This window comes from Sapajus apella, unplaced genomic scaffold, assembly GCF_009761245.1.
Source record: "Sapajus apella isolate SASKATOON/1434 unplaced genomic scaffold, GSC_monkey_1.0 scaffold11, whole genome shotgun sequence".
NCBI classification, from domain to species: domain Eukaryota; kingdom Metazoa; phylum Chordata; class Mammalia; order Primates; family Cebidae; genus Sapajus; species Sapajus apella.
In genome coordinates, this window is record NW_022436951.1 from 20,844,432 (window position 1) to 20,916,520 (window position 72,089).

Consider the following 72,089-nt stretch of genomic DNA (forward strand, 5'->3'; position numbering starts at 1 on the left):
AGACTAACCAGGGTGACTTTTTTGTTGGCTTGCTTTTCTGCTGTCCTCCAAATTAAATTTGTATTCCCTTGCTGATAGGGCTCACATGTATTTGTTTCTGTATAGGGAACCCTACTTATAATCCAATTAATGTTATATATTTAATCCATTTTCCATAATGGTATAAATAATCATGTTATACCCAGTAAATTTTAAACAGCTTAAATCTCCATGCTTTTGAATTCTAGGTGAAGGAACTTGAAAAGAGACAAACAAGCCAGTCATCATAGTGATTCAGGGAGAATGAATTTTGAAATCCAAGAGACTAAATATCATATCAAGCTTCAGCTTTTTCAAGGCAGTTAAACTGGGCTTTTAATGATATTACTTAGACTTTCCAGACAAAATGTGTAACAATTCATCTAATTTTAATAAAATGACTTCGAAATCCCCAAACTCAAATATAATCTCATGAAGTAATTATGTATGATAAAGCATTGATATGTTTTATACTTTCAGTGTGAAAAATAGTACAAAAGAAAGGAGAAAAACATCTTTATTATGAGTTAAATACTTTGAAACCTAAATCAATCATTTTTATTGTTTCAAGAAATGTTTCTCCAGGGCTATTTTAGTAGCAAAATCAAAGTCAGGAGCCAGGCTTCTGCAAACAAAGTTTAATTGTCTCTTCCTCCCCCTTTCTTCTCTGTCTCGTAGTTTTCTACGTAGTTTTAAGGAGTGAGAAACATCCCCATGGAGAGTAGAGCTCAATGGTGCTGTTATAGATTCTGCAGCAGAGAATGTGATGATGATGATCTTTGGGAAATGGTGAGGTGAAAGTTGTCCACAAAGCTGCTTTCTAGTAGAGTATGTTTGAAGCACTATTCTCCTTCTGTGCGGTCTTCTGAATGTAGCTAATACTATTTTTGTTTGGGCTGGAATTTCTATCCTCTGCATATGTCCATGGGGCTATAGAATATTCTTTTTCTGGGCTTCATGCCGTACACAGAGCACTTCCTTTGTCCTTGTCTTTTTTGCATCTGTTTTCATAAAGTTTGTGATAACACAACACTGCTACCCTGAAGTTTTGGAAGTGACATGGTTGTCATCATCTCTCTCATTTTTTGTTAAATATGCATCTCTAATTTCTTTCAAGAGACTTTATTTCTAATGGAAAAATTATTATTGAACAATAAAGAATTTCAGACTTACAACATGCAAGAAATGACAAATTCACTGAAACAAATGTGTTTAGGCTACACTGTATACAATCACAGTTTGCCTGCTCAGTCACAGTTTCTTGCATATATTTATCATACATCTAAACACTAATTTCCACACTTCCCTCTCTCTGAATCCCTGACAGATGGCAACGGCTAGTGACTTCACATTCACAAATCAGAGACACATGAATCTGGACACACTTCAGCTAGCATGGGACATGGTGGGAATTTACTGTGTAATACGAACTGATATGTTATTTTGAAAGTGATAAAATTCCCCCAGTTAATGTAGCTTTGCCTATATTTTCTATGACTTATTGGTTTGGGTATGATAATTAATAATATCAAAATTATCCTGGGGCAAGAGCCAAGGTTGACATTATACAGTGAGAAGTGAGTCCCACCTGCCAGTCTTGTCATTTTCTTCCTCAGAAAAGTGCGGAATTTTGTCATCAGTAAAATGAAAGACAGATTTTACAGAAATATTGCCAGTTTTGTCCATGAAGATGAGGGCAATATTCTAAGTATCAATGGATTAAAAAATTATATATATATATTAGACAGTCTCACTCTGTTGCCCAGGTTGGAGTGCAAGTGTGCTATCCAGGCTCACTGCAACCTCTCCCTCCCGGGTTCAAGTGATTCTCCTGCTTCAGCCTCCTGAGTAGCTGGGACTACAGGTGTGAGCCACCACACCCAGCTAATTTTTTTGTATTTATACTAGAGGCGGGGCTTCACCATGTTAGCCAGGATAGTCTTGATCTCCTGATCTCATAACCCACCTGCCTCGGCCTCCCAAAGCGCTGAGATTACAGGTGTGAGCCACTGGGCCCAGCAGGAATATATTTTTTAGTAGGACACCCATGCAAGGCTGGATTTCTTACCTGTTGAATATTACAGTAAACAGGAAACAATTATTTGAATTAGGCAACTACAATTTAGGGCATTTGTTATAGAAATGTACAAATGCCTCACATTGCTTGACTTCAGGTGGCACCAATTTTACATCATCCATTTCCAATGGCGTCGCCAAGAGTATACTCCAAGTAACAGACGATGTATAGCATATGGGACAAAGTAGAAACACTTAGGAAGGTTGGAGAAATTGTCATCTGTATCTCTATGATGCAAAGGAGAGCAAAAGGCAAGAAACAAGCGAAAAAGAACAAGTTGTCACCAAGGTAGAGTGCAGTGATGCAATCACAGCTCACTGCAAACTCTGCCTTCTTAGCTCAAGCAATCCTCACACCTCAGCCTCATGAGTACCTAGGACAACAGATGCTTGCCGCCACAACTGACTAACTTTTGCCTTTATCGTAGAGATGGGTTTTTGCCATGTTGGCCAGGCTGGTGTCAAACTCCTGAGCTCAAGGGATCCACCCATTTTGGCCTCCCAGAGTGTTGGGATTACAGACATGAGCCACCACATCTACCCACTGCATTTTGTAATGGGAAATAAGCATATTCATTACACATAAAATAATATATTTAGAAATTTTGTAGGATTTATACATTCTGTTGGATAATGGAAAAATTTTATTGCATTTTTGGTGTATGAGAATATATGTTATAAAGTAAAGTCTACATAGAGGAAAATGGGATTGTGAGGAAGGTAACCGTAAGTGAGGCCATAGATGAGACAAAGGTCTTACACCTTTGTCTTACATCTATCTTACACAAAGGTCTTACTTATTTTCTATGCCATCTGACAGGACCAAGGTCTTTTGGATACTACTTGTTTCAAAGTAGTATCCTCTTTATAAGCTCCTCTTATAAGGAGCCGTTACTATATCTTCTTCATATTTTTATAAAACATATCTAATTAGAAGACTTAAGTTAATTTTTTTCTGGTATGTATATAATCACCCCATTTTTGAAGGGCATTAGTCTGAGAAACGTACCAGAATATTGCTGTAGGCAAGGTCAAATATGTTAACAACAGAAAATATTCTATGAATGTCTTTACATAATGTCATGTCTACATATTCTCTCTGTAGATCTGTGCTCCATCAGGTTGGATTTTGAAAAGCTGAGGCATAGGTTGATAACTCTTTACCACACTTGGTTGGTCTTCTTTCTGGTTACATAGCTTGACTATATTCCCATGCAACTGAGTAGCAGTTAATGTGTACCACTTCTAGGGAGGGGGTGGTTCCTATATATGTTTCTATCAGTTCTTCTAATATGTGTCATTTAAAAAAGTAGAACTCTGAAGCCCTCTAGGAAGCTGGAGCTACAATACTGGAGGCCAGTTTCCTGAATGACTGCCTGGAAAACACCACCCAGACCAGAAATGCCTTTATTTGAATGTTATTAGTGAGAAACATTAATAATTAATTTTAATTAATCTTAAAATTCTTTTAATAATTAATTTTAAACTTCCAGCCACTTTAACTTTGGGGATTACTTGTTAAAACAGCTGGTGTTACCCAAACAGTTATAAGAGCCTACTAAACATCATTTCATTTTTCCCTTCTCAAATCAGAATGAATTAGGACATAGCCGTGGGCATTAAACCCATTTGAAGAAGCCAACTTAGCGTTGAGGGCTGACCTCATGAGCTTCCAGAGACATCAGAGTAAGTGAACTTTATTCTAGTTTCGAAGCTCTGTTCTAGTTCTAAGCACGCAAATAAATTTTAAGCAGGATTTCTTAGCCTGCAGGGGCTGAGGATGATTAATAAGTCCTGCCGTTATGCATAAATGCACTGACCTATACTGTGCCCTTCAGTCAAATTGTATATTGTGTAATCATGATAAATGAAGTGCAGCAGGCCTAGATAAGCTAGTCCCTGGGATATGTGCAGATACGCCTGAAAGAAGAATGGCTCAAGCTGGCTGTGTAAAGCTACACTTTGACTGGAGGATAGAGCTTCCTGCAGGTGCAATGGAACCCTCGCTTTTCACTTGCTCAGAAATATGATCTGCAGTGTGAGTCTCCCCTGGTAAGGATGCTGGCATTCAGCTCCTTGAAATATGTTCTAGGGAATAGCATTCATTACTCTTCCATGAACTTAAACAAGCTTCGTGGCTTCTGTACATTTTAGGTAAGTAAGCTTTCTTTGATTTGCCCAGCTGGTGTCAATGTCTAGTCTTTTCATAAACTTGAACTTACTATTAACATAGAGAGGACATTGACAGGCAGAGATACATTGCCATGTCTTTTGTTAGAAGCAAATAAACCTAAAGTTTTTTTTTTTTTGTAAACAACCTACGAAGTTTCATTCAATTTGTTTTGATTTTTAATAATTCCCTGAAATGCTGTGAAAATTAAGAGTAGTGAATTTATTTCTGGTACGTTTTAAAAGGAATTCAAAGAAAATAATTTTGCAGAACCCTGATTTAGGTAAAATGGAGAGCGAATAGTAAAACGATGAAATTGTTGCTGCTTTTTGTACAGCATTAAAATCAGGGAAATCATCTGCTTTCAGGTGTAAAGGGGAATCATTTCATTTTATACTCTTATTTAAATTTCTGTTATCTAGATCTACATGCTTCAGTCCATTTCTTCGTCATTTGTTTTTAAATAATATGCTTCTACCATTCTCTTGAAGACTTTTTAATTTTGTAGCTTAAATAGAAATTGGTTAATACTGACTACAAATTTTTTTGCTATTATAATATGTCTATTTTTCTTTTTCTTGAATGAAATAAATAAGCTTCCCATACACACACGCGCGCGCACACACACACACACACACATACACACACACAAACACACACAGCCCTAAACAAAAAAAGCACACAGCACCAGCAAACTGCTAGGATTTATTGTAGGATAAAAGCTCTGCTTGACCTTACATACAAACTTTCTGCACACTTATGCAGATTTTTATGCATTATTCAATCCATTAAAAATCACCTTGGAAGAAAATGCAAACACAATAGGAACTAAATGAGATAGTCGCAGGGAAAATCAGAAACAGTAAGTTAAACTCCCATACAACATCAAGTGTGTTCAGTCTATTTCTGGTTCTTTGGGTCCTCTTTAAAAGTGAATTGAGTTTGTGTATGCATATGTATGCAGGAGTGGAGGATGGAATTAATTATACCAAACACCCGACACTCACTTCTCCAATATTTCTTATGTTAACATGCAAACCTGTTCTCTTCACTACTGTGACACTACATTTAAATTATAACACAATTAGAGATCATTAACTTTCTCCTTTATAATCAGCCGTTTTCATAGGCCTTTGATGTACAAGCGTCTATAAAATATTCCTACTCATCTCACACTTTCATTTACCAAAGTGTCAAAACAACATTTTTACATCATTGATATTTGATTTAGTTCCTGCAAGCTGGCTGTTAGAGGATGATTATTTCTCTTAAATTACCTCTTACCCTCATCTTGCTATCTTTTTAAAAAGGAAGAAAAAGCACTATAAAGATCAGACACTTGGGTTCTGTTCCTTTTATTTTATATGAAAAGATATGTATTTATGTATGCTAAATAACACTGATGCAGAAGACAAACTCCATCTTCATTATTATTATTTTTTGACACTTCATAGGGGAAATGTGTGGAGAGCACATCTCTCCTAAGGTATTATATTCATGTGCTTTAAAGATTAAGAATACTCAATGTGCCAAGAAATGCTATATATCAAAAAAGTTTTTATTGATCAATTTACCTAAATTCAGTAAAGTTTCTTTCAATTTAATGTGCTTGCAGATGTAAAATTGAATGTTTAAGTTTTGCAGTTATGTGTTAAATCTGGTGCTCCACTTCTACTGTCTAATAGGTTTTATCCTATTTCAATTTATTTGTTTTATAGTTTGCCAGAATGTGCTTATGAAAAGCACTCTCAAGCATGAAAATAAAATTATAAGCAGCCTGGCACGTAACTATTTTTTAAATAATAAACTTCCTGATTTTAGAGATTGTTTCACAGGTCCTGGTTCTCCTTCACTCTCTGACCTGTAACAACCCATCCAGCGTGCCCTGTTGTGAATGGAAAAGCAGCCACCTTTCATGTCCCATGGATATCAAAATCTCTTTGACTAATCTCTTGTTCTCAGAATATGTTCACTCATTATTTAAAGAATTAACCACTCTCAGTAGTCACTAGCACATTTTTTGGAAAATAATATATACTCAAAGATATCTGCTGGATACAGAATGACCTCAGGAAAAAGTCCAGACACTGTAATCTATCTCCGTTACCAGCATTTAGTGACCTTTCAGCTTCATTACTGACCATCACGCCATGTCCCTTAGGTGAGTGGCATGAGGCCTCTTTCACAATATTTAGGAAGAGAAAAGATGAGGTAATTGCTCCATCATTTCCCGTCATGTCGTGTCTGCTCATATGCCATTGGCTCTGTCCAAGGGCACGTGGCTCTGTCCAAGTAAGGGGGCATTACAGGTAGAGGTGCCGTCTCCATGTGCCTTCAAAAAAAAAAAATAACCAAATATCAGGGGCAAACAATAAGATGAGCCATAGTGTCTGATATATAGTATGAACTTCATAGAGACTCAATGAGTATGAATCAGGATTCAATGGCTGCAGGAGACAAAGAAACAGTTTCACAAACAAGGGAAATTAACTGGCTCAAGGGCAAAATCTCAAGAAAGGTGGGGTACTGTTACACGTTATGTGTTGCAGAAACACAGGCTCCAACTTTTACATGTTCTTTCTGCTTATTTACCATCTTTGCTCTCTGGATCTCAGTTTTATCTGTCAGGCTGGCATCTGTCACCACTGTAGTGATAGAGTCATTGTCAAGTCCAGGTTTCACATTCTCCCATTTTTCAATGGAGTCTTACTCTTTCCGTCTTTCAAGTTCAAATGTATATTATTGAAGAACCCTGGTTCTCACTTTAGCTTCGGGACCTATCGAATCAGTCGGTGGAAGCTGGAATAATATGGTTAGGGTAGCTAAAATGAAGAGCGCTTCTTTAGACCAATCAACTATGTCCATGACACTAACTAAGGGCTATGTGTCCCTAATAAATTCACATTTAAGAGCTTCTTATCCAGATCCTGAAGCAGTTTTGGCCTTTGTACTATGAGAGACTGAATACATAAACAGACAATGGTGGTTTCACACAAACAAACAAAAAATCAGCTCTGACCTCTGCAGCAACCCGTCTGTAGCAATCGGTCCAAATGCTCAGGAATTGGTGGATAGCTGCCAGTTTCCCTAAATTTTTCCCTCCAACTTCCAATTTAGAACCAACAGAGAATGCTAATTATGCACCTTCGCCAATCAAATAGGCTGTTTTGCTTCTTGTTAGCCCACCTTTAGATTCCTCATGACAATCATTTCCAATGAGGGCATTCCTGAAGCCTTCTGGTTTTCCCATATAAAGTTTTCTCACTGCCCTGAACTGCCTTTGATTCTTTGCCATATTGCAAGTGATGGTGGCCAACTCCCTTGCTCCTGCAAGCTCTTACTGAATAGCCTCTATTTCTTTTCATTTGAGCAGCCTTAGCTTATTTTTATAACTATTAAGGAAACTTGCAGCAACCTTTACGCTGGATGAAACTAATAATGGCAAACCTTCATTTACTTCCTAAATACTCTTCCAGACAATGTTACCATAGAATGTCCTCTTTGCTGTAACATCTTGTAGATACTGTTAAATTAGTAGAATCCTCTAATTTTCTTCCCCCATCCCCCTCAGTTTTGCAGTATCTTACTGGTCCCCTATACCGCAGAAACCATTTCTATAAGGTAATTCAGTATATCTCAACCCACACTATTACTATTTATGAGATTCTCATAAATATATTTCAAACCATGCTATTACTATTTATGAGATTATTTTGCTATTTACATCTCATAACATTAGCAAAAATGCACAAGTCTTAACCTGACTTCTTTTTTTTCCCTCCAGGATGAAGGACAACCACATATTTAGCTGACAGTGATTCAAATTTTCATCTTGTTCAAAACTGACTTAAACGGCATAACTTTAATTAACCCTGATCTTACATTATCTGCTGACAGTTTCCACCTAGAATAGAGAAAATTAATCTTGTCTTGGATATTCTATTATCTCTGAAGACTCAATCTGTGTATGTAGCTGAATCAATTTTTGTATTTGGAACTCACAACCCAGCCTGGGGCGAAGAGAGAAGAGTGTGTGTGAGAGAGAACATTTATATAGATAGTAGACAAGTACTAGGAATTGTACATGATTTTGATATGTAGGTCTCTTTGCTTCATTTTCAACTCTAAGCTGCAAGAATAGAAATTAAGAAGAAAATTAATATTTTATCTAACTTCTTGAGAATTATGTGTTAAGTTAAACATATATCCTCCAATGAAATAGAAATGAAATCTAAATTCTCATGCATATTGCTTTGCAAAAAAAAAAAAAATGCTTCTCTTCAGAGAAAGCTGCCCAAGTAAACAAAATACTCCCTTTCCTGTAAATATTTATTTCTCTTTATGAAAAATTACTTGTAAAAGAATTTTAGCTAGGTATTGAGATTTGACATTTCAGTGATGGCCACTTGGTGGCTCCTAAATCCAGAAAAATAATATTAGCTATCACACTGTGTGGATATATCTAAAATACTAAAGGTAAATCAGAATCAGCGTCACTAAGTTATCAGTGATGAGTTTGTCTAGAGAAGAGCAAGGGTGATTTATCTGTAAATTCCATAACCACCACATCTCTGATTAATCTGGAAAAGTGGGACAGAACTTTCAACCACTATCACAGGGTCTTTAAACCTTTATAAATAGACATGGTACAAATACCTTAGTCCCAAGGAAAGAGCGTGTCCTGGGGATTGTTTGTGAATGTCCCCGGTGGAGCAAAGCCTGGGTATAAAATATTATTGGTGTGTTTTCCCTACCTAGGATATTCTGTCAACCCTGTCAAGTGAAGGAAGGAAAGGCTAATTTTACAAGGAAATGTTTTTGATGATTTTACATGGTTGTCTTTTATCTCTAAAGTGTGATTACACTTACAATCTGCAAAGTATAGAAAAAATAGAGATATTAAGTCGTTTGACAAAAATAAATAATTTGAATTTTCAGAATGACTTCATCTACCTTGTTCTCTATTGCTTCTTTTAGTGTTAATGTGATCCTCGGCTTTAAATCTTACAGGCTTTTTCTCGTGAAGTGGCAACTGTGAGAACCATGAACTTGGATCTAGTTACTCCATTCACCAATTATTCTTTGTTTTGTTGTTGTTATTTTTCTTTTCAAGACAGGGTCTCACTCTGTTGCCAGGCTGATGTACAGTGGCATAATCATGGCTCACTGCAGCCTTGAACTCCTAGTCTCAAGCAATCCTTCCACCTCAGCCTTCTGAGTAGCTGGAACTACAGGCATGCGCCACCACACCTGACCATTTTCTTTTTATTTGTATGTGTGTGTGTGTGTGTGTATTTTTTTTTTTTCAGCAGAGAACAAGTTCTTCATTGTTGTGTTCAGTTTACAAAATACCAGCCAGAGGCCAGGCGCAGTGGCTCACACCTGTAATCCAAGCACTTTGAGGGAGAGAGGCAGATGGAACACTTGAGGCCAGGAGTTCAAGACCAGCCTGGCTAACATGGTGAAATCCTGTTTCTACTAAAAATACAAAATATTGCAAAATATTAGCTGGGCATGGTAGAGCCTGCCAGTAGTACCAGCTACTTGGGAGACTGAAGCATAAGAATCACTTGAACACAAAAGTAAGGTTACAGTGGGCTGAGATCTTGACACTGCATTCCAGCCTGGATGACAGAGCAAGACTCTCTCAATAAAATAAAAATAAAAATACAGACAGAGATCGATTTAACTATTAACTATTGTTTAATGTAATCAGCTACATACCTATCATATAATTAAAATTCGGTATTGAGATGGTTGTCACAGGGACACTTCGAAGCAGATTAAATTTATTTTAAAAGTGAATTGAGAGATTTTACCTTACAGAAAACAAACCAATTTGGTTAATTTGCCATTTAGGCTTCTAATTTTAACCTGAGGTCTGCTAACCCTGGAGGTTACAGAAAGACTTTGTGAAGAGTACTGTGGCCAGACAAATTCTTTTAAGGAACAGGTTTCCAGGTGTCAAATTTGAATGCCTCTCTCATAAATTCTTGCTGTTCCTCTTTCGTTTCTTCCTTTTCAAAAGAATTCCTCTCCACACTGTTTAACATTTCTTCACTTTGAACTTTACCTTGGTGCTTTGTCCCTAGGTGTTGAGATTTCCAGGATGCAAAACGAGGGACAGTTCAAAACATTCATCTCCATTTCTCAAAAGTAAACCACCTGACGACCGGGTAACAAAATCCTGCTAACCATTTTTGTTTTGGTTTAGATTTTTAATCACTTTCAAAAATTTGAAGAAATGCCTAGTTGAATTGTCAGTGGACACCTGATTATAAATCAGTTTTTCTGGTGAATCACTCGGTGATTTTTGTCAAAATTCTTCAAAGGGGTTCAAAGAATCAAATGTCATCGTTATAATAAAGCCCTTTCAATCCTATCTACTTATTTCTGAGAAGATATCTCAGTGCTTAGATCTTATAAAAATAGTGATATAGGAATAATAATGATGTGGAACCTGCCACCTTCTAGCAATAAGCAAGATTCATTTCTAAAGTCATGAATTTATAGGCAAAACATTAGGTGATAAATTTCAAAAAATGTTTTTTAAAAAATAATTGTATTTTAAAATCTGTTACATTTATTTTTTTAGTGAATTTTTAATCAAGAATGAAATTCAAAAGAAAAAACAAAACCGTATAGCAACAAAAGTTAAATATAAATTTACATTTTAAGTCCATATGATTCATCAATTATCTCTACCCACTAAAGCAACATTCTGTTGAGAAAGTGAAAAAAAATCAAATCAAGAAAACAAGATTTTTAAATGTAAAATTTCTGACTGTAAAAGAAGTGCTTCTTCCTACTTTTTCAAAATGGATAATGAATATTTTATTCAAAATGAATATAAATTAAATATAATTTCTAGATTTCTTTAGAAATTTTTAAAAGTGTCATAGTAGTGCTATTTAAAAATTTTAACATTGTTATTTTACTGGGAATTGCAACTATTTAAACCCATAATAAATATAATTTAGCTACCAAGATAAATATATGTAAAGGTATTATACATATTAAAGCTTACCTCAGTGATACAGAATGCTTGAAAATGACTGCCCTGTCTATGGGAGTAGGGAAAACCTTTTCTGTATTACTAAAAGGTTGATACCCTTTCTGCCTTTCTTGTTCTTAGAGTAGTTTTGCCTCAAGAAAACATGTATTTATATGTATTTTTGTGTAAGTCATTTCTTTGTTCCTTTAATATACAAGTGAACTTCTTTAAAGCTGAAACGAGCTTATTGCTGAATTCAAAACACAGGAATGTTTTGTTGTCAAGTCCTTGGAGCCATCATTTTGAAACATAAGCATCAAGAAAGATAACACCCCACTCATTTCCCTGTTACTATGTGAGTTTAGCCCAGCCACCCTGACAGATATTTTATTTTTCCTCTGAATAAAGCAAAGAACTAGGTCAGATGGCTACTCCAATTACCACATACGCTTAGGATGAAGTAAGAAAGAATGTATAGCAAATGGACTGTCCGGTCCTCTTATCAATAAGATAAATTGTCATTAATCTTGAGAAGCACATGTATTCCTCTCAAGGTGGCTCACACCTATAATCTCAGCACTTTGGAAGGCCAAGATTGGAGGATTGCTTGAGACTCGCTTGGGCAAACTAGCAAGACTCAGGACTCAGTCTCCCCACAAAAAAAATTTTAAATGATTAGCTGGGTGTGGTGGTGCATGCCTGTAGTCCCAGCTACTTAGGAGACTTAGGCGGGATGATTGCTTGAGCTGAGGAGGTCAAGGCTGCAGTGATCCAAGATCATGCAACTGCATTCAAGCCTGGGAAACAAAGTGAGACCCTGTCGAGATAAAAAGTAAAAAAGAGAGAGCGGAAGAATGTGCAAGTAATGTATTATATCTTCTTGGCTATATAGAAAGGTGAGGTTTTCTTTGCAATCTCGTTAGTGGGTTGTCAATCATACATATCACACTTTTGGATAAATCTTTATTCACCAATAAAACTACAATGAAATGGAGATAAGTTTTTTTTTTTTTTTTTTCCTCTTCTACATTTGAGAGAAGATTTTTGGATTTGGTAAGAGAGTTTATTCATCGTATTTCCCCCAATACCTCTGGAATGTAGAGAGATCTTTGGAAATGAATACAATAATGTACAAGTGTATTCAGAAAGAAGATAGGGAAATGACTGTCTCATTACTGCTCTTGGAAAGATTTGATTTATTTGAAACTTACAAAAGAACACCCTGAAAGTGAAAATTTGAAAAGGATACTTTAAAGCTTCCTAATCTCAGTCTCTGAACGTCTAAGAAATTAAAATCCTTCTTATAAAAGTAGAGAGAAATAGTAATTTACTTTGCTAAAGCCCTGGGATGTAGAGATCTTCCCACCACCATTATCCCAAATCTGCATATGCTACCTGAGATGCAAATTAATGTGTATGACAGACAGACAGTGCAGGATGCTTTGGGTTCATTGAAGGAAGTAATACATTTTTACAAATTTAGATCATTTCACAAGAATGACACTCTAACAAACAGGTCCAATATGTCTTTAGAGAAGTCCCTTGGATTTGGATAGAGCACACTGTCAGTAAATATGAGACCTAGCTGTTACCACAACCACTGTAGAGTTAAAAAAAAATCATTGAGGCCAATTTCCTTGGTTAAATGTCTAAATACTTCATAGAAAGGTTTTCAACAAATAAGCTGAAGAGCAGTAAAGGTCAGATCCCTGAATAGCCAGAAGTTTGGTGAAAATATCCATGTGCTTACACACAGATTAGACTAGGCTTTGCAGAGAAGATGCATATCAGTACCCAAGCAAACATCCTTCTATCACCTCATGTAAAGGATACTGAGATGAAAGTCTTTATTATTATTATTATTATTATTATTGTAAACAGGGAGTACACATTAGAGAAAATATATGGCAGGATAATTGACTGAGTCAATAACCATGAATGTTTTCCCCAGCTCCAGTGAATGAGTGGTGATATTTGCCAAAGAATGAGAAGTGATAGATATTACGTCCTTCCAGAAGAGTGGTCAGGGATTTGTGTCCTAGAAAGGGGAGCCTAATTTTTCCTATTAAGGGAAAATCCAAACGCTTTTACAAGAAATCAGGATAATGTAGCTTTGGAGATATCTTTGGGATGCATGTAATCCTACAGGGCTAAAGGAGCAGAGAAGCTTGATATGGGGCATAAAGGGTCAGGTAGTCACAGAGAAGTGTGGGTCTTTTCTCACTGCTCTGCTTAGCACCCCAAAGGCAGCAAGGTGTCTGGAAGATTTGCCTATAGAACCTTTTCAATGGAGCTCTAAGGCTGCTACAAAGAAATCTGACTGTGGTAATAATGGTGCATATGCCTTGAATTCTGAATCTGTTTCCTTTTGAATAATTCAGAAAGATTGTATGGTGGCCATCGTAGGAATGGTGACAATAGTTTAAAAGGGCTTTCTCCATTTGCCTGAATTTCAAAACTTCTGAGATGTTTTACAATATTAGAGAAGGCAAGCGAACTTTAAAATAACAGATCTAATTTCTTCCAAATATAATTCAGGCATTGAGAGAACCACATTTAATTTCATTTAACATAATAAGCAAATATGGCATATTTTGGATTGTTAAGAAGCTTCATAACTCTTAATAATAGAGTTTCCAGGTTTTCAGTAGCAAACTGAGTTAGTATTGACGGCTGCATATGCATCTACTTTGCCAGTTTCGGTAATCAATAATTATGAAGCCTGTCAAATGATGACAGCCTCTTACTGGAGATGCAGGGGAAATTATCTGTCATCACTGCAGATGCCATCTTAGGGGATCTTTTTATGGGGGCCCTCTTGCCTTTTAAAAACCTCACTTTCTTTCATAAGTGGTTAAATTGGCTGTGGTTTTATTTTCAAGTGCCTTCTTGTCTGTAGTTCTATATTTGATATTCTTTTTTTTTGAGATGGAGTCTCGCTCTGTCGCCCAGGCTGGAGTACGGTGTCCCCGTGTCTGCTCACTACACCCTCAATCTCCTGTGTTCAAGCAATTCTTCTGCCTCAGCCTCCTGAGAAGCTGGGATTACAGGAGCCCAGCACCACACCTGGCTAATTTTTCTATTTTATTAGTAGAGATGAGACTTCGCTATGTTGGCCAGGCTGGTCTCAAACTCCTGACCTCAGGTGATCCGCCGAAACGGCTTCTCAAAGTGCTGAGATTACAGGCGTTAAGTCATGGCACTCGGCTCTGTATTTGATATTTCTAACAATTATCTCATTGACTAAGAATATTTGACATCGGCACGCTTTTCCTGTGTCTATTCTTATTTAATATAGTTGCTGGAAGGATGAATTGTTATCCTCAGGAAGTGAAAAATTGGATATTGATTTATATCACTTATATATCACTACATTAATGTATAAAGAAAGCCAAGAGGCACAGTACAGGGTGTGGACTTTGGATACAAGCAGTATCAGAGTTTGATCTTGATTCTGTCACCTTCATTGAGCCATTTTCTTTAGATTATTTGACTAATTGCTATGTAACTAAAACTTTGTATTTTTAAAATTACTATTAGAGTAATTTATGAATATTAGGTGAAATAATTCATGAGTGTAAATATATTTTGGCAATAGGTTGTCAAAGTAACAGGACTAAATATTAAAATGTAATGGTTTTAAAATGTGGATTATTTTACAATAATAACAAATTGATAGAAAATAAATTTTTCCAAATTATAAGAAATAGCATAGTGAAATAGTTTGTGTCGGAATGGTACTAGTGCTTCTTTTTATACATGGTATAATTTGGCTGTGATTATATATGATATAATCAGGTTCCAGGCTTTTTTTGGTTGGTAGACTATTTATTACTAATTTGATTTTGGAAATCATTATTGATGTATTCAGAGAATCAATTTCCTCCTCCAGGCTCAGACTTGGGAGGGTGCATGTTTCTAGAAATGTTTCCATCTTTTCTAGTTTTCCTAGTTTGTGTGCATAAAGGTGTTTGCAGCAGTTTCTGATGGTTATTTTTATTTCTGTAGGGTCAGTGGTAACATTGGCTTCATCATTTCTAATTGTGTTTATTTGTATCATCTCTCTTTTCTTCCTTATTAATCTAGCTAGTGACTTATTTTATAATGTTTTTCAAAAACCACCTCCTGGATTCATTGATCTCTTGAATGGCTTTCATTTCTCAATTTCCTTCAATCCAACTTTGAGTTTTGTTATTTCTTGTCTTCTGATAGTTTTGGGGTTGATTTGTCCTTGCTTTTCCAATTCTTTCATTTGTGAAGTTAGGTTGTTAATTTTAGATCTTTCTACACTTTTGATGTGAGCATCTAGTGCTATGAATTTCCCTGTTTAAACTGCCTTAGCTGTGTCCCAGATATTCTGGTATGTTTTACCTTTGTTCTCCTTAGTTTCAAAGAACTTCTTGATTTCTGCTTTAATTACATTATTTATCCAAACATCATTCAGAAGCATATTGTGTAATATCCATGTAATTGCATGGTTTTGAGCAATTTTCATTTATTTATTTATTTATTTTTTTGAGACGGAGTTTCGCTCTTGTTACCCAGGCTGGAGTGCAATGGCGCGATCTCGGCTCACCGCAACCTCTGCCTCCTGGGTTCAGGCAATTTTCCTGCCTCAGCCTCCTGAGTAGCTGGGATTACAGGCACACGCCACCATGCCCAGCTGAATTTTTGTATTTTTAGTAGAGACGGGGTTTCACCATGTTGACCAGGATGGTCTCGATCTCTTGACCTCGTGATCCACCCGCCTCGGCCTCCCAAAGTGCTGGGATTACAGGCTTGAGCCACCACGCCCGGCCTGGTTTTGAGCAATTTTCATAGTCTTGACTTCTATTTTTATTGTGCTATGGTCTGGGAGTATGTTTGGTATGATTTCTTTTCTTTTATATTTGTCAAAGATTGTTTTATATTAAATTATGTGGTCATTTTTAAAGTATGTACCATGTGATGATGAGAATGTATATTCTGTTGTTTTGGGGTGAAGAATCCTGTAAAGGTCTATCAGATCCATTTGGTCCAATGTTGAATTTAGGTCCTGAATGTCTTTGTTAGTTTTCTGGCTTGATGATCTATCTAATGCTGTAAGTGGAGTGTTGAAGTCCTCACTATTATTGTATAGGAGTCTGTGTCCTTTGTAGGTCTCTAAGAACTTGCTTTATGAATCTGGGTTCTTCTTCTCTCCTTTATTTCTTCCTTCTCTCCCTCCCTTATTTCTCAATATATCTTCCTGCTTCTCATAAGGCTATAATCAGTTTGGCTGGCAAGGATGCTTACCTGGAGGCTCTGAGGAAAAGTCTCCTAGGCTCATTTTTGTTGTTGGAAACATCGACTTTTTTCTCATGTATTCCATGTAGTCTCTTACATCAAGATAGTCATACAAATCAAATCCTTCTCATATTTCTGAGTTCTGACTTCCCCTTCTGCCTTATTTCTCTGACTTAGGTACCTCTGCATTCCTCTTTTGCTTTTAAGAGCTCATGTGGTTATATTGGGAATATCTGAACAATTGAAGTTAATTTTCCTATTTTAATGTCATCTGCAAAGTTTTTTTTTTTCCTTTGTTGTTGTTGTTGTTTGTTTGTTATTTGGCCATCCACAGGTTTAATAAGAGTGAGTGAATATCATAGGGGTCAATAGTATGCCTACAGCAGCTGCTGAGACACTATGCTTCATGCTTGAGTAATTCTTATCCTGGCTGGACTGGCCCCACTCTGTGACCCAATCTTCCCCATAAAAAATACTCGCCCTGCCAGCTACCACCACCAGGGGCAGGAACGCTGTCAGTCAGTAGAGTCTTCATGCCTGTTTTTTCCTTTGGTCTTGCCTTTTTCCTTGGCCTGGATGTGCTGAAGGAAGGAATGTTTCATTCTATTAATGCTTAATCATTTTATCACAAAGATCACAGTTACCACCATGAATGCGTGAGGGTCCATGAATGAGGGTCGTGGCTAATTGTTTTCAATAAGTGGTAGAAGCCACCAGTAATACATACCATATACAGTATACATTGAGAACAACTGGCTTCGCAGAGGTTGTCACTATCTGGTGAGACTATCTTTTGTGTAGTTGGGAAAAAAGCTAATGTTCACTATGTCAGAGCCTCTGCTGCATATTTATCAATAATCTGGCTGCCACTTAGTGAATTAAGGATTCAAAATCAGGTGGACCTTTATACAAAATCGAGCCCTTCCTCTTACATTTGATAACATAATTTTTATTAAATTATATTAAAATCATGGGAAGTATCATGATTTCAGAAATTGTCATTATATGTATATACCAGATGGTATCTTACGTTATGTATTTGATGAAAGCAATGGCCTAACAGATGTAAGATATAAAATAAAACAAGCATAGATACTGAACAGAAGAAACATTTATCAAGACCAACTCTTATAAAAATATTTATTTTATCTTTTTTTCCTTATTACAGTCATAGGTTGACTATCCTGCTGCTTATTTGTTTTATTCTATAGCACTTTGCATTCAATTGTTTTTAAGCTAGTATGCTTTATTACTATACAGTGACATCCTTGAAATTAGGAATCGGTCACCTTAAGTCAGGATATCTACCTTATAATTAGCACATTCATTGTGCTTATCTGAATGCCTACAACTCAGAAGGCATTTGTTCATCAACAAATATTTCTGAAAGTACAACCCTTGTTTAGATATCCATTAGGTATCAAAATTAAATAGAACAAAGTGATAGGTTTTACCTTCAAGGAACCCACACACCCTTATTTATATTCAGACACTCTCATAATGATTTATGAAGTACAATATGTGCATGATAGTCATGAGAATAAAACTACAGTGTTCTTTATGCATGATGCCAGAGTGGTGTTTCCAATTGTGAGTTAGGTACTCTATCTCCCCAGTTTAAGCCCTTTCAATGGCTTCTACCACTTATTGAAAACAATTAGCCACGACCCTGATTCATGGATGCATTATTCATTCAGCAAGCATTTCAAGCTCTGTTATGCCCCAAGAAATGTTCCCAATGATAAATACGGTTAATAAATTGTTTTAACTCTCCAGAAGCTTATGGTACATGGGACATAAATAGAAAAACAAGCAAATTTCTGAATAAGAAAATAAATACACACACTTTGAAACATAATTAAATATACATATTACAAACCCAATAAATACGTGTACATAGAAATTAATTTCTATATCTTATATATACATGAAAAATTACTGTTAAGTGCTCTGAAGAAACTTAAAAGTCGATATGTAAGAAAGTTGAAAGAAGTTTTTAGTGTCGCTACTCTGGATTGGAAAATAGGGAAGATCATTCTGAGAAAGTACCTTAAGCTACGATATGATCCCAACGTTCAAACTTGTAGTAGAATAACGTTTCATGTATATTGCATGGTTTCATATAACCAAAGCAACATTCTTAGCAGAAAATGGGCTTATTTTCATGACAGGAATCTATGAACATCAAGTTTTTCTTATAAGGCAGTGGCCACGGAGGCCAGTGGCCTGAGATAAAGGCAAAAATGTGTTTACGTATTTGTTTATATATTCATTCCTCTGGATTAAGAACTTCACGCAAGCAAGGAGTTTGTCTTTTTCTCTTACTGTTTCCTATGGTTAGGACAGACTAGATCACAGACTGTGATCTTTGTGATAAAATGACTAAGGATACATATTATAAAAAGTAAATAGACATTTGCTGACATAATAAATGAATAGATTATAGTTGTGCAGCTAAATTTGTCAACTTATTAGAAAAAGCAGAAAGAAAATGTTAGTGTTGGCTATGTTTTTGGACGGTATTGAGCACATAGTCCCTAAGAGACAAAATTCCATCTCATTAAACTCTGCCTGAAAGTAAACACAAAAACATAGTAAAATTAATAACAAAATTCCACAATTTACTAAAATCATGGGAGAAGTATATGTACTATTGAAATCATAAGTAACCTTGTGGACAGTTGAAAGAAACTGTAATATAATAACTAGATAAAGATTCAGAAAAGATGGGGTCCCATCTCTGATTTTCGTTTTCAGGAAAAGAGACAAGATAGCTACCATGTCTAAGAAATACCTAGTTGTTATTTCGTGTAGTACTGTTTTTAGCAATCAATAAATACTACCTTAGCATCAAACACACCTTTACCCAAATAAAACTCTAAATTGCTAATGACCCAAAAATTTCTAAATTTTACATTATTTTTAAAAGCAGTAAATATTAATTTAAGGATTGTTATTAAGGCCGTATCAGAAACACATGGGAAAGCAATGTATTTGAATCATATACAAACTAAAATTGCTCTTCCAGGAAATAAACACTTTTCTTGATGACATCAAATAATTTTTTTTTTAGAAAATAAATCAAAATTTTGTCATCAGCCAGGTGAGGTGGCTCACGCCTGTAATCCCAGAACTTTGGGAGGTAGATCCCTTCGAGCCAGGAGTTTGAGACCAGCATGTCCAACATGGCAAAAGCCCGTCTCTATTAAAAAAGTTTTAAAAAATTAGCCGGACACGGTGGTGAGCACCTGTAATCCTGGCTATCCAGAAGGCTGAGGCCCAAGAATTGCTTGTACCAAGGAGGTGGAGGTCGTAGTGAACTGACATAGCACGACTGCACTCTAGCCAAGGTGACAGAGTGAGACACCATCTAAAAAAAAATTGTCATATCAACTTTGAAATTTCTAGTTATATGGATTATATATTAAATTAAAATGTTTAAAAATTAGTTTCAAATTTTAACTACATCTTATATCTTAGTTAGCATTCAAAATTAATTCCTACGAATGAGTCTTTTAATTTAGCGCTATTTATTTATACAACTTATTTCTGCTATCTTGTTTCAGTTGTTATCTTAAACCTGTCCAAGTAAACCTACAGGGACATACATTGAAAGAAATTTAGTTTATTTCACTCAACCATTTTTTAAACACACTCTTTCTTACTTTTAGTTTTAACAAAAACAAAATCATAATATAATCTAGAAAATCTTTTCTTATTTTACTTCACATTTATAATGTCTCTGGAAATTTGTAGTAAATGTCAAATGTTTTATTATATTTGTCCAAATACACAGAGTCACATGGATGAAAGAACCCAAGAAATCAAATAGCATCTGGTGACATTCAATAGTCATAATTTAGTGCATTTTCAGAAGCTACCTAAAGACTCAGAAGTTCATATTGGATGTTAGGTTATATAAAATGAAATCTTAGCTGTTAGTCTTCTTCCTGAGTACTAGTACAGATGGTCCCCAACTTAACGACTTCTGGACTTTATGATGGTATGAATATGATAAGCATTCAGCAGAAATCATACTTCAATAGAGTATTCAATAAATTAAATGAGGTATTCAACTTTGAGATGATTTTGCTCAACTTTAGGTTAATGTCAGTGTTCTGAGCATATTTAAGATAGGCTTGGTAAACCTATGATGTTCAGTAGGTTAGGGGTATTAAATACATTTTTGACTTCTCATATTTTTAATTTATAATGTGTTTATCAGGACATAACTTTGTTGTAAGTTAAGGAGCGTCCGTATTAGAAGGCAGACAATGATGAAGGTAATTACCCAATGGATATTTACAGAAGCTTTAATTTATGTCAAATTCCCTTTCCAAAGCATAGAAAATTACAACCTGCTTAAGAATTTACATCCTGCATAAAAAGGTTTATATTTACATGATTTTATTTTAATGAAATGAATGGATAAAGGCCATACATAAAAAGACTATGATAAATGTCAAACCTGAAAAGAGAAGTACTAGCTATTTCTTTACAATTTGAAAGTGCAAACATTTTTCCCTTTTTTTTTTACCTTTTTTTTTAGGTTCTGGGGTACATGTGCAGGTCATGCAGGGTTGTTGCATAGGTGCATACATAACCATGTGTTTTGCTGCTTCTATTCCCCCTTTGACTATATCCTGCGTTTCTCCCCATGTTATCCCTCCCCACCCTCAGCTGTCCCTCCCTTAGCCCCACCCTCAACTGCCCCCAGTGTCTGATGCTCTTCTCCCTGAATCCACGTGTTCTCATTGTTCAACATCCGCCTATGAGTGAGAACAAGCGGTGGTGCAAACATTTTTCAAAACATCACTGCTCCTACACGCAGGAAAATAAAATCAGATTAACTTTTAAAAATTCCTGGTATTTTAAGGCACCTATATTCAGTCAATAATAAGTACGTGGATTATTTCTGAATGTGTATTTCCAAAATGTGTTCAGAGTCACAATATCTCAGAGATTTAATTTGGCATATATTTAATTGGGTCCTTATAAAATTTAATGAAGATTCTAAAGTAAATTTTAAACATCTGATTATCATTCATAGTGATTGTTATTTCTAAAGATAATTACATACATTATCATTAGATCATCTGTTATATTCATGTAAATAGATAATACTTTAAAATATCTGGTCCTATGAGACCTCAAAACAATGCTCTGAAGTAAACAGGGGCAACATGCTCCAAATTAGTCAACATTAAAAAAAAAAAAAAAGCCAGGAATAGAAGTCAAATTCTAGTCCATTGTTCTTTCTATTTTTTTTTTTTAAGTGTCTCATTGCTTGTTTTGTTTATGAGGACCCGTTAGTTAGATATCCTCTTGGGCTTCAAGGGAATACATATAGCTGATGTACATCTGAACATCCGTAGAAATTGTTGGATACCAACAAATATGTAAATTACTCAGAATTTTCTAAGTGTGTATTTCTTTTCAGTCTTGCTTTCTCTCATCTTGGTTTTTTGGAAAAAATGTTATGCTCCAAATGTTTGTGTCGTCCCAAAATTCATATGTTGAACATCTAATCCCTCAGGTATTGATATTAGGAGACAGGGCCTTTGTAAGGTAATTAGTTCATGGAATTGGGTCCTGGGATTAGTGTCCTTATTAAATAGGTGCAAGGGAATATACTTGCCTATCCCATCATGTAAGGACATAGCAGAAAGGTGCTGTCCGTGAACCAGGAAATAGGTCTTTACCAGACACCAAATCTTCTGGTGCCTTGATATTGAATTTTCTGCATATAGAACAGTGAGAAGTAAATTTCTGTGTTTGTAAGCTACCCGGGTGATGGTATTTTTGTTATTGCACTATAAGACCATAACTTTAACAATTTCAGCAAAATTACAGTTGAAGTATAAATTAAAAAACTTTTAAAGTTGGACTAAATAAGTACATTTATATAATTTTTAAGAAAACTAGAGAGGAGAAAAGAAAGTGGCCTGCATCAAAAGGGTGCTTTCTAGGATGGACATGGTACACATACATAAAGAATGAATAGTAGTTTTTTTAAATGGGGAAGGAAGTGAAAAAGAGAAAAATAAAAATCACTGGGTCAATTTTTATGACAGAATTTGCAGAGTGTCATAGACTTAATAAAGTCAGAGATATAATTAAAGAAAAAATCAGATGAATCTCCAAGCCAGTATTAAACTGGTAGACTCACCAGGGTATGAGCTTGCGTGTAGTCACCACTTGGCAAGGGTTGAATAAAAGATAAAATAAATAAACAGACAAATAAAATCTGGACATTGGATTAAGGCATTTATATTTACATCAACAGAGGATGCTTTCTTAAAAGGCTCAAGGCAGACGAGCATGAAACAATACAAATTTAGTAATAAGGCTGTAAGTGCCATAGATGGTGTGTGATAGGAACAATAATGGCCGCCTCCCAAAGATGTGTGTATTGTAGTCTCAGGAACCTCTGAATATAATATGTTATATTGCAAAGGGGAATAAGGAGTAAGGTGACAGTTTGCTAATCAACTAACTTTGAGATGGGAAGATTATCCTGGATTTTCTGGGTGGGCTTCATGTAATCATAAATGTCCCTATAAGTGGAAAAAGGAGAGAAAAAGAAATAGGCAGAGAGATTTGGAGATTCTGCTCTACTGGTTTTGAAGACACAGGAAGGTGCAATAAGCCATGGACTCCAAGCAGCCTCTAATAGCTGGGAAACATAAGAAAATGGATGTTCCTACAGGCACAGAGAGAATTCAGTCTTGCATATACCCTGATATTTAGCTTAGAAAGATGCATTTGAGTTTCTGAATGCCAAAACTGGAAGACAGTAAATTTGTATTGCTTTTTAGCAACAAATGTGGTGGTGATTTCTTAAAACAGTAATATGAACTATTAGAAATTTGAGTACCAAGAGTATATTTCTTATTTTCTCTCATGTGAAAAACTTTATGAAGTAAAGAAGTTCTTCTTGATTGGTTAAAACTTTTTTTTCTTTTCTTTGTTACTGAAATGCTATATTAGTTTTCTATTACAAGAAATTGGCTTACATATTTGTGAGGGATGGTGAGTCAAGAATTTTTAGTGCAGGTCTTAGGAAGGATAGACTAGAATTCTTGGGCATGAGTTGAAGCTGATGTCTACAGATTATATTTCTCCTTAACTAGGAAAGTCTCAGATCGGCTGTTGAGATCTTTCAACTGAAACAAGACCTCTGGTAGTTAGGACAATTTTTCTTATTTAAAGTCAATTGATTATACATTTTAATCACATCCAAAAATTATGTTCACAGAAATAACTCAACTAGTATTTGGTGGAACAACTGGGGAATGTGGCTTAGTCATGTTAACACATCAAAGGACAAATACTTCTGGGAACCAAGATTCTGAATTTAAGGGAGTAAGGTAGATACAAATAAATTGAAATGAGCACAGAGGTGAATGTAATTTGCTATTAATTGAAATGTAATGTAGATGAATGTAATTTGCTATTAATTGAAATAGCAAATAATGTTTCCATGTTGGCTTTATAATCTAGAATGTAAGTAGAATGCCTACTGAAGGAGGAATGTGTGCAAAGGGAAGTGTGTGCGTAGATTTCTGGTTACAAAAAGCCTAACACTCACAATTTATAAACTCAAATTTTCCTTCTATAAAAACTGCATTGAAAGAAGCTAAAAAGTGAGGGTGCCACCTGAAAACATCATTTTTTTATACGTGTAAACCATGGACCATTTCCAAATCTTATTTGAGTGTACCCAAATGATTCTTAAATTGGAAAGGTGAAACTTCATGACCTGAGTGCAGAGAAGTCATAATAGTCATAAACTGACACGTTTCAAAAAGACTATTTAAAGGGACATCGAAAACCTGTACTTGAAGATCATAGATTTTAAGCAGAAAAAAAAAAAAATATGATGCATAAAGCTCTTGTAACTTTTTTCTGAGAATTAAACACTGAAGATCTATTTAAGCGCCCCTAAGTTGGGGGTAGCGATACCTAAAGGATCTTTTTGCTGCCTGAGATGTGAAAGTTTAAAATATGTAGCATGTGTTTCTGCTGATTAGAGACTGATTTCCTATTCAGAACCCTTGAATCTCAACAATGGTCAATCTAGAGTGTTTTGGGGATGATAAATAAGGACCAGTTTTTCTTCTTGGCCTTTACTCTCATCATTACTGTAAATATTAAAGAAATGTCTAGTGCAAAGTAAAAATAAACTACTGCAAATAAGTAGACTAAGTTATTCTTTTCCATTTTTTTTTTTTTTTTTTTTTTTTTTTTGAGATAGAGTTCCGCTATCATTGCCTAGGATGGAGTGCAGTGGTGCGATCTCAGCTCTCTGCAAACTTTGCCTCTTTGGTTCAAATGATTCTCCTGCCTCGGCCTCCCAAGTAGCTGGAATTATACACACATGCCTCCATGCCCAGCTGATTTTTGTATTTTTAGTAGAAATGTGGTTTCACCATGTTGGCCAGGCCGGTCTCAAACTCCTAACCTCAATGATCCAACCAACTCAGCCTCACGAAGTTCTGGGATTACAGGGATGAACCACCACGCCCAGCCTTTAAGCCCTTAATTTCATTATCATAACTTGATGGAGGGCTCTGAGAATGAAAGCAATGTGTAGTTGGGTGGACCTAAGAAAGACGAGGAGAAGGCAGTAAGGCGTAAGGCGAGCGGATGTGGAGGCATATTCTTATATGATGGTTGTCTTCATGGCCTTAAGGAACACAGGATTGATAATAAGGTGAAGGGTGTAAGCTAACAGCTTCACACAGATAATCACTTCACTACAGGTTGCTACAATATTCTATATATTATTTTTGATATAAACAAACATGCCTTTATATGATAATTATTAACTTAGGTTTTAGATGCCTTGTGTGTTTTTGCTTCTTGTGTGTTTTTGGTGACGCTTGATGTGAAAGGAAAAAAAATTGGAAATGATAGTCATTAGGGAAATGCAATGCTGGATGAATCATATTGTGTGTAGTTTATGTGGTTGTTGAGATTTTACCAATTTATGCATTTTCATCTGATAATATAACAAACTGTATAGATCTAGAAGAAGGTGACTTTAGGCATATTTAAAATTTAGTTTATAAAAATAGATGGAATTTAAGATTAATGTCTAGTCTCTAGAAGCAGAATATTTAAATGACTATTATAGTAATGTAACCCATAATATAAATTATATCATTTGGTTCAAGATATCCAACATAACGAGACCAGTTCCATTCCACTGTTAAGACAAGTCCATCTGAGAGCCACAATGAGAATTTACTAGGTGATATTTGGGTTTGAAGATCATATAGTAATTATGCCTTCAAGATTCAGCATAATAAATAGTTGGTGAATCTAAATCAAAAACATTATATTACATGATGATGTTTTGTTAAAAACTCTGTTTTTATAATAGTAGGCTTGACCTAAGTCAGACTCAGCATTCATGAGAAAAAAATGCAGGAATGGAGATTTCTTTTCTTTAAGTAAGTTGAAACATGATGTCTAAATTATTTATTTTGATTATGTAGTTCTGTCTTGTATCTGGATGGAAATTGGTAAAAAAAAAAAAAAGAAAAAGAAAAAAGTCAAGATAAAACACACATTTATCTGTTATAGCTATGGTATTATATTACAATATATCTAATTTTTCTTTTTTTTCCTTTTTTCTTTTTCAGTTTGAGAGGAGGCATTGTTTATTAACTGACCAGCTTAGAAAAATAATCACAGTAGACACTTTAGTTCATTCTTCTAATAAGACTGTTGATCTGATCCTCCCTGTTGCCAGCATCTCCACCTTCTACAAAATAGGTGGTCTTTTTCTTCATTCTGCCTCATGGAGAAGATAATTTGAAGGGCCACAGGAAGTTATTTGCTTTTTTGAAGGGATATCCAACAGCATAGATCTCATGAATCAGATCCTCCATGCAGATGATTCCATGTTTACCAAGAGATCGAGCAATCAAAGCCTCATCTGTCAAAGCAATTCGCTTATTTTTGATTTTGCCATAACCACGTTTGTAAATTATTAATTCATTTACTGACTTCAGATTTGGCTACCCCCATGCAATATATAGCTCTACAATCCTCAGCATGTTAATTAAAGCCTTGCTGAGCTTCACAAAGGTTCCATTGAAGATTTGACAAAGGCAAAGAGGTTACAACACCTTTCGGACCTTTGGGCTTACACCGTTGATACCCCTGATCCTGATGACAAATGCCAATTTGGGTTCTGCAGGTACATGGAAGTGACCAGCTTTCCTTGCCATCCTTGCCATTCTAATTTCAGTTCTGTACATCTGCCTGTATTCCTTGTGGTAGTGCTTTGCTTTTTCATAGATAGGCTTCCTCCTTGCCTTTCGAAGCATCTTTTGGGCAAACTTCTTTAACAGGCACTTGATCTTCAGCTCTGAGAAATTCCTTCACTTTTTCTTGAGGGTTTCTGGCACAACAGGAACCTCTTTCCCCCTCCCCCTCCCCCTCCCCCTCCCCCTCCTCCTCTTCCCTCCATGGTTCTGGCTTGAAAAAGAGCCTCTTTTCTTTAAAAAAAAACATTGGGGCCACTCACAGAAAGTGTTACGTCCTTGTGAAAACTCATCATATGTCTATGCAGATGCAGATCTGATGTTAAACTACTAAGTTTCCGAATCTCTAAGGTCTTACCTGAAGAAGATTTGGGATATGTCCCTTAATAATATAGGGTGAGATTATTTAAACTTACCTATATACATTCTCCAATTTCAACTCTTTTGGAGGTCTAACTCAATTCACTTCTCTTTGGGGTTTGACTGAAGCTAATCTCAGGTTAACGGAAGTTGGGAGAAAGGCAGAAACTTCGCAAATAAAGCAAATGTCATAGAAGGAGCCAATTTCTTACAGGCTAAAAGCCCACGGGAAATATGCGGTCAATCTTCAAAGCAAAATGTTTAATTTTCTTACACACTTCTTCTTTGTTTTTTTTTGTTTTTTTGGGGGACGGAGTTTCACTCTTGTTCCCCAGGCTGGAGTGCAATGGCGCGATCTCAGCTCACCGCAACCTCCGCCTCCTGGGTTCAGGCAATTGTCCTGCCTCAGCCTCCTGAGTAGCTGGGATTACAGGCACGCGCCACCATGCCCAGCTGAATTTTTGTATTTTTAGTAGAGACGAGGTTTCACCATGTTGACCAGGATGGTCTCGATCTCTTGACCTCGTGATCCACCCGCCTCGGCCTCCCAAAGTGCTGGGATTACAGGCTTGAGCCACTGCGCCCGGCCTCTTACACACTTCTTCTATGACGCTCTGTCGAGAGATGGTTTTTCATCTCATCTAATCCATGCTCTGCATGGTAATTTTATCCTCACCCTCATGTACAGTAGACTTGCTGAAAGCTGAACAAGATAATCAAAAGCTAAGTATGACGACTGTGAAGAAATTAAGGTGAAGGTACTGTAGTTTAAAAGGCTACTGGGTTTGGAAGAGGAGAAAAATAGTAAACCATTCAAAGAGAGTGAGTTCTCTTCTAGGTAAGAGTAGCTGTTAGAGTTGTGTGCCTGTTTATGAATTTGAGCATGAGATAAGAAAGTCATAATTCACCTATAATTATTTGAATCTTGTGGAATCTGGGTGTTTAGGAATGTATAACTTAATTGTGGTGGGAAAGATTCTTATTATTATCACTTGGATAAAGACAGGAAAGAGGTTGAATTCTAACTCTGGCATATTTTTTGTCTGTGATTCTCAAAATAACACAAGTCTTCAACCTAGCTCTCCAAGCTAGTATTTATATCTTTACCATAAAGGTTATAATTCTTTCCCAAATGACTACTTTAATTTATTTAAGATTGTTTCTAAATAGAATTTATCAATTAAAATATAAAGAAAAATTCAATAGATATCTAGGTCCTCATTGCATGAATTTGTATACAAATTATACACATGAGAAACCAGATATCTGATTTAACTGGTTTTAGTAAATTATAGAGCAGAAGCAGTCTAGTTAAAATATTTAGAGATCCTATCAATTATTTTTATAAGGTTTAATTTATATCTGCACTTTTAAATCCTTAACATGAAGCAACTTCGACTCATGCACTTCCAGAATAGATCAGGGTTTAAGAGAGCATTACTAACAGAACACATCATCTGCAACTTGTCAGCAGTAGCCCAGCAGCAGGAATCAAGGTGTAGGGTGAGAAGAGACTAGTTTTGGAGGGCACTTGTAAATGTTCCTACTTTATAATCATCAAGAACTTAATAATCTTTATTCCCTCTCTGCATTCATTTTTAAATGGTGCCAAAATTCCCCTCAAAGAAGTAAACAACAGCATCGAAAAACCTAGCTTAGGTCCAGCAATAGAAAGTATCATTTAAACACCGATGCCAGCGAATTCATCCTTTAATCTGAAGATTGAATACCACCAGCCCTGTTTCCAGCACCTGTGGCAGATGGTCAGCAGTGGAGAAACTGTCCCAGTCAGCATATCTCCATCTTTAAATCCCCATATACAAGTCACAGATGGCAGTGGGAATGCCACCTGGAGCATCTGAGCTCTGAAAACAGACTGCGGTTGACCTGAGACATGCTATTAAAAATATGCCTGCCTTGTTTGTAAAAGAGCCAAAGCCTTGCCTGGGATCATGAGAACACTGAACCAAAATAGTGTAAAGTTTAAAACTGTACATTTGTAGAGTGAGGAATTGTATGCATATGATATATTTAAATTTCTATTCCAACACACGTAAAAATCACCATGAGTATGAGGAAAAAAAAAAAAAAAGCAAATGTTTAAATCTCTCCTCTTTCTTTTGGAATCTAGTAGCTCAAATTTTTACAGGCAAAAAAGGGGAAATAAAAATTGTATTACCCTACCCTCTTCCAAAAATGTCTATTATTATTGTAATTATTATTAATGGGAAGTCACACAGGATAAAACTGTCCCGCAAGCATGTTTTATTTGGTTTTCCAACAATGAATAAAATTGGCTACCAGTATTTAAAAGTCAGCAATTATCCTCCTAAAAATCCATTTCCAGAAACTGTGTCCCATTCCACACTAACCAGCCAGCTGGCTGGCCCTGACCCCAGTGGAGATGCCTTCCCTAGTTTGCCACAGTATCAGACCTTTCCTGTTTCCTTACACCAGGGCTGCCTCACTCATAAATGGCACTCAGCTGAGCTCTAGTTCAGTGCATTTGAAACACAGGGTTCTCAAACTTTAAGGTGTATCAGATCACCTAGAACGGCTGGCTGAAACAGATTACTGCCCCCTTTTCCAATTGCTGAGTCAGTAGCGCCTTGGAGCTCAAATATTTGCATTTCTAAAAAGTTTCCAGTTGATGCTGATGCTGATTCTCTAGAGACCACACTTGATGAGCTATTACTTTAAAATTAAATTTAATATACTGTAAAAAGTGTTTAGGCCAATATCACATTTTATGGCACATGTAAGAAAAAGTTCCCTTAAGTACGTTTTATCTTCATTTGTGAGTATATCCATTTGCTAGGGCCGCCATCACAACGTACCACAGACTGGTGGCTTTAGCGACAGAAATTTATTTTCATCCCAGCTCTGGAGGCTGGAAGTCAGAGATCAGCGTTTGGCAGGGTTGGGCTCTTTTGAAATCTCTCTACTTGGCTTGAAGATGGCCACTCTTTTGCTGCCTCTTCACGTGATCATCCCTGGGTGTAGGCCCTCTCAGTGTTTCTTCCTCTTCTTATAAAGGAGGCCAGTCATCTTGGATTAGGCTCTCCCCCTAGCATCTTGGATTAGGCTTTTACCCTAGGGGCTTTATTTTAACAGAATTACCTCTTTAAGAATTTATCTCCAAATATGGTTGCATTCCGAGTTACTGTGGGGTGGGATTTCAACATACTCATTTTGGGAGGATACGGTTTATCCTGTAACATTGAAGTAAAACCACTAACAGGAAATAGAAGTGCATAATAAAACTGTAGATGGTTATTTTTTTGGGAGAGTTATTAGCAAACAGTAAAATTTGATTCTGGTTTAGTTCATCACATATTGAAAATTTCTAAAAATTAAAGATCTTTGACATAATCAGATAAACAGAAGCCCTCATGTTCCCCATAATTCATTATATCTTTTTTCTTAAGAAACTGCATTTTTGTATTTAAGAAATAAATGAAAGATTTTTAAATCACCACTTGTTAATTTGAAGTCTACATTTTAGGTTTTCTGTTTACACAATAATTTTTTTTTAATTTTTATTTTATCAACAAATAATACATGCATATATGTATGGGGTACAGTGTGATGTTATGATACAGGTATAAAAAATACTTTGCCAGGTACGGTGGCACACACCTGTAACCCCAACACATTGGGAGGCCAAGGTGGGTGGATTATCTGAGGTAAGGAGTTGGAGACCAGCTTGACCAACATGGTGAAACCCCATCTCTACTACAAAAATACAAAATAATTAGCTGGCTGATGGTGGGCACCTGTTATCTGAGCTACTTAGGAGGCTGAGGGAAGAGAATTGCTTGAACCCGGGAGGTGGAAGTTGCAGTGGGCAGAAATTTCACCACTGCACTCCAGCCTGGGCAACAGGAGTGAAACTCCATCTCAAAAAGAAAATAAAAAAGAAACAACAACAACAACAACAACATCTAGGTGTAAATTTAACCAAGGAGATAAGAAATCTGTATACAGAAAATTGTAAAACATTGATAAAAGAAATTTAAAATGACACAAATAAATAGAAAGATATCCTATATTCTTGCATTGGAAGAAATAATATTGTTAAAATATTGGTACAAACCAAAGTGATCTGTAGATTCAATACAATCCTCATCAAAATTCCAATGTCATTCTTCACAGAATGGCAAAAACAATCCTAAAGTTCATATAGAACCACAAAAGACACTGATTAGCCAAGAAGAACAAATAACAAAAGAAACAAAGCTGGAGGCATCACACTACCTGATTTCAAAATGTACTACAAAGCTATAGTAATTAAAACAACATGGTGTTTTAGCTTATTTTTATACAGATTTTAGGCTTGCTTGGCCACATCCTCTGAGAAACTGGAAATTCTCTCTAGGTATCTATTTAGTGTTTGACAAAGTTACAACAAGCTAGGAGTGATTGTTGCTATATGCTGTGATTCAATTTTCTCTTAGAAAACTCTATTTTTCTGAATGTCCAGCTACAGATATATACGAAAAAGAATGAGATTCTGTCATTTGAAAGAACATGGATGTAACTGGAGGTAGTTATGTTAAATGAAATAAGGCAGGCAGAGAAAGACAAACATTTCGTGTTCTCATTTACTTGTGGAGTCTAAAAATCAAAACAATTGAACTCATGGAGAACGGAAAGTAGAAGGATGGTGAACAGAGGCTAGGAAGGGTAGTGGGGAGTTTGGGTATGGGAGTGCAGCAGTAGGGGATGGTTAATGAATTCAAACATAAATAGAAAGAATGAATAAGACCTAGTATTTGATAGCACAACAGGGGGACTATAGTAATAATAATTTAATTGTACACTTTAAAATAACTAAAAGAGTAAAATCAAATTGTATATAACACAAAGGATAAATTCCTGAGGGAATGAATACCCAATTACCCCTGATGTGGTTATTATTCATTGCTTACCTGTACCAAAATATCTTGTGTACCCCATAAATATATACATCTATTATGTACCCACAAAAATAAAAAATAAAAAATACAGTAAACTATAAAAGAGTTTGCATAATTATTCATCATTTTATTCATTAATTCTTAGAAGCAGTAAATTTTGATTAAGAATATGTATATTATAGTTTCCTTTCAATCGCCACACTGTTGTATAAGTAAGTTGTAACAGCTTTCAATCTCATCAAGAGAAAATGAAGAATAATGTGAATTCTTTAGGGATAGATTTAATATTTATTTTCTTTTTACTTATACATGATAAATATGTGCAGTATGTCAAAACATTTTATGTAATACTACACTCAAACACATATTTAAATACATTTTTACAAAGACATTTTATGTATTATATGGCACAGTTAATAGTTCTTACAGTGGTTGTTTTAGATATCCTTAAAGGGAATTTGCTATGAGGTGGTTTAAAAGGTAGAACAAAAAAGTGAATAACATATAGATGTCACTTTTAAAGTACAGATATAAAAAGAAAGACGAATGCATTAAAGGCTATAACTTTTTTTCTGACATCAAAGTAGTTGTAAAAAACAAAAGTGTCAAAATATAAGAAAATATGACTAAGGTTTGCTACAGCCTACCCATTGACAAGAAAAGCATAAAAGTACAAAAAGACAAGCAAATAACATTTTACAACAGAGAAATATAATTGATTACGGTTTAGTAGTATTCAGTGAAGACAATGAGCTGTATCTGACCTATGAAATCAATAGATACATCACAATTATAATGCTAAATGCTGGTGAATTAAGCAATACAACACTTTATGAAGTACAAATGTTTATAAAGCAGTGGTTCCTAATCTTTTTGGCACCAAGGATCAGTTTTGTGGAAGACAATTTTTTCATAGGGTGGATAGGGTGTGATTTGGGGATGAAAGATTTCCACCTTAGATCATCACACGCTAGTTTGATTCTCACAAGGAGCGTGCAACCTAGATCCCTCCTATGCACAGTTCATAACAGGTTCACATTCCTATGAGAATCAAATGCTGCCACTGATGTGACAGAGGAGCCTATGTGACAATGCTAGCTCACTGGCTACTCACCTCATGATGTGCCGCCTGGTTCCTAGCACTGCAAAGACAAGTAGTAGCTCATGGCCTGGTGGGGTGGAGGTTGCAGTTCTAAAGCATTCATCAAAGGTAATTTGGCAAAAATATACAAGTATTAAACAATGAGTATATCCTTTTTTTTTTTTTTTTTTTTTTGAGACAGAGTTTCACTCTTGTTACCCAGGCTGGAGTGCAATGGCGCTATCTCGGCTCACTGCAACCTCCGCCTCCTGGGTTCAGGCAATTCTCCTGCCTCAGCCTCCTGAGTAGCTGGGATTACAGGCACGCACCACTATGACCAGCTAATTTTTTGTATTTTTAGTAGAGATGGGGTTTCACCATGTTGAGCAGGATGGTCTCGATCTCTTGACCTCGTGATCCACCCGCCTCGGCCTCCCAAAGTGCTGGGATTACAGGCGTGAGCCACCGCGCCCGGCCCTGAGTATATCCTTTAACCCTTTCCCCATCTGTTCTGAGAATACTTGCTAGCGGCACTTGTGGTTGCAGCGATTGTCCTAAGTTTGCCACTAAATATCTCTTTTATTATTGTTTTGGCATCGCTCCAGTCTATCAGCTTTGGAAACAAAAATCATCATTCTGTTTATAGTATTCTGTTTTTAGTACTGGCATTTCCAGTTACAAAATACAGTAATTCTTGACTGCTGAAAATGTCAAATCCTAGAAATTTCCAGCATTTCTACACATGTTGTTCTCAAACAGTTGTTGGCTGAAGATCCTTTTGATGAATCTGATTTTTCCACAGACAATTCTGATAACTGAGATGATTTTGATGTTCTGTTTAGAAGTTACTCCAAGAACAGTTTTCATACGTTATTTTCACATTGAAAATTGATCAGATTTGCCTCAGCCACAAAGAGCATTTTTAAGTAATATTCAATGAATGCCGACAGCAAGCTGAACTTTTTTTCCTAAGTGCAAAAAAGGTTAATACTATTTGTAGAAATGTATTTCAAAAAATATTCTCAAATACCAAGATATGTGTATTATTTTATTGGAAAATGGGATTTATATTTTATTATGAGCCTCTAATATATATACTTATTCATAAAATGATAGAAATACATTGAATGGAATGTTATTAAAACTGCACATTTAATCTGGAAAATGTGAAAACGAACACATAGTTCTTTAGGTTACATTAAAAATGAAATATATACTTAGAAAAAATTGTCTAGGTGGAAATATACAGAAATATTAGCAATCATTGTCTTGTGTTAGAAGAAATACTCATATTGTTTTGCATTTCTAAAATACCTGTAATTAACAGGGAAAAATAAATAAGACAAAGTTTATAGTTGACAGATGTGTTTTCCCTCTGATTGTTTTTTGTTTCCTATTTCAATAAATAGGCTCTGGAGAAATGTAAAACAATCAATAATATATTTTAGTGAGACACAAGGACTTCCTTTTTTTCTTTGCTTGCTTGCTTGTCATTAGCCTTTATGGATAATGGTAAGAAGCTACTGGTGAAAAATTACTGGCATTAAGTTTCTATGAGTTATTGTGAGCTTAGTATGTCACATGTTTGAGGCATCCTTTTATTGTTTAATTTTCAATATAAGCCACTTTTATTTCTTCATTAAACTCTACGCCATTTTAAGACATAATAATTTACATGGAAGAGTGTTAAGGATTTATGCCAGAATCATTCATGCTATTGAAAATCGCAGCAATTGAAGGATATATAAAATCAGACCTATAAATAGGTATAATTACAATATTTATTTTGTATGGTGACCTATAAATAGGTAAAATTACAATATTTATTTTATGTGTGTGTGTGTGTGCCTGCGCGCGCACGTGTGTGGTGTGGTGTGTGTGTGTGTATGTGTTCCCCACAGAAATCAATTCTGCAAATATATTAGAATTGATACTTCTATGTACATTGTATTCTCATAGCTCTGCAAGGTGGCTATTATTATTTCACTTCATGAAAAGAAATTAAATTTCAAAGAGGTTAAATGGATTTCTCAATTCACAGAACTATTAAACTTTAGACCTGGAATCCAGATAACTTTCTGACACAAAAACCATGCTATGAAAATTGAAGACTAGAGTCTTAGAGCATTTGAGTTTGTAAAGATGGTAGTAGTTTATAGCTATAATATATACAAGATTCCTAAATAATGGTGGTGGCAATGGAAAAAAAAAAGAGAAATGCATATGACATAGGACACTGTCAGTCCATTTCTTGCTGCTATAAAGAAATACCTGAGGCTGGGTAATTTAAAAAGAAGAGAGGCTTAATTGTCTCATGGTTCAACAGGCTGTACAGAAAGTACAGCACTGCATCTGCTCCTGGTGAGGGTCTCAGGACGTTTTTAATTATGGTGGAAAACAAAGGAAGAACAGGCATGTCACATGCTGAGAGCAGGAGCAAGAGAGTGAGAGAAGTGGAAGGTCCAGATTCTTTTAATCTGATCTTATGTTAACTAACTGACCAAGAACTCACTTATTACCAAGAGTATGGTATCAACTCATTCTTTAGAAACCGGCCCCAATAATGCAATTACCTCCCAGGCCCCAGCTTTAACATTGGGAATCACATTTCAACATGAAATTTGGAAGACACAAACATCCAAAACATATCATTCTGCCCCTGGCCCCCCAGATCTCATGACCTTATCACATTTCAAAATACAATCATGCCTTTGCAATAGTCCCCAAAGTTTATTGTTCCCACATTAACTTAAAAGTTCAAAGTCCAAAGTCTCATCTTGAGTTGAGTTTGTTCTTTCTATAAATTCAAAAACAAGTTGTTTACTCCCAAGATACAATGGTGGTACAGGCATTAGGTAAACATTCCTACTGCAGAATGTAAATGTCAGCAAAAAAAGGGGGGGCAATTGGCCCCACAGAGGTCTAAAACCAGTAGGGCAGATACTAAACCTTCAACATCATTTCACTTGGCTCCATGTTCTGCATCTTGGGCACCCTGGTGAGAAGAGTGGGTTCCCAAGGTCTTGGAAAACTCCACCTTTGTGGTTTTGCAGAGTGCAGCCCCCATGGCGGCTCTCATGCTCTACATGTAAGTTTCCCTTGGTTCTACTATTCTGGTATGTCTGAAAAGCAATGGCCTTCATCCCACAGCTCCACTAAGTAGTGACCTGCTGAAGACTCTTTGTGATGGTCCCACATTTGCCCTCTCCACTGTCCTAGAAGAGGTTCTTAGTTTGGGCTCCACCCCAGCAGTAGATTTCTGCCTGGGTAACTAGGCTTTCTCATACATCCTCTGAAATCTAAGTGGAAGCTGCCAAGCCTCTTTCACTCTTGCAGTTTATGTACCTGCAGACTTAACACCACATGAAAACCTCCAAGACTTATGACTTGGACCCTCTGCAGCAGCAATCTGAGCTGTACCTCAGCTTCTTTGAGCCAAGGCTGGAGCTGGAATGGCCAGGATATAAAGAGTAGTGCTCTGAAGCTGAGCAGGTCAGCAAGTAGTGTCTCAGGCCAAGACCCTAAATTATTTTCTCCTGTGCCTCTGGGCCTATAATGAGAGGGTCTGCTTCAGAGTTTTCTGAAATGCCTTTGAAACCTTTTCCCCATTGCTTTGGATATTACCACTTGGCTTCCTTTTAATTATGCTATCTCTAGCAAGTGGTTGCTCACAATCTGCTTGGATTCATCTCCCAAAAAAGCCTTTTCTTTATGTGTCACATGGCTAGGCTGTGCATTTTTCAATTTTTTAGACTCTGTTTTCTTTTTAAATATAAGTTCCAAATTTAAGTCATTCCTTTGCTTCCTTATCTGATCATAGGCTCTTAGAAGCAGCCAGGGTTCCTTTGGAACACTTTGCTACTTAGAAATTTCTTCCATTAGATACGCTAGGTCATCACTTTCATGTTCAGACTTCCACAGACTCCTAGGACATGAACACAATGCAGCCAAATTCTTTACTAGGACACAATGCAGGTGACCTTCTTCCAGATTCCAATAACTTCCTCACTTCCACCTGAGACTTTGTCAGCTGGACCTTCACTGTCTATATTTCTATCCACATTTTGGTCAGTAGGCTGTATAGAAAGTATGCAGCTGGGATTTGTTCCTGGTGAGGATCTCGGGAAGCTTATAACCATGGCAGAAGGTAAAGGAAGAGCAGGTGTGTCACATAGTGAGGGTGGGAGTACAGGAGAAAGAAGGGGAAGGTCCCAGTCTGTTTTAAACAAGATCTCTCCTGAGCTAACTGAAAAAGAACTCACTTATCAACAAGGGGATGGTGTTAACCACTCATGAGGGAGCTAGCCTTATGAACCAATCACCTTCCACCAGGCCCCACCTTCCACCAGGCTCCACCTCCCACCAGGCCCCACCTCCAATATTGATAATGACATTCAATATAAAATTTGGAGGAAACATATATATATTAGCCATATTAGTGATGCACAATGAAATGATACTGAACCACCCATTGATTTTTTTTTCCTCAGAAATATGAATTTTAGCAAATGGTACCACTATCTATTTGTTCAATCTAAATAGAATATCAAACACACATACATAAAAGGAAATTCCAAGTCTCTTAATGACTCTCTTTGGCTAACTATATATTCTATCAGAGAGTCTTTAATATTTTATTTGCAAAATACAGGCTTCCCTAATTGCATGTCAAATATATCCTTGAAAATGTTGAAGTTGAATAAATTTTATTTGTTTGTATTTGTTTTTGAGACAAAGTCTCACTCTGTTGCCCAGGCTGGAGTGCAGTTTTGCGATCTTGGCTCACCACATCCCCCACCTCCTGGGTTCAAGTGATTCTCCTGCCTCAGCCTCCTCAGTATCTGGGATTATAGGTGTGCCCCACCACCCCTGGCTATGTGTGTGTGTGTGTGTGTGTGTGTGTGTGTGTGTATTTTTGGTAGAGCCAGGGTTTCACCATCTTGGCCACGCTGGTCTCAAACTCCTGACCTCAAGCGATCTACTGGCATCGACTTCCCAAAGTGCTAGGATTATAGGTGTGAGCCACCACACCTGGCTGAATAGTTAAATTTTGGATAGTGGGGCTTTATATTCCCTTACCATTAAATTACATTAATGGAGTGAAAGAGTAATGCAATGCCAGCTCATCCAAAAACTCAATCCTATTTTGTCTATCAGAAAACACCTTAAAATATCCAAAGACTCACTGTTCTGTAAGAAATATTTTAAAACTTTTCTTTCTAACAACACAAGAAATATTGCATGCATGGCAGATTGGATGTGCACCCTCAAACCTGGGCCTTTAAACTAAACCTCAGTGAACAAATTTAATCTTCTTCAATGTGTTTCTAATGTTTGATCCTTCCTATGACTCTGTATCTCACTGAGTTTCATCACGAACTTTTGCAAATTCTTAAAATATATTTTCACATTTCTTGGAGTTAGGGAATATTATAGGTATGCTAAACAACATAATTAATGATCACAAATATGAGACTGATTCCAACCGTGAAGACAGTAGAACTAAGTCTGCAGAGTAGTCTACAGGCTGTGCCTAGACATTTACACAATCACATGTTTTGGAGATTATCTGTGTCTCAGTCTGCTGGGGCTGCTATGACAAAAACAACAGAAATGTATGTTCTCACAGTTCTGGAGTTTGGAAGTTCAAAAGCAGAGTGTAAGGATGGTTGGGTTCTAGTGAGAGTCACCTTTCTGGCTTACAGATGGCTGCCTTATTCCTGTGTTCTCACATACTCACATGGCCTCTCTTTTTTGTTCACACCAAGAGAAAGATATTCCTGGTCTCTTATTCTCTTTTTAGAAGGAAATTAATTCTATTGAAGTAGGGCTGTACCCTATGACTTCATTTAGCCTTAATTACCTTCATAGGAGCCCTCTTGCAAAATATAGTCTGACTGAGGATTAAGGCTTCAAGAGAGGAATTTTTGGGGAACACAAGCATCCCATCTATAAAAACCTGGAAATGAATATTTATTATAGCATTTTTCAATACGAAATGCAGGTTTTGGACAACTCTTTTTCAAATATGCTATTGAAAATATTCAGACGGTTAAAGACCAGATCACTAGGTATGCAAATACATATAGGATTTTCGGACCTTCTTCATCTCTCCTCTGGATTAATGCAACATTCTCCAAATTGGCACCTGCAATACTTAGATGCCGGGAACTCTTGACCAGCAAGAGGGTTCCAACCTGAATGGGGAGTGTACAGGAAAAATAGGAGACAGAAAAGCGGGGTCAGGAGTTCTGGGGAGTAAGTGCTCCACCAGCAACTTTATTTTTCAAGTCTCAGAATATATACATTCTCAGGGTCTAATTGACGTCATGGTAAGGGAAAATCAAGTAGCTAAATCATCAATTCTATACAATAAGTTGACAGCTAAGCAATAGGTGGTTATAGAAGATAATAATATCTTTGGTGCTCATAAGCAAGTTTCTGTAGCAAAAAAGCTTGTTCCGCATGAATGCAGGCCATCTGGTTTCGTCTGTCTGGTTATCTTTTAACTAGATTGTCCTTTTTCTCTTGTCCCCGACTTCCTTATCTCGACTTCCCTCTGCCTGGAGGCCCTGCTCCTGGGCTCAACCTCCCGTATAGTGAATACCTGCTTTGCAGTCTCACAAGGGAGGGCTCCCAACTCTTAGAACTTCTCAAGAGTTTTCTATTTAACTTCCAAAGATATTGTAACTCTTTCATATTCAGCACGGTCTCGCTCCTCCCTGCCCATCTCTGCAGCTCCACTTGCCCACAATGGTGTTCTTCTATTATGTGTACGCATTCAGTCATGAATTGATGCTGTAACTTAGTCTTTGCATGTTCCTTTTCCTTTACTGAAGGCACAATTTTCTTTACATAACTGAATCTCTCTCTCTCTATTCAGTTATCTGAATGCCTGTTTCTGACTACTCTGTTGGGACTTGTATGCCATATTGACCAATAAGATCAGAACCCTCCCACCTACTCACACACAACGATGTTTTACACTTCTTCATGCTTCTTCTTTCTGTCTTAGCTTTTTTGTGACTTCATGTTGTTATTATTATTTTTCCCACATTAAGTTGAGATAACTTATAATACCTATTTATCAACTATTTTATTTCTAGTGCTTTTCACAGAATGAACCATAACAGGTATTCAATAAAAAATCAATAAGTGAATAAATTAAGAAACTAATTAAATATTTAGCATATAGCTATGATAGCATTTGGCTGTAAATTTTATGTAGTAGCAAACAAAAGAGCTTAAAATGTTAAAAAGATTAATGTCCAAATGAAAGTGGCCATGATGAGAGTTGATAAGAAAATTTGAGAGGCTAAAAGTTAAGATTCTCCTTGGGAATTTTTAAGAGATGGATTTGGATAGATAAAGTGGGGCAGGGGAATTTAAAAACTTATACAAGCAAGAATTCATCATTATGAACTTTTTTGTTAATATCTCCACTAATTACTTGTACTTACTATTGTATATCAAGCATAGGGGTAAGCAGTTTAAAGGTGTTATATCATCTAATAATGAGATGTGATTGGTTTTACAGTTCTTGTAGAGATAGGAAAAGTGAGGCTCATAGATGTAAAGTCACAATCCCCAGGTACTTGACCTGAAAGAGTGGGGCTTCCTGGATTCCGGGTCCTTCTGAAAAAAAAAAAGAAAATTGTATAGTCTTCAGCTCTTTGCCATTATGGTAAGGGGACATTGAATGATGAAATAAATTCAGACTAGAAATCAGACTAGAAGCTTTATTTTGAAATAGTAAAAGAGCAGCTCTAACAGTTCATCATTTTAAAAAGTTCTGTCAAATTATCTCATGGGAACTGCATAACAACCCTGTTAGATGAATGGAAATTATGGCTATGAAAAAGAACCAATTAAAATTTTTAAAAATTCTAATTCTTCTACCTACCAACACTGCTGGCTTCAAAGAATAATGTATTTTTAAATAAGTTGGTCTTTATTGTGACTTAGAAATGTATTATTCCCTGTTTGCCTGCAACATACCAAAATAAAAATGTGAGTATTCATTTGACAGGAAGAATAGTGCTGGGACCTTGCTGCACATCAGAATCACCATGGGAACATGAACACATTGAGATCCATCAACCCTACGTTATGCAATCCTATCAGGATTTTTGAGATATGGTAAAATTCAGAATAAAAAAATAATAAAATTTCTGCTGGATCTAATCTTTGGCACTAATTATGTTTGTGACAGGCTTATTTTGGTCTTAACCTGTGCTCTTTTCTCCAGCTCAATATCCTACTTGATGTTTGGAATTCTGTTTAAGAAAAAAGATCACAGAAACAGCCAAAGGATAATTCATAGATGTACCAATCCTTTCTCATATTAGAAATTGTATCCCTAATTCTGATGTCTTTGTCCTCGTCCATTTTACTTTGGGCATGTAATTGCAAATGTAGTGTTAACAGTAAATAGAACAGATATTGCGATTTTATTTTTAAGGATGGTTATGTGAGAAAAATACAGATTAAAATTTTATACATTAATTCAATAACTATTTGTTGATCACTTCCTGTAGGTTAAACACCGTGAAAAATGCTAAAAATACAAAGTCAAATAATATGTGATCTAGATCCTTAAGGGCTTTAAACTTCATTGACACCACATTCCATTAAAGTGTAGCCGGTAACATGAAAGCGTTCTATGCAGGGCATAGTTTGAGCAAGATGTTAGAAATAGGAGGGGTATAGTATTTAAGGAAAATAAACTGTAAGCTTGGACAATCAAAGTTATACAACGACTTGTTATTGATATAATCATGATTGGTTGCCATTTCTTATGAATCTGAATCCAAGATTTTTTTTATTGTTATGTTATGGAGATGTGAACTAGCTGCAGTTGTTTAGATAAGAAAGATAGACAAAAGAAGCTGAGGTGGCACAGGAGAAAAAAAATCCTCAAGGAGAATTTTACAGATAAAAGAGACATAAGTTTGTAATGTAGAGTCTGAAGAGAGGGAAGAGACAAAAATGAATCTGAGGTAGCAAGCCAAATAATCTTGTGAAATCTGTTTTTACATCTGCACTCGGGTTGAGGACTTGATACTGGGGAGATGTGCTCTTCCCTTGAAAGTGCAATCACTTAAGAAATCCACATGTATGGCTGGGCATGGTGGCTCAAGCCTGTAATCCCAGCTGTTTGAGAGTCCGAGGCAGGCAGATCACGAGGTCAAGAGATCGAGACCATCCTGGCCAACATGGTGAAACCCCATCTCTACTAAAAATACAAAAAAAAAAAAACTAGCTGGGCGTGGTGGCATGCGCCTGTAGTCCCAGCTATCAGGGAGGCTGAGGCAGGAGAATTGCTTGAACTTGGGAGGCGGAGGTTGCAGTGAGCCAAGATCGCACCACTGTACTCCAGCCTGGTGCCTGGCAACAGAGCATTACTCTGTCTAGAAAAAAAAAAAGAATCCAATCCACATATATATTCAAAGTGGACTACAAAACATTCAATGAAATAAGTCTATTTTCAATTTTAATCACTAACTCAACCAGTTGTTACACTGAAAAGGCACCAATAAAAATACTCCTATTTCCCACTTAGGTTTTGAACTAATAGAAAGACAAAAGTAGCATGAGTAGGTGAAAACCAAAATATCTACTTTATCACTGACAGGGCAGAATTGGATGATAGAGCCTAAAAGCACGTCCTGACCCAAAACTCAGGATTAGGCAGACTCACCCCCGAGTCACAGGATGGGCAGGGACATACTCCTTCTGTGGCACCTTGTTTCCAAGAGGGAAAAGATGAAGGTGCTCACTTAGTTATATTTTCCCAAAATATGTCATTCAGATAAGTCACAGCTCCCTCTTAGAGACTGAGGGTAGGAACATGGTCAGAAGAGTCTATCTGTAAGTCAGAGACTGTGTCTAATATTTTCGTGTCTCTTACAATGTGTTTATCACATATCCCTTACAATGTGATTATCATGTTTTCCTGCAAGAAACAGAATATTCTGCTAAAAATATTGTAATCATAAGGTTGTTGATCATTTCGCTGAATAAATGTTCTAGAAGGAGGCAATTCTAGAATCATTGATTCAGTAGCTCAATAATGAAAGAATGCAATTTCCTTTTATTGTTTTTGGTTCACAAAGTTGTCCCAATAGACTTGCCAAAGTGCCAAGTCTTCATGTGACAGCATCGGTGAGTTCAAAGGAATTAAGTGGTCTTTTTGTGTTTCTCTATTTTTACTTAAATATGTGAGTATAATCTTTCCCAGAAGCCCCTCATCAGCTGTCTTCTGATGTCTCAGTCACTAGAATTTGTCATTTTCTAATCCTTATCAAATAACAGATAACTGGAAATAGAATTACTACAATTGACTGATAATTGTCATAGTGTATCCTTGGACCTATTAGAGGAAACCATTATTCCTCAGCTCGTTGTTGCTCTCTGTATATCTGAAATATGTCAGAATTATTTTGGCAAAAAAGTTAAGAGTTTGAATAATATTTATCAAATCATCTTTTTGTTTCCCCTGCCCTATTTACCTTCCTATGAAAAAGATCAAAGTTTTGGTATGAATGTAATATTATTAATTTATGGATAGAGTAAAATGCTGATGTCTGTAAAGCTTGTTTCATGCAAATGCAAAATATTAATACAATTCAATTTTAGGTAATGTTGAATTATGCCAACATGAATGAAAATTAAAACATTATCAAAATTGATTTAACCAACTAATGAAATAGAATCTCATTGAAAAATGATGTTGCCTATACAATTAAATCATTTGGGTCATTTCATTCTTTATGAACAAAGTATTCCTTTGTTTTTCTTCAGGCAGTCATCTAAAACAAACATCTAATGTAAAATAAAAACTTCTTTGTAATATATCAAAATACAGATGTATATCTAAAATTCTGTATTTTCAACACAAGGATCTAGAGGAAACTTCCACATGTATTATAGTAAAATGAGTCAGAATTAAGTTGTTAGTTAATACAATATAACATTATGACTGATTATAATACTTGACCAAGGAACAATAGAGTAGCTATCTTCAACTTTCAAGTGTAAATAAAAAATAAGCACTTTTTGATGTAAACAAAGCTTTTGCAAAATGTGTTTAAGGTAATTGGTATGCTTTAAACAGGATGTTGCAAATGTTCAGAATACCATGCGGTTAGGTGATTACCACAGGCCTTTGATTCTTAATTATCCATAGGAAGGCCAAATGAATCAGTAGTCATGTGGGGACAATGATCACATTTACAGAAGAACATGACTCTCTGGATGAGGTTTTCTGCAAGTCTCATTTGCTATTACAGAGTCAGTAGTAGAGCATTTCAATACAAGTGAGGTTTAAATTATGCAATATAAGCCAAATGCTGTCATCTTGGGGGCTGCCAACAATATGGTACAGAACGCACATGTTTTCCAACATTTATTTTGGCAAATTTCTGAATATAGAAAATGTGATAATTTCATTCTGAAAGTCTTGCTTGTGGGAACAGAAACTACTGTTATTATAGATTCCACTAAGATATATCATTTCATTAAGGCACAAGTAAAGAAGGGGGATTAGAACTTCCAGTTGTAAATTGCCCTCTTCTTCTTTGTTGCCTAGCTGTATAGAATATACTGAAAAGATTTTCTGTCTGAAGTAGCTGTAAAAATTTAACCCACATGTCCCAAACGTCCAGCTAAATAAACTCTCTGTGGCAATTGGCATATGTGTGTGCAGTTAGAAATCAAAGAGAAATACAAGCTTTTTTCTCTAAAAAGTATACTTTGCTATTAATCAAGAGTAATGACTCTCAGCAGCACTGTTTTAGTAGCAGTTATAAAGATTAAAAATATAATTGACTCATTGATGCCTTGGATGTCCAAAAACTTCTTATGAGTCAGTATATTAAATGTCTAATTATAGGCAATGATAATTCTTTTCCTGAGACATGACCCAGCAGTGTTTTGGATTGTAAAAGGAAATAAAAGGACTAGGAATAGCTACATGACTCGTGTTTTAAAATGAGTGTCTCTTTTCCTATGGAGCAGATGAACTTTTCTAAATAGCCGCTAGTATCAGATGCGGTTTGGTTAATCTTATGATATGGGAAGACCCTAAATAATATCCAGATGTCAGTCACTCTCATGAGAATTGATACTTGTCTTTATCATAGCAGAAAAAAATTGTCAAAACTCAAACATCACTCACAACCCACCACCAACTTCAACATCAACAAAAAGACTAGCAAAAGGGCATTCACGTAAAAACACACACACACACACACACACACACACACACACACACACACACGTCAAGGGACACACAATTCTTGAGAAAGCTGAGATATATCAGTACACACAAGATAACAAGATATAAAGCGTTACTGACTGAGGTTCTAAAACCATTTAGATTTTATGTTATCTAGGGTCTAAATTTTTGTCAAATTCACCTAAATTTATAACCTCTTCTCCATTTTCCCCCTTTTATTTTCTCAGTTTTTCTCTTTCTTTTCAAAACCAAAATTTCATTGTGACCACAATTTTCTTGATGCCAATCTAGCCAGACATGGTTGACTGAGTCTAATTTCATTGCCACAAGATTTATAATTCTAGTTGCATAAGTCACCCAATTTTGTTAAAATACTGTTGATTTCTAGAAAAAAGTACATAGAAGTATATTGAGTCATTCAGAATTAAGCATATTTGTTGATTTGATGAGCACTCTCTCTGTAAGACTGTAACTCCAAAGAAGCACTCATTGTTTTATGTACCTCTTAAAATATCCATGATACATCGTTAACAAGTAATTGGTTCACTGAAGGAAATGAATATGATAGTATTTGAATTTAGTAATCAATTTTATTATTTCTACATTGTTAATTTGCTCTTATTATATTTCTGAGTGAAATAAAAGAACAGACTCCTTAGATTTATCAAGTTACAGTGACTCCATAAATGTTCTATTTGTGTTGGCTTTAAACAAATAGCAGTCTAAAACAGGGAATCCACTTCACTGTAATATACTGCATATCTTAAACTTTCATCCAACTTATGTCCGATCAATTCTGTAGGCCTGAAGGAAAGAGCAACGACCTGGCAGAAATAATGACAAATTAATGCCACTGCTTTTCTTATAAACTGGGCAGCCAATGTTGGCACTTAAACAGACTCCTTGGAGAATCCTGCAAAGACAATCTTTGGCCAAGTTCTTTGGGTTCTAGTAATGTTTTAGGCTAGCACCTTGTGACACTGCTCCCCAGTCCTCACGGTTCTTGTTCCTCTTGTCTCCAGGCTCTACTCTTAGCATGAGTCCATCTGCCTCTCTCCTCTCATAATGGACACCTGTCAAAAGGCACAAAACTTTGTCCATCTGTTAGTGGAAGCGCAGTGCATTCCTAATGATGCTCCCGTTTAATTCTGCCCCTGGGAAAGGGAAACTATCTTTAGACTTATGAATTAGGAGTCAAATATGGCTCCCCTGCATCTATTAATCTCCAAGGCACCATGTCATCCACAAGACATGGTATTAAGGACCCATTCCAAATCTCCCCTTTCAAGGACTGGAGAATAGTGCAAATACACTGGAATTCTCTGCCATAAAATCCTTTTCTCGGCATCCTCAATCTCAACTCTTACATATTTAATGTAGGTGATAGATTGACTCTAGCCAAACCAACTCTACAAAGTCCAGTGCACTCTAGTCAGCTGAATTAGCACCATGCTTTAGAATTGAGGGGAACTGGTGTGGACTCGATCATTCTGTCTTTAGGGCTACAGCCTAACAAGTTATATTAACATATTTTCATGTTAAACTTAATAATGATTTCTTTAGTTATTATGTAGAATAGGAATTCTGCTAGTAACTTTACATGTGCTATTTTAATCCCCATAATAAATGTTGAATGTTATTATGATTCTTTTATAGATAAAAACCAATGATTTTGGATTTTTACATAATTAATTGAAGGCCAAAACACTTGTAACTGGAAGAGCTGAGATTAGTCCCCAGGGTTCCAACCCAACCCATAAAAATTAAAGAGATTTGAAATATTATCTTTGGAAGGGTTCTTATGTGCCAAGCATTTTAGATTCTTTTACATTTGGTAACTCAGTCTTACAAAAGCCAAGCAAAAATGATAATATTCTAATTTATTAAAAAAACCAGGAGGAATTATATTCACTTTCCAATGTCACAGAGTACAAATTGTGCAACCAGAGTGGGATAATTTTTAATACAAAATCCATGAAATCCATGCACATTCAATTACACAATTTTGCCTTCTGACAATTATGTCTTATTTACTTCATTACAAATCCAGCCTATTGCCTTAGGCTTCTTTGCAATTGACTACTTTTATTAATGTGAGTAGGCAGAGGTTTTCTGCGACATGATTCATTCAGAGCAGTAGCATTCATTAGTTTATTCACAGTACCAATAATTGATTTTGAACTCTATCAGACACTATGAAAAGAGATAGGTATATCAGAATAAATAAGATGTTATATTGGCCTTAATAAGCTCACTCCTCTAGGAGTAAGAGAAATCAAATTACATTACAAATTAGCATTACATTGTAATTATGTAATGCTAAAGATATTTGGTAGAACTTGGAACTATTATATTGTGAAAACACCAGAGCAGGATGCTTTAGTAATAAAACTGATATTCAAGGTGAGAATGAGAGAAGATAAAGCATGCAGGTCAGATAAGAAGACAGAAAAGGGAATATTCAGAAAGTAATAAGGACATGAATACGAAATTAGGACTAATTTGGTATAACTGTAGCATCAAGTACATGGACAGAGGAAAAGCCCGGTTTTCCCAAAGGAAAGAAAAAGTCAATCAGTCTGACAATGCTTGTAACTGTCAGGAGTGCTATAAGAACATAGGCAGAGGTGGAAGTTTTTTCATGTGTATGGCACCTCGCTGGAATACCTCTTTCAGAACCTGGGAGGGTCTCTTGAAATATGTTGACATGGGCTGGTGATTCTAGTTTTTCAAAAAAGTTCATTAATAGACTTTATTTTTTGGAGTAGTTTTAAATTCACAAAAAAAATCAGCAGGTAGTACAGAAAGTTTCCATATACCGTCTCTCCACTACCCCTCCATCCAAATACAGTTACCCTAATATTCTTTTTTTTTTTTTTTTGCTTTTGAGACAGAGCCTTGCTCTGTCTCCCAGGCCAGAGTGCAGTGATGTGATCTTGGTGCACTGCAACCTCCACCTCCCGGGTTCAAGGCCTCAGCCTCCTGAGTAGCTGGGATTACAGGTGGGCACCACCAGGCCTGACAAATTTTATTTTGTATTTTTAGAAGAGATATGGTTTCAACATGTTGATCTGGCTGGTCTCAAACTTCTGACCTCATGATCCACCCTCCTCGACCTCCCAAAGTACTGGGATTACAGATGTGTGCCATCGCACCTGGCCTAACCTACTATTAATACCTTGCATTAGTGTGACACCTTTGTCATAATTGATGAACCACTACTGACATATTATAATTAACTAGAGTCCAGAGTTCACCTTAGGGTACACAATTTGTATTTTATAGCTCTCTGGGTTTTGATGAATGATGAATGCATGAGATTATATACTCACAGGATAGTGCAGAATAACCCCACAGCCCTAAAAGCCCTATCTGCTTCACCTGCTTATTCCCCTTTTCCTTTCCCCTGAACTCCTAGCAATCACTGTCTTTCTTTGTCTTAATACTTTTTCCTTTCTAAAATACATATAGTTGGGATCATATAATATATAACCTTTCCAGACTGGTTTATTTTACTTAGGAAACTAAGGAATATGTATTTAAGGGTCCTCCATGTCTTTTTGTGGCTTGATATTCTTGATAATTTCTCTCTCTTTCTTTTTTACTTCTTCTTCTTTTTTTTTTTTTCTGAGACGGTCTTACTCTGTTGCCCAGGCTGAGGCTAGTGGGGCCATCACAGTGCACGGTAGCCTCAATTTCTTCTGCTCAGGTGATTCTCCCACTTCAACTTCCCAGGTAGCTGGGACTACAGGTGTGTGCCACCAGGCCTGGCTAATTTTTTATATTTTTTTCTAGAGATGGGATTTCACCATGTTGCCCAAACTGGTCTCAAACTACTGGGCCCAAGCAATTCACCCACCTCAGCTTCCCAAAATGCTGGGATTACTGTGACCATGAGCATGAGTGACCGTGCCTGGCCAAAGCTTGATAATTTCTTTGATTGTTGAATAGTAGTCTATTGTCTAAATGTACCATAATTTGTTTATCCATTCACCTATTGCAAGACATCTTGGCTGCTTTCAGTTTGAGGCAATTATGAATAAAGCTGTTATAAACACTCAAGTGCAGTTTTTGTGTAGACATAAATTTTCAACTCATTTTGGTAAATATCTAAGGAGTAGCATAGCTGGAACATATGGTAAAACTCTGTTTAGGTTTATAAGAAAATTGCAAACTTTCCTAAGGGGCTGTTCCATTTTGGATCCTTATCAGCAATGAGTAAACATTCCTAGTGCTCTGCATCTTCATCAGAAGTTAGCGTAGTCAGTTTGGAGGATTTTAGCCATCCTAATGCATGTGTAGGTGTAGCTCATTTTTGTTTTAATTTACAATTTGCTAACAACAAATGTCGTTGGGCACGTTTTCATAGGTTTATTTGCCATTTGTACAGCTTCTTTGGTGAGGTGTCTGTTCAGACTTTTGCCATTTTTTGACTGGATCATTTGATTCTTATCGTTGAGCTATAAGGTATTCTTTGCATATTTAGAATAACAGTTCTTTATCAAATATGTGTTTTGCAAACATTTTCTCCCAGGCTGTGGCTCATCTTTTCATTCAATTCACAGTGTCTTTTTACAGGTCAGAAAATTTTAATTGCACCGAGTTTTAACTTATCTTTTTTGTTCCTTCATAGATTGTGCTTTTGATATTGTACCTAAAAACTCATCAAAAAACCCAATGTCACCTATATTTTCACCTATGTGTGCTAACTTTTAGAAGTTTTTTAGATTTGCAGCTCACATTTTGATTTGGGAGCCATTTTGAGTTGATTATTGTGAACAATACAAGGTATGGGCCTACATTAATTGTTTTCTGTATATGTCTCACTGTTTCTTTCAAAAGACAGACTGTCCTTTCTCCATTGAATTGGCCTTATATTTCTCTCAAAGATCAGTTGACTATATTTGTGCAGGTCTAATCTGGGCCCCCTTTGTTGTCCCCTTGATCTATTTGCCTTTTCTTTTGCCAATACTACTGTATTTTGTTTACCATAAGTTTCCAGGAAGTGTTGACTCTGGAATTTTTCACATAAACAATGACATCTGTGGAAGAAAAAGAAAACAAAACAACAACAAAAATTTTTGCTTCTCTCTCAATCTATTTTTTCTTTCTTTCTTTTTTTTTTTCTTTTCTTACTGCATTGGCTAGGACTTCTAATAATGTTGAATAGGAGTGATAAGGCAGAATGTACCTGTGGTCAATCTTAGAAGAAAATAATGAGTTTTTCACCATTTTGCATGATGAGAGTTATAAACCTTCTGATGATTATCTTTATCAAGTTGAGGACACTTCCCTCTAATAGATCACTGACAGTTTTTGTCATTAATGGGTGTGAATTTTTGTCAAATATTTTGTATCACCTCTTGATATGCTTGATTAAATTAATGAATTTTTCTTTTTGAACCAGCTTTATATAGCTAGAATAAATCTCACTTGGTTCTGGTATGGAGGTTTTTAAAAAATAAATTGATGGATTTGTTGCTAAGTATTTTTGTGGAAACTATTGGGCTGTAGTTTTCCTTACTGTAATGTCTTTATTTGGTTTTTATGTTAGGGTAATGTTGGCCTCATAGAACAAGTTAGAAAGTGCTTACCTCTGCTTCTATTTTGTGGAAGACCTTGTAAATGATAGGTATAATTTCATACATAAATGTTTTCTCACCAGAGAGACAATCTGGCTCTGGTTATTTCTTTATTGTGAAGTTAATCATTGATTGAACTGTTTTTAACACATATAATAATATTATTTTTATAGTAATCAAAGTTTCAAATAATACTGCCTTTTTACTCTTTCCTTCCTTTTTTTCTGATGCCCTCTGACCTCCTCCATATTTCATTCACTCTAAATGGAACTAGACTTGTCTAGGCAATTTAAAAATATTTCTAAAGAGAAATTGGCTGGTATAGTTTGAATGTGGCTACCAGTCAATTAATCATTTAGTGAAGTCATTGACAGCTGTCCAGGATAGGATGATTTTTCTGATTACTTCAGCTGCCAATTGCATCAACTCACTTGGCATCCTGATACCATAGGTGCATGGAAGAAACAAGATTTACCATGTGGTGTGTGAGAAATGCTTTTAGTTGTGAGCTGTGCAAAATTCAAATTGGAATATTCACTCCATTTCAAATATAACCAAATCTGAAGCTGCAAGTTGTCAGAAAGGTGCAATAATATAGTATATAAAATATAGTTACTATATCATTTTTGCAGGAATAATATAAAATTTAATTAACTAGAATTTCTATGATTGAGACATAAATTTGTAACAAAATACCTTAGTAATCACAGGTTTGTGCTTAGTCACACATTTTTTATCCCAAATAATAATCCTTAACAAACAAGCAAAGATTGATCAATTATGCTAATGAAAAGCTTCAACTATAAAAACAATGTTATAAAATTGGTTTATATAGAGTATCTTAACATGTACACTGAAAAAATATGGAAAAATAACATTTTAAGAAGATAATTCATTAAGAAATTGAGGTTTATTCACTAAAGTTGAAGTATTTGACAATTTTTAAGAGAATTGTAACTATTTTTTCTGATCATTAAAACATTCTGTTGTATAGAATTTTGTATCCATAATCTTACTATTTTTATTCTTTAGGAGGGTTCACCAAATTTTATAAAATGAGTAAGATTCAGATATCATGAAATTTGGACTCAATGCTGATTTGAAATCATTTATGAGATGTATTCAGGCTGAAAATTATGTCTTCCTTGTGAGTGGAACCTCTTTTGGCTAAGATCGTTTTCTATAGTAATACTTCCCGCTTTTGAGCCTCCTTTGACCACTAGTTAACCACAATTACCTGAGCTTATTTTTTAAAATTTCCACTGCCTCCTATGTATTTGCCATTTTTGATTATAAATCCTTTTGTATGTGGATTTTTAGATGTGTCTCTTGTAAACAGCATGTAATTGGACATCTTTCGTTTATGCATTCTCAAATTCTGTTTTTAACTAACTCCTTTAGTCCGTCTGATTTAATATTATTCCTGGCATATTTAGCAGGTTAGAGGTTTTATGTTTTCTTTTGTTTGAACCTGTTTTACACTGCTTTTTGCATTATTGAAAATTGTTTCAATTGTTTACATATTCTCTCACTTGATCCCTTATACTGTATCAATTTGGTTTATAAGCCCCCTCTATGTTCTTGAAATGATAAATATATGGTAGTTTTAAAATATGATAGCCAATTATGTGATAATGCTCCCATCAGAAATTTGGCCAATATGTCCTCACCTTAAATCTATACTGACATTAATGACTAGTTTATAATCAATAAAATTAAGTAAAAGTGACATCGAGGAACTTTTGAGGGTAGGTCAACAGGCCGTGCAGCTTCCTCCTCATTATTGTGAGATCTGTGCTCTTGAGGAAGCTGGCCACAACTACTCTAAAACCACCATGCTTGAGAAACAACTGTCAACCCTCCCAACTGCGTTCCCAGTCAATACGTAACCAATGTCAACTGCCAGGTCAGTCAAGCCATCAGATGACTACAGTCCCAGCAAACATGTAACTGCAGCTGAAATAACATTTCTATACATGAAATATTAACAATTACATTAGTGCCATGTTTAAAATTGGTGAATTCTCTCAGAGAAACCTACCCAATAGTTTCATAGATAGTTTTTTGGGTAAACATAGAAATTGATGCTGTCAGTCTTAAAGTGTAAAACTTGTATCTGTTTTATCTGAGTTCCTTCCTCAGAAAATGATCTTCAGGCCACTCAGAAAAAGTATCAAAGAACTGAAATGCAACAAATCACAACATGCAGAGAATGTGATGGCATTCATTATGATTGTTTCCTTGCCTTCCCTAGTTCCTGTTTTCCTACACATTGTTGCATTTCTTCTCTACTGTATAAACCTCTAGTTTTAGTCTGTCAGGAAGATTTGAGGCTGAACTGCCATCTCCTCAGCTGCAGCACCTGATTAGGCCTTCTTTCTCGGCAACACTCGTCATCTCATCATCTCACTGATTGGCTTCCCGTGTGGCAAGCAGCAGGACCCAGACTGAACCCCTGGTGGCTCCCTAATATCAGATTGTGGTGGCGGTTGTTGTTTTAGTCTGAAAATTACTTCTGTTGTTTTCAATTCCATTCTTGAAGATGATTTTGTAGTGAGAATAAGGCAGAGAGAGTTTTCAGTGACTTTAAGAAAATTTAAACCATGCCTTTTATTTCTATGACTGTAAGTATGTTCTTTTACTACTTGTGCACAATAATTCTAATAACCAGGATTTTTGGGGGGTCTATTTCTCCTGTCCCTTGTTTATACTGATCCTGGCTTGTCTGACTGTATGCTTCATAATACTTACTTGCTCAATAGTTTGTCTGAAAGCTAATTTTAGAAATAACATGAGATTTTAGACAATCTGCTATGGCCACCAAATAAGCTTAAACATTTCTAGACAGTTAGCGCCTTCAAATAATTGGCAGAGTTAAAGGAAAAACAGCTCCCCCTCACAAACTAGGAAAAGATAACATTTGCCTTGCATGCAAACTTTTAGAGTAGGGGACCCAAGCAAGGGCTTTTATTCTGATTTCTTTGTTGAAAGAAGCTAATCCTCATTAATTTAAGTCAAGGCATCCTCCAAAAGCTTATCTTTATTTTTAATCACTTCCTTACACTTGTGGAAGCCCTGAGGAAAAAAACCTAAGCTCAAACCGAAACTTCTTTGGGATCCAAGCACAAAGAATTGGTTTAATTAGCCACTTTGTCAATATACCTCCCTGGATTGTTGGTGGTGATTTGTTGTTGTTTGTGTCTTTGTTATGATTCAATTCTCTCCCTGTGAAATCTCTAATATTTTATAGCAGATTTTGGGGGGCTTCCACTCACAAGTTTTCTTCATCATGAGGCTTGGTTAGGCCTCATGTTATGACATGAAGATAAAAGTGTCACTCAGTTTACTTTTACTTAACTATGTGTTGGTTAGCTTCACAATTGTACTTTTCATAATTTTTATTACCAAGCTTCCTGTTAACAGATTATCATCTTAACTATCGTTTTGTCCTGTGCTCTTAGTATGCCCTGGAGAACCCTGAATGCCAAGTTAAGACACACAATTATTAGTGGACACTTTTGTGCTGAGGCTTTCACATAGATTACATTTCATCATCACAACAACTTCATGTAGTAGATATCCAATTGTTAAAATAATTTTGTAAATTGGGAAAATGTAGTCGTATAAAGTGTATCAGTCTGAGTTCTTGAAAACAAAAAGAACAAATAGGATATATATTCCAGTATGCTAGCAGTGCCAGCAGGATCTTTCTTGAACCAGAATTCTTCATTCTCTCGGAAACTCCATGTTTTGCTTTTAAGACCTTCAGCTGATTGAGTGAATTCCTTTCATATTATGGATGCCAATTTTCTTTTTTGTTGGGAACTGGGGACAGGGTCCTTGTCACCCAGGCTAGAGTGCAGTGGTACTATCTAGGCTCACTGCAACCTCCGCCTCCTGGGTTCAAGCAATTCTCCTGCCTCAGCCTCTCGAGTAGCTGAGATTACAGGCATGTGCCACCACAATTGGCTAATTTTTCTATATTTGGTAGAGATGAGGTTTCACCATGTTGACCAGACTGGTCTCAAAATCCTGACCTCAAGTGATCAAAGTTCTGGTGTCACCTGAGTGTAACTGATAATCACATCTACAAAACACCTTCACAGTAATATCTAAACTCATAATTGATCAAACAACTGGATATTATATCATAGCCAACTTAATACATAAAATTAACCAGAGCAATGAGATAACTAGGTTAAAAATCACATTGAATTAAATAGTAGAGCCTGTTTTCAAAGTTATATCTGGTTGATCGTGTCACTTTTAAGTTAGAACACACATAATCTTTGTTTTAATAAATAAATCTTGAAGTTAATTTTAAAATAAAATATTTGTATTCTTTGTTTTAGGACAGCATTATTGATGTATTAAAAATCCATTATATTTCCTTAAGTATAAAGATTTTATACACATTTAAACTGAGTCTTAAAAAATCTTAGAAATACTTCCAATGCACCTTCAAAACTAGCAAATATTAAAACCCCAAAACGCCAATTAGTGCTAATTATAAGCTTGAAAAATGATGATTTTTATTTTTGGATTTAATTATATCTTCAGTGCAAAGACGATAGTTTGTGTTAATGTGGTCAATAATGTTTAAATAAATAAATGGACAAAAACTTAAATTCATGTGTAACTAAAATCTACTTAAGAAGTCCTATGTAAAATATATTAATGTCACAATAAGCTAATAGCTAAATGAAGAAAAATATTAAAAATAATTTTGGAATATGAAAATGCTTATTTATACATTTTCATTAACTGTTCTTGTTCATCTAATAATAAATATTTTTCTATAAATTAAATAACCTGGTCATATGGTTGATTATACTAGGATGTCATTTTTATAATGGAAAATAGATAATTATCTTATGTCATTTCAATATTCAAAATTTATATTATTATTCAAATTTAAATCACTAATGCAGCTTAAGTAGTTTTTTTCAACTTGATTAGCTATTACTCCAGTAGAAACAAGCAACTGTGAGTTAGTTACTCATGGCTTATATTGGATGCTGACCCTTGAATTGTTAGTGAATCAGTCTACTGTGATTATTCAAGACTGAGAAAGAATGTGTTACATTTTCTACTTACTGTTAATAAAAATATGACAAATACAGTGCCTTATTATTATATTTCACTAATGAAATTACTTAAAGGAATTGATGTTCATTTGAAAATATAAAGAAATAAAAACATGTTTCATGATATGTAAATCATATCAGACATTTTTAAAATATTTACAGACATAAATTATGGTGTCTCATACTTCTAATTCCAGCACTTTGGGAAGCCTAGGTGGGTGGATCACAAGGTCAGGAGTTCTAGACCAGCCTGGCCAGTATGGCGAAATCCTGTCTCTACTAAAAATACAAAAAAATAGCTGGGCATTGTGACGCACACCTGTAGTCCCAGCTACTCGGGAGGCTGAGACTTTTCTAAGCCCCTTGAACCCAGGACATAGAGTTTGCAATGAGCCAAGATTGTACCACTGCACTCCAGCCTGGACAACAGAGAGAGACTCCATCTCAAAACAAACAAACACACGAACAACATCAAAAAAAAAAAAAAAGGTCATTTTCAAGGTGATGTATTATGAAAAATTGAAAGGGGAAGAGTTTAAATTCATATCAATTTGTTTCTGCATGTTGCTTCTTTAGGAAACTATGCAATACAGTACAATAAAGTGGTTAAATGTATGGATCATGGATTTAGCTAAGTCTACACATAAATCTTATCTCCACAGTTTAGTAGCCCTGTGACCTTGGAGAAATGTCATAGTCTTTCTATGCTTTGTTTGTTTATCAGCAAAATGTCAAAATGTTTCCTACTTTATGGATATAATTGAGTATTTAAGGATGCTTGTGAGGAATCAACGAGAGAACATAAGTACAAAGTACACAGTAAGCTCAACAAATACATAGTAGCCAGAATTATTGTGGTTAAAATAAGATTTCATTGTGATTTAAAAAAATTATCAGTGAATAAATGTAACTATTTTATGCATTATGAAGTAATATTGATATTAAATTTTCTCTTATATTAAAACAAACCCTATGTGTGCAATATTAAGGAAAAGATAACACAGTAGGTGAGATTGTGACCTTTGTATGATGAATTCATGGATTAAAATCCAACTTTAATACAATTCCATATTCTGTAACCTTGATCAGGTCAGTTAATATTCATGAACCTCATCTTTTCATTGATAAAACTGGTATATTATTATGTTTGCTTAATTGATAGTAACACGAAACATGCTAAAATAATGATGTGAAAAAGAAGTTCTTATACGGAACAAGAAAATCCAATAGAAGGTGGGAAATTAAATTAATTAATAGGGATAAGGGATTGGATTTCAATTAGAAGTAGAGAAAAGACATTCTCTTCTTGTTACAAAACATGTGTAAATATACATCTATTTTATACAACTGAGAAAGCTACCATCACCTGGTTTCCATTTTCTATGAGCAGTAAGAAGAAAAATCATCCACAGTCCAGAAACAATTGTTGAATTAGACATATATATACACGCAAACACACAGATGTATATATATGCATATGCATAATGACACATATATTTAAAATTAAGCAAAACTTCCTTCTAGTATTTTAAATGAGAGAAGAAAAGCAAAATAATAAACATAGCTATTTTAGACTTTAATGAAAAACATGATGTTTTAGAAGCTTGAAAATGATAGCGTTCTCTGCTGAAGCATTCCATAGAATTCATGAATCACTCCTTCTGTGCTTCAAAGGTGTTATTAAAATTTGAAACGGGGAGAAAGAAAAAGAAAAAAAAAAGTTTTAATCCTGATCTGAAAGAAGAATAAAAATCATGGCATTGACATCTGAATTTCCAAACAGGTCAATGAAAAGCCTATTTTCAATTGACAGCCCTCTGACTTATATTTATTCAAAATTACTATTCTTGCCATCTCAGATTCCAGAGAAATTGGCAATCTGGTGTTGCAAATGCTGAAAGTGAACAAGATTATCACAGAAAGGCAAATACCATATGTGTCAGACTTAAAATAGAAGTAATTTATTTTGATGCTTGGATGATACATATCATATCCACTAATACTCACTTCATTTAGCATTTAAAATGCCAGATAATTTTAAGTAAATAATTATGTCTATGGTTAATATTTTAACATGTTTTTTCAACATTTATTTATTATGAATAGATAATTTTACAGACAGATCTGTATATAAACACACAGTTATGTATATGTGTGTATATATATAAATGTATGCATGTGTCTATGTTTACTTATATATACAAACACATTTGTGTAGGTATACATGTATAAGTTATATGTGATATATGTACATTATATATATATATATTTTTTTTTTTAAGGGAAAGGGCCTTGCTTTATGGTCCAGACTGAACTTGAATTCTCAGTCTCAAACAATCCTTCAGTCTGATCCTCCTGAGTAGCTTGAACTACAAGCATGAGCCGTCATATCTGGAATCAAATGTGGATTTTTAACCTGTATTTTGTCTGTTTTCAACTCAAAAGAATAGAATTATTTTGAGTATTTAAAACAGAATTGAAAAGAGCATTGCTTATGAAAGTAATCCAATGCTGAGAAGTCATCAGGGTGCAATCCGGAGAACAGCAATAGCAGAAAATCACTCTAGGAGGCTCGCTAGGATGCTAGCAGAAATGAAGGAAAAGGCAGAGTTATTTTCAAACATGAAACCCAATCTGGAACAAAACTAGCAAATTCTGCTTATTCCTAAATTTGCAGCTAGAAGGAAACAAACTGCTGTCACTTTTCCTTTAGCGGGAATTCAAAAGGGTATGAGAGGACAATAGTGTCATGAAGGAAAATGAGAAAATATTGTGATATTTACACATTCTGTTAGGGTGCAGTCAATGAAATTCATAGGAAGCCATTGTTTTGAACTGAGTATTTGCACTAGACCCTAACAGACCAGACCACACAATCAAACTGAACTTTAAAACAGGTCAGTTTTAGAAAAAAGAACAGAAGATACACAACAACCAATGAGACACACAATCAAACTGAACATTAAAACAGGTCAGTTTTAGGGAAAAAAACAAAAAAAAAAACAAAAAACAGAAGATTCCCAACAATCAATCAGAAGGGGCCCAATTTACCTGAGCCAACAAGATAGGGAAGCCCCTTATGTTTCAACTCTATGATAAAACCAACTTTGAAAGACAAAGCCACTTGTTTCTTATTCAGTTCCTTTCTGCCTCTAAAGTTGACTCCCTCTGCTGAGTTCAGTAGAGCATCTTTCCAAGTCTTTAGATGAGATGCTGCCCTCTTTATAAATCACTTATAAAAAAAGAAAACAGTTAAATCTTTCTTTTTTAGTAGGTGGGGTATTTGGAAATGAGGTGGACTTTCTAAATGTTTTTCAAATATGTTTAGCAGTGTTTGCTTGCTATTAAATTTTTGCATAACTGGGGAATGTCCAGGATGGGCAGAAAATGCAGTTTTCCTGCTTTTTAGAATTATCTTAAGATATTTGTCAAACTCTGGGTGGCAGGCAGCAGGAACTATCTGGGCACTAGCAAAAGCCAGACAGGGCTTTCTACCTCTGTGCAAAAACCTGTTGTTCTTTCTTCCCAAAGTGAGATTCCTCAGGAAATGTAGGGAATCCATGAGCCCCACACAATGGGTACCTGAATGTAGGGATCCATGAGCCTCACATTGGGCACCAGAATGTAGGGATCCAGCCCTACATCATCCGTGGGTATCCCGAGTTTGGTGGCAACAAAGGAATGAGAAAAGACAGATTAAGAGAGACAGTGGGACCAGGGGGCCATCACTTATTACTTTGGAAGAGACAGTGAAGGCCCCAAGCTCTGATCATCAACTCTATTTATTGGTTACAATCACTTTGATCTACATGGTAGGGGTGGAGTAATGGTGGAATGAATCAGTGAGCCAGAAGTGAATCAGTGAGCTGGAACTGGTGTGCTATTCTACGGATTGATAACAGTGGAGGTTTAGGAGTTTCCCAAAACAAGAAAATGTGGTTATCTTTAACTTATGATCTATGTGCAGCTGATGGAACGTGGACCTTACAAGGAGCCTACAAGTCTGGCTACGTCATAGTGCTATGAAGGGGTTTTACGTTCCTGAGCACAATGTATATGGCAACAGAGCTGAGGTCACCCTGCACTGGCGCATGAGGCATGAAGAGGTCTTCCTTCTCAGAGGGGAAACAACTGCAGCCTTCTGCAGTTTGTTGTTCCTTTTTTGTGTGTTACTCATAACCAATTTATGTAGGCACTCTGTAAGTCTTTTCTCCGTTGCTGTTTTTCCCAACAGGGAAAGAGTTGCCTACTGCAGCCCATGGGCCACAGTGGGCACATTTGCACTGTACAGTGGGAGCCACAGCCAGATCCAAGACAGTTTGTTGTGGACATTCAGGAGACCAGAGAGACCAATGGGTGAAACAGGAGGATTTTATTTAGGTGCACCAGCTCAGTGGATTTGCATCCCAAAACTGAGCCCTGAACAAAGACGGGGCTTGACCTTTTATACATGAAGCACACAGTGGTGTGAAAGCAAGTTTGCAGGTGTAGAACAAACATAGGTTGTTAAGCAATGACAGGCACACGCAGCACAGATGCCTGTTATCTGTAAAGCTCAAGGATCCTAGCACAAGCTTTATCTGTTGCCTTTCACTACAGCACCTAGATGGCTGGAGTCTAGCCTGCTTAAGCATCTCTCATGATCTTTGTTGTGTTACGGAAACTTACAAGAATACAAGAATTTATAAACTTATAAAACTTGCAAACAGGATACAATCCCATGGGAGGGGGAAGGACTCAGGGAAGTTTGCTCATAGAAGAAAAATCTAATTCTTGCTTTCTTTTCCCGCATTAAGCTGAGGCCAGTTCAGAGAAAGGACGTGAGCCTGGTGGTGTGGGTGATGGCAATGTCAGAGATAACCTAAACTGGATATTTGGTAAAGCTGTAACTTCTGAAACTTCTGTAGTAGAGGAAACAGGTAAGCTTAATTCTGAATTTTGCAGGGTGACTTAAAGGAAGAAAGGGGAGGATAAAGGGGGAAATTGATCTGGGACTCAATAAAAGTGAGAGAAGTGAAGAATTAATAAGGGTCGGTTAGTGTAAACGCAGTGAGGCCAGCAGTGTCTGCTAGCTGGCAATAATCAAAGTTAGGACTCTGTCCTCCACTGAAGAGTGGAAGACACTGTCCTTTCTGATGATTACACTTCAGAGGAATAGTGTTCAGGTCCCTTGAGACAGACACTCATGAGCTGTGGAAAGTGCACATAAATCCCAAATGGACAGAGGAAGGATTCACAATTGTAAACCACTTTTAATAAATGGTCTATTTTTTTTTTAAAAAGGCCTGTATCAAGGGCAAGCTAGAACAAATAATGAGTAGTTTTCATAGCCCTAAGCTTTACTAGACAGAAACTCAAAAGGAGTCCCCCCAGGTACACAGCCTTAGGCTGGAAGCCTAGTTAAAGCGTGGTCAAGTCTTACAGCAGAGGCTGGCATAGAGTCATTTCCATTGTTGTGTGATGTCAGCTCCTCTGCATGAGGTGATATGGAGTAGCGAAAATTAATTACAGGTGTGTCAGCCACTGCCCAACTGCTCCAGTCGTGAAAGCTTTATTGATGGAAGACTGTGACAGTGAATAAGACGTTCTGAAAAATACAAGAATTGTTGAGTTACATTTGCAGGAGTCTCTTGGTTTGGACTGAGTTCCTGCACTAGATCCTGCAGACCAAAGCAAAATGGAGTTACTCATAAGGGAGTTCCACGCCAAGAAGCCCAAATTAGTTTGTTTATCTGACCTTCTGAGGAATCAAGAGAGAGAAACAGCCAAATCCCCAAACAGGAGAGTTAAGCCAGCGTGAAAAGGAAGTCCCTTCCGCTTTAACCTTTACAAATAAAAGTAACCAAAACAGCTAATTCACTTTTTGTTCTCTCTTTCTGCTTTCGTCAAATATTTTCTGTTTATGAACCTCTGCTTAGTTCATCAGAACAATCACTGCTGTATAGAATGAGGTGTTGCCTGATTTTAGAGTTTCAAAGAAAAGCCAGTTAAGATCTTTAAATTATATATTTGTAATTATGTATTTTAACAGACATATAATGCTGTCAGAAGAAAGGCAGTGAGTAAAGGTAAATACATCACTAGAAAGATAAATAAAGCTTCCTTTGTATTAGAAAAAGCTCAGTGTGATCAGTTATTCATCATATAATGATTTTATATTGAGGATTTCCATTGGCATTAGGTTGGATTCTAAGCAGTGGAATCAGCCAGATCAGGCGTGTGAAACAAGAATCACATTTTGACCTCATTTTGATTGATATTGTGTGGCTGTGTCTCCACCCAAACTCTGAATTGTAGCCCCTACAGTTTCTCATGTGTCATGGGAGGGACTCAGTGAGAAGTAGTTGAATCATGGGAGCAGGTTTTTTCCTGTGCTGTTCGGGTGACAACAAGTCTCATGAGACCTGATGGTTTTATAAATGGAAATTCCCTTGCACACACTCTCTTGCCTGCTGCCATGTAAGACATGCCTTTCTCCCCCCTTGCCTTCCACCATGATTGTGAGGCCTTCCCTGGACTCATGTGGAACTATGAGTCCATTAAACCTCTTTTTCTTTATAAATTCCCCAGTCTTGGGTATGTCTTCATTAGCAGTGTGAGAACTGACTAATACAATGGCTACATAAAAAAATGAACACATCAAAGGAGTGCCAGAATGGCTGTTGAAAACACTGATGAAAACCACAGAATAGGTCTAGCTTTCCATTATATTTGTGAAATCCTCCACTGCATGCCCTATGTTGAACACTCTCATGGGATATAAATGTCTTACAGACCAACCATATTGTGTGAATTACTTCACATATCTAGAACCCAAAACTGCTGGTTATCAATCTTAAGCCATACACCTTAAGCTACCAGTTTTCCCATATGGAATAAGACAACTGGATATATCAATTAAAGTTTAAAGAAATTTGAAAAAAAACTATAAAATAATGCCTCTTTTACATTTATAGATTATTTGAAAAAATAGTTTCATAATCATAATATATGTATTTACATGTTATTAATTTGTTATTTTAAGTGAATTATAAATTATAAATTAAAATATTCAAAATAAATATTTTAAAAATATCTGAATTTTACTTTATAATATGATATAGATAAACAATCAGAAATATTTAAGCCTAATTATTTGAGTTCCTGGCCTTTCTGCTAGCAACTATGAGTTAATTGCTTCTAACTTCAAGGCCTTCAATTTGTTCCTTTGGAATTATTCTTTCCTATTATTCTGCTTGTTTCCTGTCGGTTCTTTACTTTTCTTCTTCTCTTTCACACTTCACTTAGAACAGAGTACAGCTTTAGCTACCTCTTTCTCTCTAGTTTCTCATAAAGTGACATTCCTCAATCAGAATCCCTTTATACCAGTGACTTTCCATAGGGGCACTTCTGTTCCCAAAGGTAGCATTTAACAACATCCAGAGACATCTTTCCTTTTCACTAATGTGTGTGTACTACTGAGATGTAGTGGGCAGAGACTAGGGATTCTGCTAAATTCTATAGCACACAGGACTGCCCCCAATTATAAGGGTGTTTCTGGCTCATAATGTCAGACGTGTCTGTTCTACACTTTTAAACATCCAAGAGCCCCATTATTCAGTAAACATTTAAGAGTGCTGCCTTTGTTACAAGAATTATATATTTAGAAGGAAGAAGAGATCACAATGAAGATTTCTGTCTTAAAGACCACACATCTATAATACTGCAGGGGCTTGAGTGGAGCCTGAGGAAAAGAATTAGGGAGATTAATGTGAAAATGATACACATGAAATCAAGTGCTTACATATAATTTGTCAGAACAGAGAGAGGAAACTAGGTTCAGAAATATATAGGTTATCCACTGCTGCATAACACATTTTAGAAAATTCAGGAGCTCAAAACAGTATACAGTTATTCTCTCACGACTTCTGTGGGTTCGGAATCCAAGCTGTTTACTTGTTCATTGTTTCCAGGTCTCTCATAAGAATGCAATCAAGGTTTCTGCCAGGGTTAGATTCTCATGTGAAGCTCAACTGGAAAATAATCTGCTTTCAAGCTCATGTGGTTGTTGGCAGATTTAAATCCCTTGTGGGGTGTTGGATTGAAAGCTTCAGCTTATGTGTGGCAGCCAAGGGGAGGTCATCCTCAGTCTCTCTGTGCCTTTTGGGAGGAGGTTGGCCTTCACTCCTTAACATGTCCACCTCCCTTACACACCTGTTTGCTTCATCAGAGCATATAAGCTGAGAAGGCAATAAAGACAGCCTGCTAACAAGATGCGGTTTTCATCCTAATAAAGTATAAATACAGAAGAGTTACCTCGTTGCATTTGCCATATTCTTTTGTTTAGAAGCAAGTTAAGAGCATAAGGTTTTACCCATGCCCAGAGGGAGGATGTCACACAGGGCGTGAACACCAGGATGCAAGGATCACTGGAGCCATTTTAGAGCCTCCTTACAGCAGGAGGTAAAAAGGAATATTTGATGCAGAGAATCTCCTGAGCTATCACTTTCTGAACATTATGGAAAGGAGGTAGGACATAAGGAATATAATTATTAGGTGAAATCAGCAGAACTCTACACAATGAGTTAATTGTAAGGAAGAGGGTATTTCTAGTAGTTGCCAAGGATTATCTGTTATATGGTACATTGAATAAGACAGTCTAACATAATACTTAGAGTCAATGATATCATAAACAAACCAAAGTTTGTATCAGTAAGAAGCCTACATGTGTTAACATATGTGATTCAAAACTAGCTGTTATATTAGAGTATGTGTTACTACTGACATCTGTTAAATCTATTTTTAATCAATTATATCAGGGTTTTGGGGCATTTAGGAAAAGATACTCAAAATGTAATTGTTTATGATATACCATGTCCCTCTGCCTTAAAGAAGTAAATTATGAATGAATTAAATATACCTGGAGTTACTGAAAATATACAAGTATATTGACTAAATATTTATCTGTGTAAGTAGGCAAGAACATTTACACTCTGGTATTGATTGCAAAAGCCATAATGTAACATTTTATAAAGTCAGAAAAGTATATTTTACTTATAGTTGAATAAGAATGCATTATGAAAGGCTTTAGGAGATAATCACTTAATATTATTTCTGCCAAGCTTTTTTTTTTCTCTATGCTCTGTCTCAGTAGGATCTTATCAGGGTTCTCCATCTGTCATTTAAGTGATTTATGTTTATGACTAATAATGAATAATCTTGCATTCTTACCAGGACTGTGATCTTTCTTCATGTTTCCTTGTCTGCAGCCTTCAGATTTAATTATTCAATTCTAATCATATTTAATCATTCTTCAGCTTCTTATTTTACCACTTAAAATCTGTATGATATTGAAAAAATAGGGACAGTAAATCTCAAATACGTATTTTCCACCGTGATTTCTTTTTTTAGCAGCTTTATTTTTTAAAACCCTAAGTGTGTGGTAATGTGTTACTGCAGCCATACAAAATTCCTATCCTTGTCTTCTGGGTCTCTGCTTCAAACAATTTGCATTTTCATCTGTTCAACATAGAATGCCCTTTGCTGTGGTCCTTACAAAAGCGCATCTTTCTCATCATGTTGGTAACATCTCAAAAGTTTCTTTCCAGAAAATTTTGTCCTGGCCATTCTGGATGAATAACATCTGTCGTCCAAAAACCTGACATCACAGGAATCCTGAATGAGACTTTTCCTTTTTTTTCCTCATCATGGAACCTGCTCTGTATTGAATGCCGATCTTCTTCCACACAAATACACGTTGTATGATTATAACTTGTAAAATTTTCTTGTGGTGATTGACTTCAGTTATTAAAATTTTGTCCTGAATCTAGGTTACTGAAGAATAAGTAGAAATAGTTTCACTGAGAAATGTCTGTATCATGTTAGTTTGTTTGCTGTTCCCCTAAATATTGGCTTTGCTCAATCATTAGTTGTTAGTACCAACCTCCCTAAAGATGTTTTGTGATTTATAGCTCCCAACTTACTTAATGCCTAATTCCTTTGGTGATTGCTACTGACTCTCCAAGGATTGTGATACTTGACTTAAGAAAAAAAAAAAATGAGTAAGAAGTAATTATATGCGTTGCTTTCTGAAATGTTAATGAATTTTAAAATATCTTTTATAGGAAAATAACATAATTATGCTTTTCCTTAATTATAGTCTTGTACTACTTGTTTTTATAAGAAGTTCATATAATTGGCCATTGTTACCGGAATGTGCAGTACAGGATGTAATTTAGTTAATAAAATGTCACCTAATCCATTCTTTCATTTTTTGTTATTTCAGTCTAGTTGGTTAAATTATAGATTTTGTTTCTCTTTCTCTCTATTTTCCCCTTTTTCTATTTCAAGGAAATTGCCAGACTTTTTCATAATCTCTCACTACAGGGATATTGGCCATCTCAAAAGCAAATGATCTTGATTTAATTAGTAGTTGCTACATTTTAAATTCCAAGCATAATAAATGGTATACATCAGTTTGGTTTGGTTAAGGGTGAACAGACAAGGTTGCTCAGGGAAGTTAATGACCTTTAAGATCAGTATACGCTGAGAATATGTCATTTTTTTGACTTGGAAGGAGAGAGAGCTCTTCTTGTCTTTCTACCAGGCAGCACCCAAGCAAGTAACTGGTCCTAGCATCTGGCCCCAATATTTCCCAGCATCATCAAAGTTTCTTTTGCCCCATTAATCACCCCAAAGCAGAATATTCCAAGAATCTGATGGAAACTTTTAAACTGGGACAATGTATTTCTCAGTGGAAATTTGTGGGAAGTGATCAAAGAATCATAACTATGCTTTAGTGATGTGTGTAAAATCTTAATATTGGTATAATCTTTAAGCAGAAAGCCTCCGTCATGACCAGGATTGAATTTCCCATTAGCTCAGTAAAATGTGGCATTGAAATTAAATGAAACTAGATTTAAATATAGCTTAAAATAACTTTTTCTTCATTCATACCTAGGTTTGTGGCTATAAAAAACATTCTTATTATTTCACTAAATATGCCCTTTATTTATATAGCTAATCATACATTTTCTGAGTGAAAAGGCTTTTGTTTTTTTCTCTGACATTAAATTACCTATAAGCATCAAAAACTTCTAGGACATGTCAACAACATAAAGCTCTAATTAACTAACTGGCCCACATAAAGACCAGTTATAGGAATAGAGATTAATAAATCCAAGGATGAGTGAATCATTTGTGAAAGCTGCATCTGAATTAGCATCAAGTAGTGATTCACAGCTCAAATTATATGCATTATGTGAAGTTATAGAGTAATGTCTGACATTTGAAGATCATACAGAAAACAGTCTTCAAAAAATGGTGATAATTTTACATATATTCATATGGATTAGAAAGACTGCATATTTCTTCTATAGAGGTCTAAAGTTTGAAGGATGGTGGAGATTGTTGTGTATTCAACAGCTTACACTGCTTCTTATTATTTGTGACTTATTTCCTGCTTCATTACCTTTCTTCAGAAAGAGGTAATAAATGCAAAATCCTCTGTCAAAATGCAACCCTTGTTCTTACATTACTCACACCTGCTTTCAGCATAAATGTCATGCACTATGTAATGTGAATTTTTCAACAGAACAGAAGGGAAACTTTCTTCTAATTGAAAGAAAATGTGCCTACCTGCATTTCTTCCTTCTCAATTCTACTCATCCTCTCTTTTTTTGTGATTTTTAGCATGAGGCTTTTTGTAAAATACAGTTCATATATGCACGATAGCATACCAAATAATTATAAGAAAATAGTGGAAGCTTTGGAAAATGACATATCAAAACATTGCTACCCAACAATGTAATTTTGTTTAGAAACTTCCCACACATCCCACATAAGCACTATGGCAGCGTCTTCTTGTCTGATGCAAAGCACTTGTACCTCCACTGTCAATTCAATAATGGACTATAAAGAATTCCTCCAAAGCAACCATTGTGTAACCGTTTGCACATCTCTATGAGAAATGTGTCTTTAAGGAGGAAATTGGAATTCAATATTTAAGGCATTTGAAAGAAGGAAGTCAATAAAGTGATAAAGACGAGATGGATGATGAGACAAAAGAAATGACCCTGTGTCTTGGCAGGTTGAGCTTGTGGAGTGTTGCTTAACAGCTTCCTGAAGAGGGCTTTTAAAAGGTTATTATTGTATTCTACTGCGAGTATTGAGAAACTATTTTTTAGCTGCAAGTTTTTAACTCTTTTTTTTTTTTTTTAAGTTTTGTATGCCTGTTTCTTCCATTTCTCAACAGTGAAACACTACAGCATGATGTGATTGCTCTTATTCAGCATTTCTGTGTCTGGGAAATGGTCCACTTGAAAAATGTCCAAGACCTCCTCAGGCCTGTTTCAGTGGAAGAGGTATAACCTTTCTCTCCTTCCCAGTGCACAGGTTGAGTGTTACTAGGAGAGTAATCTGTACCATATTTATGTGGGCGTAAAATACCAAGAAAGCAGGTCTGAGCAGAGTTGATTGACTCTTAGAAAGTGGAAAAGAGCAGAAATTCTCAAATGCAGGCCAAGATCTTGTCTTCTACCCTGCAGACATGACGTAGGACATATATAATCAAATGCAAGTTTGATCAAATTGGAAATACAAAAATTACAACGCAAAAAGATCACAGATGATCACAAAAGAATGATATATACCTGAGGTTCATAAACAAACATGGGATTGTATGTGTTTTTTCAGATAGGTAAATTATTTGGGTATTAAATTGTACAAAATATGAATTTGAAGGAAACAAAAGTAGTTTATGTTTTTTCATAAATTAGAACTTGCAGAGATTAGATGGGTTTTTCTAGACCACACAAATAGTAAATGGTGGAGTTTAAGATGTGTGGGAAAAGATAGAAAAAGATATATAAAATTCAAGCTGAGATTTAAAACAATAAAATAGCTTATAAAAATTAGCTTATGGTACTAAAAATAGCTTTTGCATAAATTATATTCTCAGTTATAGTTTTATTATCTTATTTTACGGAATTTATTATAAATAAAAATTTTATACAGTGATCGAATTTTGGATAAAAATATAGCAGTCCCTTCTTTTGCATATCTTACTTGACCACATCAGTATTCAAAAGTTCTGATTTTTTTTTCCCCTTTCAGATACATTCTTTTTAATTCTCATGCATCACTACATGGTTTTGGTTATGTATTTGACTTACGACTATTCCATTGATTAGTACTAGTCAGAGAAGGAAAAGGGAGTCATACAAAAATAATTGCACATATTTAAGTATATAATGGAAAATAATAAATAAGACATCATGTAGAAGTACTTATAGGACCAAGGCACCTATGAGGATGGGGAGGTAAGAAGGTAAGAAGGAGAGAGAGAGAGAAAAGAAGGAGAGATGGACAGACAGAGACAGAGGCAGAGAGACACATGGACTTACTATAAGCTTTTTAATCTCAGTGCACTTTAAGATTCCTTAGTATCAATACCTACTAGAATAGAAAAGTTAGAAAAGGAAAACAATTTAAAGAATTTTTTACCTGTATCACCAATTTCATGAATGTACTTTTTAAATCTTATGATCCATGACAATAATGAAGTCATATCACATTTTCATGTTTAAGATAAGTTGAGTTGGCACAAGAGTAGGCTTTATTATTCAAATGTTCTGAAATCAGTAGCACTTTTTGTTTGTTTGTCAGTCTAGTTAAGAGATGCCTTTGTTCTAGGATGGTTTATTTCATCTGTTTTCAAATCTCATTTCAATATTATAAATATAACATAAACATGACTTACTGAATATAACTGCATAATTTAATTTTGAAGGAATTTTAAGTTATTTTATATGCTTCAGAAAGGGGGAAGATTTTCTTGTTGGAAAATATTATGGTTGATTCAATTTTTATTTCCAAAGTGAAGTAAGATATATCTACTCTCTAAAAGTTATCTTCCTCTCTAACTGAAAATTTAATCCATGTTTTCAAGAAAAAAGGTAGAAATTTGTTGGGCTGGTTTTTCACAATGTCATGGCACTCATGAAATGTTTTAATATATACTTTTTCTTATTAAAATCATCAATGTTTAAAATAGCTACACACTTCAACTAATTTTAACTTCATAAGACATGACTAAATAAAAGGAATATGAGAAAAATATAATTGAATAATGGCGGATCTGCATTAAGACAAACCGTAATTTATTCAAATGGCACAGGAATAAAAGTCAGATAAAATGCATGGCAAGCTTAGGCAAGACATTAATAACAATAGTTTAGAATAAATACATCTGAACACAATTACTTTTTCTGTAAGAAATCAAATATTTAAAACAGTGTGTTTTCAAAATTCCCTTAGTTCCAGAATTCTTTGGTGACCTTCCTATACCTTAAACTTACTTATTTTAATAGTTTTTCATCTTCCTTTTTTAATTCACTGCTGTTCTACCCATGACATAACAGGCTATTCTGTTTCTCCTTTCCTTTAGAATCTAAGTCTATTTTCTAAATACTGTTTCTTAAGGCTACTTTTGACCATTGTTACTTTTCTTTCTTAGTGGTAATGAAAACAGCGTGCATCATCCTGTTACTGAATGTATTAGTTATTGCCCCATTCTACGTAATGAACCAATTTCCAAATTCACTAGCTTTAAATGACAGCCACTTTTTTCCTTCATGCATCTACATGTCAGCTGGTGATTGTTTGATCTAGGTCAGAATGGCTGTGATTGTCCCAGAACCATAAGTCAAATCTAGGTCTGCTTCACAAGTCTCTCATCCTCTTTGGACAGGTGGGATGGTAGGAAGGGTGCTTTTCATAGCATCACACAAGTACATTTTATATCTTTGTTACATGACAAATACTAGTATCTCATTAGTCAGAGCCAGATGTGCAGGGCGCAAATTTGAGCGGTAGGAAGGTACACTTCACCTTTACTGGGAGAAACTATGAGCTCTAGTGCTGCAGGGCATGGATATAGGGATGCAAAGGGGAATATTGGCTTTTCATTCCGGTGGTCATACTTTTCATGCCTTTTGATATTAAGCATATTGTTTGTAAATGTTAACCTTCCCCATGTTAAAATTGAGGCAATTTCTCCTTGGTGTATCCCTTTTCCTCCCTATCTTTCCTTGAAGCCATTTGTAGCCAGAACCTTTATTAATCCTAGAATCAGTTAAATCCTGCACTACCTGCACCCCTAGTTTTTACACAATTTGTAAGTGATTGTCTGTAAATAATGATCAGTTTTCTGAGTGTTGCTCAGGTTCAAGAGTTCACAGTTGAACTGACCACTTGTTTCATGGATAAGATCATGCAAGGGCCAGCAGTCTTTCTACTGCTATTTCTGCTGACACACTTTGTATAGTGCTTAATTATGGGAGGATAATTAGAGTCCTAGTTATGAGGCCAAGCAAGGGGTTCCTTTGTGGTCTAATAATGAGCAGACAAACAATGTAATTGTGTCTGTTGGCAATAGCTAAATATTCACAGGTAATTTCGGATGCGTTTTGAAGAATACACATCCTAAATATTTAAAGAGTTTTTGTTTGTTTGTTCGTTTTTTAGTCTGGAACATAAGCTATTATTTTCCTTTGTAGAGTACTTGAAGCCAGACATTGTCATTGTAAATAGTTTCCCTTGTTTGAATCACAGATTGAATTATTTTATTAAAATTGTTTCTCTACCATTGAGTGACTAGGGTGAAGGGTAAAGCATAGGGATAATCTCCCATTCAATCAAGAATATGGAGAATTTACTTTGATTCCATGTCTTTGCTATTTTGAATAGTGCTTCGATGAACATACACATGCCTGTGTCTCTGTGATAGAATGAGTCACATTCCTTTGGGAATATGCCCATTAATGGGATAGCAGAGTTGAATGGTAGCTCTGTTATTCGCTCTTAGAAAAATTGCCATACTGCTTTCCACGATGGTTAAACTGATTTACACTCCCACCAACAGTGTATGAGCTTTCATTTTCTCTGCAATCTCACCAGCGTATGCTAATTTTGGTGTTTTAATTATAACCATTCTGACTAGTGTGAGATAGAATCTACCTAAATGTCCATCAATGGATAAAGAA

At 35.7% G+C, this 72,089-nt stretch overlaps 1 pseudogene; it reads right to left on the reverse strand.

Annotated features, from left to right (window-relative positions):
• Positions 1-26,178: 26,178 nt before the first annotated feature.
• Positions 26,179-26,954, reverse strand: LOC116552171 (annotated as a pseudogene).
• Between the last annotated feature and the right edge of the window lie 45,135 nt (positions 26,955-72,089).